The sequence below is a fragment of the Vipera ursinii genome (assembly GCF_947247035.1).
Source record: "Vipera ursinii genome assembly, chromosome: 3".
Classification (NCBI taxonomy): Eukaryota; Metazoa; Chordata; class Lepidosauria; order Squamata; family Viperidae; genus Vipera; species Vipera ursinii.
The window spans coordinates 110,048,188-110,120,276 of record NC_139516.1 but is presented as its reverse complement, the minus strand read 5'-3'; the positions used below and the strand labels follow the sequence as shown (position 1 = coordinate 110,120,276).

General features: G+C 39.0%; 2 protein-coding genes across 3 annotated transcripts in view; both read left to right on the top strand.

The window, feature by feature from the left end:
• SOAT1 (sterol O-acyltransferase 1) overlaps positions 1-17,084 on the top strand; it is a 26,968-nt gene extending 9,884 nt beyond the window's left edge. Inside the window, exons 3-15 of one of the 2 annotated variants that reach the window (XM_083360384.1) lie at positions 499-626; positions 718-777; positions 1,708-1,815; positions 2,403-2,685; positions 6,308-6,386; positions 7,144-7,225; positions 8,697-8,742; positions 9,268-9,397; positions 10,975-11,072; positions 12,327-12,425; positions 13,116-13,251; positions 13,792-13,937; positions 15,834-17,084. In XM_083360384.1, the coding sequence (XP_083216510.1) occupies positions 499-626; positions 718-777; positions 1,708-1,815; positions 2,403-2,685; positions 6,308-6,386; positions 7,144-7,225; positions 8,697-8,742; positions 9,268-9,397; positions 10,975-11,072; positions 12,327-12,425; positions 13,116-13,251; positions 13,792-13,937; positions 15,834-15,890 (1,452 nt within the window). In that variant the 3' untranslated portion in view covers positions 15,891-17,084. Of the gene's footprint in view, positions 1-495; positions 627-717; positions 778-1,707; positions 1,816-2,402; positions 2,686-6,307; positions 6,387-7,143; positions 7,226-8,696; positions 8,743-9,267; positions 9,398-10,974; positions 11,073-12,326; positions 12,426-13,115; positions 13,252-13,791; positions 13,938-15,833 lie in introns of both variants that reach the window. The other variant, XM_083360383.1, reaches the window with a different exon arrangement.
• A 12,410-nt stretch (positions 17,085-29,494) lies between these two features.
• On the top strand, positions 29,495-65,581 carry AXDND1 (axonemal dynein light chain domain containing 1; the record flags this gene model as incomplete). The annotated part of the gene is made up of 25 exons (XM_083360266.1): positions 29,495-29,513; positions 29,923-30,101; positions 31,074-31,174; positions 31,841-31,949; positions 32,585-32,670; positions 34,058-34,114; positions 34,211-34,319; positions 35,885-36,006; positions 36,363-36,503; positions 36,587-36,691; positions 37,490-37,610; positions 46,452-46,553; positions 47,671-47,837; positions 50,153-50,231; positions 50,844-51,078; positions 51,954-52,170; positions 54,742-54,835; positions 55,757-55,965; positions 56,648-56,744; positions 58,502-58,612; positions 59,586-59,741; positions 61,415-61,552; positions 61,953-62,044; positions 63,674-63,822; positions 65,440-65,581. 25 exons carry the CDS (start codon positions 29,495-29,497, stop codon positions 65,526-65,528), a joined length of 3,084 nt encoding a protein of 1,027 aa, XP_083216392.1. The 3' UTR covers positions 65,529-65,581.
• Between the last annotated feature and the right edge of the window lie 6,508 nt (positions 65,582-72,089).

The window sequence follows — 72,089 nt, the reverse complement described above, 5'->3', positions numbered from 1 at the left end:
CTTTTTGTTTTAGACTAAGGGTGCTGACTTTTCTTCTTCTGTTAACAAAATAATACTGCATCAGAACAAAATTAGTGCCATAGTTCTATAAATGCATGAAAATTCTAAATGAAATATTTTGATTCCTTAAATCTTAAATTCAAAAGGTTAAAGCATTAAAAGTCACAATAGTATAGGCATCTGTCTCCTCAAACAAATCAATGAGGCTTAATTTATAGATTTTGATATGTATGTGTGAAGTATGGAAGAGAACTAATTATATACTAATGCTAATTATATTCTAGAAGATCTCTCAGCTAATAATTTTTAATTGAGAAAAGTTTTCACAAGAGCTCCTTCTGAATGTTTTGTCTCAGTCACAGTTTTGTACTGTGGCTATATTTCCTTATTGAGAATGTTTCATGAATGCTGCTTGGGCAAGCAGTTGTTTGGATGTGATGTTGCTTTAAGTAATTGTGATTTTTTTCTTCTATTCTTTCTCTCAAATTTTACCAGCAGTTGAAGCCAGCATTCATGAAGGGTGTGGACAAGCATTTTACTGAAGTTATCAATAGTTTGATTGCAAACTCTATGCTGCTGGAATCTTCCCCGGCTGCTTTTCCAGAGAAAGACGGTCTCAAAATCAAGTATGACGGTTCTTCATTCAGTAGGCTTGATTTCTTACTTGATTTCTTTACTTTTGTCTTTATTTAATAATGCCTGTTCCTTTCTTCACAGGGGAACAAGAGCACCTCCAGAACATGGAAAAGTTTTCATTCCCAGAAAATCTCTCTTGGAGTGAGTATATTTAATGGGTTTGTAGATTACAGTAGTACTAATGATAAAATTACTATTGCTTTATTCCCCTTTGGAAATGCGATTAAAGCACTCCAGTTTCTATGATCCATAATATCGGGGGATGTAAGGTCATTTGTCTCATTTTTATCATCCTTTACAACATTTTTTTCATTATCCATATTGGTTGAAACTGGGCATTTGGTTAGCCATGGTGTATCTAGAGTTCCTATCAGAGCTGACCACAGCTTATATTCACTTTTTCCCTTTTCTCCTTAAAGTTGATCTCCTGTCTAGATGTATGTATCGTTCGAAATGACTCCTAGTAGATGGCTAGATGCTCTGATAAAATTTATACCACCTAAATAAAGAATTTACAGTTAGGGACAAAATGTGTTAACTAGACTCAAGAACATATTTTGTATAGGTCAGATTCTTTTAGTCCATTATTGTCACCTCTTGAATAGAATAGACCTGGAAGGGGCCTTGGAGGTCTTCTAGTCCAGCCCCCTGCTCTAGCAGGAGAACTATGCCATGTCAGACAAGTGACTGTCTAGCCTCTTCTTAAAAATCTCCAGTGTGGAGAGCCCACAATTTCTGGAGGCCAGCTGTTACACTGGTTAATTGTCCTCACTGCCAGGAAGTTTCTCCTTAATGGTCTGTGGAGCACAATCTACTTTGAAAGTTTGCTCAAGTTCCTTTAAAATGTGAGCAGTCTGGTAGGGAGTGGAGTGGGTAGCACTCATTCATTCATTCATTGTTTGTATGACACTTATTCAAGTGGCTAACAATCATGAATATTATGAGGGAAGGGAACCAACTAGAAAACCTGGACGTACAATAATATTTTTAAAGATTATAATGGCTAATATTTTGCCCCTTTTTCTACAAATTTCCTAATTTTATTTTGTTCCATTGAACTTCTTTTCATAGTGAGTTATTTGAAGTGAATCATATCCGGACCATCTACCACATGTTTATTGCTCTCCTCGTTTTGTTCATCCTCAGCACACTTGTGGTGGACTACATTGATGAGGGAAGGTAAGGACATCTTGAAAAGGTCAGCTGAAGGGAGGCTTGGTGCTACATTTTGGTATTTGACCACTGGACTACTGGCACCTCTTCTTTATTAAGGGAGGAATGATTACCCATCCAACTCTTTTTTGTAGAGGAGGAAAGCTGCAAAGAATCCCATGATTATATTTCACGAGATTGTCACAACAAAGGCACTTAGCCAAGGATGTGTCCTTTTCAAGGTTCTGTAACCTGTCCTTGAATTCCTTGTGTACATCTGGATGATACTATGTTTGTTTGATATTTTATAGCAGCTTTTCTCAGTGTGGCATCTACTAGATGTGTTGGCTAGGTCTAATAGAAATTGTAGGCCAACATATATGGTCCACACTGAAGTAATGAAGACTGCTTAACATTATTAGATATATCTTAACATTTCTGCCTACTTATGAGTCTTGTATTTTTTTTAAAAAAAATCAGATGTAAAATTATGTCTTAATTTTACTAGCTTTTAATCCCTCTCCCCCACCCCCAAACACACCCCAAATACTGTATTTTTACCTAGTGAATGAAGTTCCATTAACCTTTTTGTTTTCTTTGATTTTTTTTTCAAGGCTTGTACTAGAATTTGATTTCCTCGTTTACTCTTTTGGCAAAATGTCTATCGTTGCTCCAACTTGGCTTTGCATGTTCTTCTCCACGTTATTTGTGCCCTACGTCCTCTTTGTCCGGTGGGCCCAGTGGTTCCATAGCTCCTCCCACAAGATCATCTGTTCCACTTTATTTGGGGCACTGTTTGTGATTTTCCAAACAGTCTGTCTTGGATTTGGACCAATTTACATTGTATTGGTTTATGATCTACCGCCAGCCTCTCGTTTTATAATTATACTTGAACAGGTGAGTTTCATTATTTGCAAAGTGGATCTTAATAAGGCATAAATCTTTTTTTCCACAGAAATATGTAGATTATTTAAGAAAAAACAAGTTTAAATTCTCCTTTTGTAGGTGGGCGGAATGCTGTTTTTCTTCCATTTCAAATGATTTCTCCTTAATATATGGATTATGACTTTACTAATCTTTCATTGTACTTGTCAAAATCAAGATAGTTTTTAAACAAGCAAAAAAATTAGTTGGGCATTAAATCTCAGGAATCAAAAAGTAAAGTAGGAACACCACTGTAATCCTTAAATGGTAACAGGTAAATCTACTCTCCACATATTGTACTTCAGAAATAGTGGACTTTTGATTATGGTATAGCAGATTGTTTCTCTTGCTGCTTAAAAACGCTAGGGGAAATGATGGTGCCCACAAGTTCATTAGGAAGCTGTGCTATGTAAGTGTGGCAATCTTGGAAAAGAATTCTACTTTAGCTAGTTTAAATGTTATATTTCCCAATAGGCACAACATTTTAGCATTCGGTTTATTGTTCCTTCTCTAACATAAAGGTGAATCAGCTGCCCAACTTTTAAAATGTTTATTTGTAAAGAATAATAGCAAGATATCGATCAAAATAGCTTATTTGTAATCAGGCTTCTTGGGAAAAATCAAGCATTTAGCAGAAAATCCCAGTGTTCATCTCAATAGTACCATATGACAAATATGTGAAGTTCAAAAGGAATAGTTACAAAATTTTGTCTCTGAAAGATGTCAGTATGTCAACCATAAAAGTAAGATGATACCTTACATGTATGGTTAAAACCGAATGAGTTAATGGAGAAAATAAAAGTAAAGGTAAATATTACTAAAATATTTCTATAGTTGGAGGGATAAAAATATTTTTATGGAAATGACAATTGTCTAGATTTTATTTATCTCTTTAAAAAAATAGAAAAAGCAAAAAAGATATGCAAATACATAGAAAAACTTTGCATAGAAAGCCAACAATTTGTGTTGATTTTCCAATTTGGGGAACTTTGGAATCTACATATAGAACACCTTTGGTTGGATGGACAGTATTAGGGTCTAAATACACTAGAGCAAAGGTCCCCAACCCCTGGTCCGTGGACTGGCACAGGTCTGCAGCATGTTAGAAACCAGTCTGCACAAACAAGCAAAGCCCCATCTGCGGTATGCAGCAGCACACAAAATCATACCCCTTCCAGTCCACGGGAAAACCTCTCTCCATGGAACGGGTCCCTGGTGCCCAAAAGGTTGGGAAACCCTGCACTAGAGCTCGGGTATTCAATGGGCAAATGGTGTCCAGAGGTTTACCTTTAGGATCACTCAGAGGAATTCACTCTGCCTCTGGTAAATTTGCCTGACTTTGTTCCCAGTTGAAGGCCAAGAGTGATGTAGGCCTATAGAGATGTCTAGGGCAGGGGTCAGCAACCTGAAACAGTGAAAGAGCCACTCGGAACCGGTTCCTTCACAAAAGGAAAAACTGGGAGCCGCAAAAAATGTGTGTGCATGTGCGTACATGCGCAGAACAGGGTTTGACTGAAGAGTGGAGCCAAGGCGAGATATGCACCTACCCTGCATATTTGAATTGATTGGTTGAACTTTTTAGTCCCTTTTTTTTTTGGACTGCACATGGTAGAGGACTGGGAGCCGCAGGTGACGGCTGAAAGAGCCGCATGCGGCTCTGGAGCCGCAGGTTGCAGACCTGTGGTCTAGGGGATTGACCTACCTGTTATCTGGGAACAGTTTGATTCTGTTGCACCCAAGGATATGGACAGAGTTCTTGGGACAGTAAACACGATCATCTGTGAACAAGATTCATGCACTCCTGACTGGTCAAGGCCACCTGTGAGGTGACATGTAGCTGGATTAATTCATCCTTGAGTGACAGATGTTCCCAACACCCTTTAAAAGGTGTTTGTGGGTCCTCAAGACGCTGTCAATGAGCCCCACCAGACTGGTTGTTTTTTGTCCAGTCTTCTACCTCCCCTTTTTAGGGAACATAGTTGAGAAGGTGGCACTGCAGCTATAGAGGATCCTGGATGAAATGGATTATCTGAACCCCTTCAGATAATATAATAACCCCTTCAGGCCTGGATATGAGACAGAAATAGCATTCATTGTTCTTTTGAGGGATATCTTGTGGAAGCGGGATGGAGGTAGTGCATCCATCCTCACTTTTCATGACCTCTTGGCAGCTTTTGATTCCATTGATCATGACATCTTTTTGGATTGGCTCCAGGATTAGGGGGGGGGTAGAGGGCCCAGTTTTATGAGCTCTGCTGGCACAGTGGTTAGAATGTATTACTCCAGGCTACTTCTGCTGACTGCCGGCAGTTGGACAATTTAAATGTCACTAGGCTCAAGGTTTACCCTTCCATCCTTCCAAGGTCGGTAAAATGAGGAGCCACGTTGTTGGGACCAATATGCTGACTCTGTAAATCACCTAGAGAGGGCTGTAAAGCAGTGTGAAGCAGTATGTAAGTCTAAGTGCTATAGCTATTGCTATTTTGTGCTGGTTCACCACCTTCCTCCAATCAGTGTTCTGTTAGAGATGTAGTAAGAATGCTTCTTTAAAACACATTTTACAATGCCTTATACTTAATAAGGAGTGGGTGTAAGTAGTGAACGTGATTCTGACAAAAGCTAAAATTTTCAGAGGATAATATTCTTTTGAAGTATATACCTAATGTATGGAATTTGACAATTGGATTATGCAAATAGATTCTCCATGCCATTACTATGGATTAAAAGCCTGATATTGTGACATTGGAAAAATAATTGTATGGCCCCATTCACTTTTAATGTGTAGTTCTTGTATGTATTTACATTATAACACTCCCCTAGATTTTTTTAAATTTAAATTTAATTTATTTTATAGTTGCATACCATTGGGGAGTTAACTTCTTGATCTTCAGCTTTATCATTGGATAGACAGTGTTTTTGTGTGTGCATATACATATCTTTTATTTATCTACATAATTCAAGTAATTCCAGAAACCATTATAAACACAATTGCAAAGTTAGTCTCTGATGCTTTGATATCATGTCAGGGGATTGATGACTATTTTAGTCTACGGGATTTCCTGCATTAAAAACTGGAGCATGTTGGAACATTTAGAAGATGTTGGAATGGGACTATAAATTTGATCTGTACTTAAGAGTAATTCTAGTTTGGAAATGAGGATTGTTAGTCTTGTTAGGGTAGAAGGAGGAGAAGACACTTATAGTCTGGATTTTCCCCACTGTCATTCCTTTTCAGTATAATAGCTGTAGTTTTATTAACGTTGTCTGGGCAAGAATGATACATTTTAAAGATATGAAGATTGTTCTGACATGTTTCAAACATTTGGACTGTATCTATATATATGAACTCTCGATTTATTAAGAGTGCAGCAAAAAAGTACTGTACTCTTTTGTGGAAAGACAAAGATGCTGAATTTATACTCTTGGACGGATAGCATTTTCCCCTTGTGATCATGGCTTCCTATTATGTTTAAAAATTGAAAAATTTGATATAGTATGTATTTTTCTCTTATGTCATTTTCTCTTGCATAGTTGTCCTTTTCCTCCCATTTTGTTATTTTTTTGAAACAGATCTTACCTGTCATTTTATTTATAGGTACGCCTTGTGATGAAAGCTCACTCTTTTGTCAGAGAGAATGTTCCCCGAATAGTCTCTGCTACTCCTCAAAGCTCAAGTGAGTAATTGTGCCTTGCACTAATTCTATACTGGTAGCCCTGAACTTTGCAACCATTCATTTAGTGGCTACCAAGTTACAATGGCATTGAAAAAAATGACTTAAGAGCAGTCCTCGTATTTACAACCGACACAGCATACCCACAGTCATGTGATCAAAATTTGGCTGCTTGGCATCCGGCATGTTGTTAGGACAGTTACAGCATCCCGGGGTCATGTGATGACTATGTGCAAACTTTCCAGCCTGTTTCTGACAAAAGCAAAGTCAACGGGGGGTGAGAGGTGGAACCAGACTTAATGACTGCATGATTCAGTTAACAACTGCAGTAATTGACTTAACCGTAGCAAAAAATATCATAAAACCAGGTACGACCTTGATTAGCAATGAAAATTCTGATGCCAATTGTGGTCATAAGTCAAGGACTATTGGTAGCAGGTGTGAGGATAAAACCTTCTTGTCCTTTTTGCTGTTCTGGGAGTAGCACTCTATTAGGTGGCACTGGTTTACAGGCCCGTGTTTCTCAACCTCAACAACTTTAAGCTGAATTCTGGGAATTAAACGTCTACACAGCTGACTTTGAAAAACACTGATATAGGCTTGTCCAGTCAGGCAGAACTGTAGGAACTTACGAGAAGCATCGTTGTACTTGGAATTAATAAGCCAGGAACAAGGTAGAAAATAGGAGTTTACTTTGTGTGTGTGTGTGTGTTATATGTGCTAGTACCAAACTACTTTTCTGGGTTTTTTTCCCCTCCAGATTCTTTTCATCCTCCTAAAGTTTCCCAGTACCTGTATTTCCTTTTTGCTCCCACTCTTATTTACCGAGATGAATATCCCAGGTAATGAATAACTTTGCATGTGGCAATTTCATTTCTGTTGTGAAGGGATTGGCATTATATGTATTTGCTTGTAGTATTGCTAATTTTTAGCCAGGATGCAACTAGGGAGCCAGTTTGGTCTAGTGGTTACGGCACCAGTCTAGAAAGCAGGAGACCATGAGTTCTAGTCCAATCTTAGCCATGAAAGCCAACTAGGTGACTTTCAGCCATTCACTCCCTCTCAGCTCAACCCACCTCACAGGGTTCTTGTTGTGGGGAAAATAGGAGGAGGAAAAAGTGTTGAATATGTTTCACTGCTTTGAGTTATTTGTAAAAAAAATTAAAAGCGGGATACAAATAAAAAAGTTAGCTTCTAAGTGCTAGAGATTAATTCCTATAATATCATTGTACCCTCATTGTGTTGATTTTCTTCTTTAGATGTAATTTTTACTAAGAATTATAATTGCAGTAATAAAAACTAATACAAGCTAAACCTACAGAAAGAGAAAAAGTACAAGAAAAAAAGAAAAATGTGATAAGAAAATATGTAAAGAACTGAGTTTCAAACTGCACAACAACTATAAACAAATTTAGAAAGCCTTCACCCACTACAAAGTTACAAACCAAATACTCTTCATGCCATGTGTCATCCCTTAACCTATAAACAAATCTATACAACTTCAACTTTTTAACTCCAATGTCTGCAAATACATAGTCCTTAAAGGGTTGCCACAACTTTGCAAATAAAGGTCTTACTTTAAGCTTAAATAAACCAGCTTTATATTCTTTTTGCTTCTAACAATCCTAATCTTTAATTCTATGGAATATTGTTGTAGGATTTGAATTCTCTTTGCTTGTTTATCCCATTGAATATTAAAGAGCTGCAGACAAATCAAATATAGGTAGTCCTCGACTCGTGACCGGAATGGAGCCTGCCCATTACGGTCGCAAGTTGTGATGGTCATTAACCATGTGATCACCTCACTTAATGTCCACCATCTCTGTTCTCTTTGATGCAGTCATTAAGCAGAGAATGGAGTACATTTGGGGTGGGGGAAGCCTTGGGGCAACAAGCAGCAGGCCCAGGACTCCTTGCCCCAGACCTCCCAGGGCTTCCATCACCCCCTGAGATACCCCATGTTATACTTCCCACCCCTCAGGGTCCCCACAGGCCTTGGGCCTACTTTCGCCTCCATGGGTGTCTTGGGCTAAGCGACTGGTCGTAAGTCAAGGACTACCTTTAATATTCTTATCATAACTTTTGAATTAAATACATTGTGCAACTGCATTAGCAAACATACTTTTTATGAGCAGAGTGAAATTGCTCCACATTTTCTATTTCCTTTGTTCCACCCATGCTTTCAATTGCTTGCAATTGAATTTATATTGTGTTTGCTACAGTCAATATCTAGGTCATGCACTTAATTATACTTGCTAAAAATATGATGTGAAAACCATTTGAGAACTGAATAATGTAATATATTCTTTTCAGAACACCCACAATAAGATGGAGCTATCTGGCTACCAAGATTGCACAGGTTAGTGACTTTACTTTATCTGTCATTTACCTGATGGAAAACAGTCCTTGGACCTAAAAGCACTTAGTAGCTGCCTTGCTTGTGTATCTCCACTAGAAGCGCAGCCAGTTTAGCTGCTTTCAGTATTAAGGCCTAATGGGAACCTTGTACATATTCCTGTCTTTGTAAAACGTTATAATCTTAATTCTTAAACCATGGTCAAACCATGGTCCTTCAACAGTTAGATATTGCAGAAAATAGTTGCAGGCTAGGAATAGTAATCACTTATATCTCATTGTGAAATGCCCTGTCTCTACTATTAAAAAATAGTATAGAGTTAAATGGAGTGGAAGTGGCATCCAGCTCAAATGTACTAATTTCAGCAAGTGATCCTGTGCATTTTTTTTTCTGATTCAGAATTTAAAAATAAATGAAGGTCACTTGAGGGAGATGAATGGTCGGTCCACAGTATTTTTTTAATTTGCCCTGTGATTCCTTCCAGATTTCTCTGATTATTAACTGATTTTGGTTTTCCCTCTTGTGTAGATTCTTGGTTCATTGTTCTATGGTTACTACATATTTGTAAGACTCTGTATTCCAATGTATCGGAATTATAGCCTGGGACACTTCAGTCTACGAGGACTAGTTCTTTGCATCTTCAACTCTATTCTTCCAGGTGAGCTCCTGTGAATCAGCCTGTAGATCTTTCCTTCAAAGCTTTTGAATGCAATGCAATTACAAATGTGCTATAGCTAACAGATAGACAAATGAGGCATGCTAGATATGTGTTAGCAAATGATCTCTCTGGGATTAGAGAACATAAAAGAAGACAAGCATTATTTCTTTTATAGGCGTTTTGTACCAGAAGAAGATTAGTTATGGGCAGCCCTATACTTTTCTAAAATAACATAAACACAAATAAGCTTCTGCATTTTATGCTCCTATCATTTTCTCAGGCAAAGGAGCTCCGCCTTTAATTTAAAACACTTTAAACATATAAACACTGCTTCTGGATATACCATACTATGGCACATCCAATTCTGCACCATTTTATGAAGCAGTTGATGACCCGAGATTTTACATAGAGTGAACTTCTATTTCAAGTTGTATTTTGATTATATTTCTTTCCCATAAACTTTTTACAGTATTTCTTTTTTCATATCTTGACTTTCATCCTAATTCCACCATTCTTTCTCCTGCTTTTATACTGACTTCTTCCTATAACAGCTTCCTTCTTAACAGTTTTTGCTACCCCCTGATTGTTCCTGAGTTACTATAAACTCCTTTCTTGCCATTTTTCTACACCGGGACAGACATTCTTTTGTTTCAAATATTCCCAGCCACTAGATTTCCTACTGCTTGGCCTATAGACACACCTACATACAGTAGGTGGTAGTGCTGTGTGGATGTTCTGCGGAGAAGGTGGCCGTCACTGTGGTCAGAAAACGTAACAACTGGAAATAGTTCTTCTTGACCGCTAAGTAATCCTCTACTTACAGAAAGGATACCACTTGTTGAAATGAACACTCTTCAAAGTAGATGTTTTAAAAATATATAACTCATCCTTTTTTCTTATTTATTTATTTATTATTTATTTATTTTAATTCCATTTATATCCCGCCCTTCTCCGAAGACTCAGGGTGGCTTACAAGCTTAGCAGTAGCCTTCATTCTATGTCTATGCCTGCTTATTAGGGCTTTCACACCGCCCCCCAAGCGGCATCATTACAAAGTCAGCTTAATTGCCCCCAACAATCTGGGTCCTCATTTTACCTACCTCGGAAGGATGGAAGGCTGAGTCAACCTTGAGCCTGGTGGGATGCGAACCTGCACTAATTGCAGGCAGCTGGTGTTACTTAAGGAGGCATTAGCCCACTGCTCCACCAAGGCTCATCAAGTTCCAGATGCCTAGTGCTCTACTTGTTCTGCCTGTTTCCTTTTTACCCTTTCTTTCATTTTGCACAGTACAGTCTTGCCCTCATACAAAATCCCACTTTTCAACATGCAATCACACTAAGATGTTGCTGAAATCTATTCACTCAAATGCTGCCCCAGAAGGTAACTTCTTAAAAGTAATCCTTAAAAATGACAAGCCATACTTGTTGTTTTCGTAGGTATCATTAGGATACCTAAACCACTGAACAGGCTGAAGGTGCAGCCTGTTTTCAACTTTAACTTGCAGATATTAGCAACTTATATTTAATCATAATAAATTAAATTAACCTCCTTTTATTTCCTTCCTTTTATTTCCTAGGTGTATTGATTCTGTTCCTGACCTTCTTTGCATTCCTTCATTGCTGGCTTAATGCTTTTGCTGAGGCGCTCCGCTTTGCTGACAGAATGTTTTATAAGGTAATTGAGGCCCAAAGTTCATAGTCTTGCCAGCCTTTTCTGAAGGATTCACTACGACTGTACAATTGTACCAAATAATTGGCAAGAGGCAAGAAGGGAAAGGTACCCATTTAGACAAAAAATATATGTAGTTGTGCTATATGTACAGTATATATGCACAGGTATGTACATGCATGTGCATAGGGACAAAGAGTTACTGAGGATGCTCTCCACAATATTGCTGTCCTTGAAATACTTTAGGCAGAGATTTCATCAGACTTTTAGTGAACAGAAGGTACCATGCCTATGGATGTTACTGTTGGATTTCATGTTCACTTACACTAAGTTACATTTATTTATTTATTTATTTATTTATTTAGACTGACTGACTGACTGACAGAGAGACAGAAATAATTGCCATGTGTGCATTAGACTATCTGTTTTTGCGAATTAAAACAACTTCGTTGGTGGTTTGGCATGGTTTTGTCCAGGAAGAAAAATGCTTTTTTAGTCTTGGCAATTGCTGAAGTCTTTGAATGGCAGATGATCTTACAGTAGCTTGTTCTGAATCTGCTATGTTTTTTTAAGCTTGTAACAGTTTCTTGTGCAGCCTAAAAAACAATGATAAAAATATTTTTGGAGCCATAGCAAATCTACTTTGTAGTATTTTTCCTAGAAAGATCTAATATTCTTCTAAGGGACAAGCCCTAAAGAATCTGGTAAGATCTTTTGAAATATGAGTTCCTTATACTCCAAGTGAGTTTTATGGGGTCTTCCATATGCTTTGGGATCACACCGTATCTTATTCCTGTTCACTGACTATTGCAACAAAATCTGATGGGTCTGGAAACATCGTTGAATGCTTCCATTCTAAAGTGTTTCAGTAAGTTAGAAATTTAAGTTGCAACTTTTTTTCTATTCTTTTCTGTCTTTCTTTGAGTTAGTCTTAATTCCTGTGACTACCTAGACTAGTCCCTGCAGCATTCTTGGCAAGGAATTTTTGGAAGAGGTTTGCCCTTGCCTCCTTCTTAAAGCTGAGAGAATGACTGATAACCAAGATAACCCAGCTGGCTTTGTGCCTAAGGTGGAACTAGAACTCACAGGATCCCAATTTTGGGCTTAGTGCCTTAGCCACTGCACTAAACTGGTGTAAAGTTGCAACATCTGAAGATTATATTTTAGATGCTATTGAAATATTTGAGTAGCAGCAGATCCTTGATATAATGGTCCTCAATTCGGAACTTCATTCTCTATTCTTTTTTTACACCTTTTTAGGACTGGTGGAATTCTACATCTTTTTCAAACTATTACCGAACCTGGAATATCGTAGTACATGATTGGCTGTATTACTATGCCTACAGAGATTTCCTTTGGGTAAGCAGCAGACTTATAAGTAATTGACTAATTATGTCGATGCCAATTCTAAGTAACCACTTTAGGTAGATTTTCTCCAAGATTTTTTATCCATGGGGTTTTCTTGAAAAAATGCAGACGTGGTTTACCATTGCCTCCTTCTGCATAGAATGAAATGACACCTTTGCTATTGTCTCTAAAGTGACTGCCTACTTCAGCTTCTTCCTATATCCCTCCTGCACAATATAGGTGCCTACTTGCTTTAGCTGGCAGGGATGATAGTCGTGCTTTGGATGACTCTGCTGGTAGTATGTAGTCTTGGCAAACATTCCCAACCTTCTTCACTCATCACCCCCTGCCATATGGAGGCAGTACATCAGTACATTTTGAGTGTAATCATTTTCTTTTTGTGTGTTTTTCTTCAATACACACTTACATTTAAGTTAAGCACAAAGCTTAATGGGAACTCTTCCTTCAGATAAATATCACATATTTATTTATTCTGTGCTAAGTTTATACCACTATTTCTTCTAAAGGTAGCCCATATTGCTATACATCCTGATTGAAAAGAAAATATAAAGAAAAATCTTCATTTATAAATTTCTGTACAAAGTGCTAACAGGATGTTTTGGGTGATTGCCAGAAGCTGCACAAATATTTTTTTTTAAAACATTGGATATTGTCTCTCTCTTGTTTGTCTGTCAACCTCAGTTCTTTGGGAAAAAATTCAAAGCAGTTGCTATGCTGTCAGTTTTCACGGTTTCTGCTGCAGTACATGAATATATCCTGGCCGTTTGTTTGGGTTATCTGTATCCAGTCATGTTCTTCTTGTTCCTGTGCTTTGGAGGTAAGTAATAAATATACCCTACAGCAGTATAGCAAAATGTTGAGAATTTTTTTTAATAATAAATGGCTAATTTGCAAAATGTAATCTTGTGAGGTTCCAGTATGGCTATCATTTGTAAACTCTGATCCAGAAGCCATCTGTGATCTCAGATCACATCCACTCTTTTCCGGAGCCAGTTCTGAAGTTGATGGCAGAGTTGCTTAGTGGGAATATCTTAGGTATAGAGTCCTATTGGAGCACAGGTGAGTGAAACCTGCCTCTGATTTGCTGGGGAACATTGTGAGAGTAGAAGGAGAAAAACAGAATAGAGTGAAAGATTCTCTGTCCCTCCTCTTAATAGCTGTGTGTTCTGCCTTTGATTTTCCCATTTTAGAGTATAAAATCCAAATTACATCTTGACCAGCATTACTTTTCAATCTGATAGACTAGCCTTGTAATTTTATTAAAACGTGTTTTATCATTGCAACATTGTTCTAATGCATTTGGGAGTAGTGCGGGGAATAGAATTTAGAGTCTAAATGGTTGTTTTTTTTCCTTCAGTGGTTTTCAACTTCATTCTCCATGACCGGCGGAAAAACCCCATTTTTAACATCTTCATGTGGACGTCCCTCTTCCTTGGCCAAGGTGTCCTTATTTGCCTTTATGGGCAAGAGTTATATGCCCGTCAGTATTGTCCCAGAGAAAATGTGAGTAATCTGTTTGTAATAAGAATAGGTTCAGAGCCATGAATTTAGAGACAAGAACTACGAAAAAACCATTCATAATTTATAAACATTGCATTTAAGTTGCAGCACTCTGCGTAGTTGAAAAACTACATGAATAAGAGTTGTTTGAATGTTGAGTGGCATAAAAGTTAAGTACATTAAAAATTAAAGCTTGGGAAACTGAAAAATATGATTATAAAAGTGCAGTCCAGCTCAATAGCACTGAAAAGGAAAAACAAGAAAACCAAGAAAAAGCAGCATCGTTGAATAAAGAACTCTCTGACCAACTGAAGGATAAAAAGGATAAGTACAAAAACAGAAAGAGGGACACATAACCAAGGCAGAATACCAACAAATACAACAAATGTTGTATATAGTATGTGTGTTATGTATGTGTACACTTTGAGAGCAAGCAACTAAATTTCATTTTTAATGTGTGCCATTGTGCCCACAATAAAAAATGACAATAAAAGTTATCTATCTAACAAATAGCCCTAACCTGCAAAGATGAAGTCAGGAAAGCTAAGGCTCAAAACAAAGTAACACTTGCAACAAATGTCAAAAACAATTTAAAAAAGGTTTCTTTCAACACATAAAAAACAAAAAAGTCAAAGAAACAACTGGTCCACTAATGGGAGAAAATGGCAAGGAAGTAATGGGCGGTAGAGAGAAAACAGGATTGCATAATTCATTCTTTGTATTTGTTTTTACGCAAAAAAAAAATACAATCCAACTTACCAAAAACAAAACTGTAAAAGATAGTCTAGGAATGCAAATTAAAATAAGCAAAGATAAGGTAAGAGAATACCTGTCAGCTCTAGACAGATTCAAATTAGTGGGCGCCGATGGGTTACATCCCAGAGTTCTGGCAGATGTGATTTCAGAACCATTGAACCACATCTTTCAAAGTTCTTGGAGCACAGGGAAACTACCTGAGGACTGGATAAGAGCTGATGTGATCCCCATCTTCAAAAAAAAAGGGGGGGAACAGATCTAGGAAATTACAGACCAATCAGTACCTGGGAAAAATCTTGGAAAAGATAATAAACAAATCTGCAAATACCTAGAAGCAAACAAAGTTATAACCAAAAGCCAACATGGGTTCATCAAAAACAGATCATGCCAAACAAATTGTATTTCATTCTTTAACAAAGTGGCCAAATTAGTGGATCAGCGAAATGCTGTGGACATAGTATACTTAGATTTCAATAAGGCATTTGACAAAGTAGACCACAACCTATTACATGGTAAGCTAGAAAAATGTGGGATAGATAGCATCACCACCAGATGGATTTGTAACTGGCTGACAAATAATTTATCAATGTGTCATCCTCAATGGAGGTACATCCACATGGAGGAACGTAAGTAATGGGATACCCCAAGGTTCCGTTTTAGGCCTAGTACTCTTTAATATCTTCATTAAAAATCTAAATGACAGAATAGAAGGGGAACTCATCAAATTTGCAGATGACACTAAGTTGGCAGAAATAGCCAACAACCCAGAAGACAGACTCAAAATCCAAAAGGATCTTGACAGACTTGAACACTAAAATGAAATTTAGTGTTGATAAAAGCAAGGTTTTACACTTAGGCAAGAAAAACCAACTGTACAGGTACAGAATAAGTAAAACTTGGCTCAAGGCCAGTAACTGTGTGAGGGATCTTGGAGTCTGTCTCGACATTTATTAGCAAGAAGGAGAGTCTTGTAGATTCGGGAGAATCCTAGGTTCCTCTATAAATTCTTTGCATTTCCTGGTTACCAAATGAAAATATATCTGGGTTATTGTGTGATTAAATATGCTTGATTGGATGGTGCTGGACAAGACAAATTATTCTATACTTTTTGCCTAACATTCCTGTTTCTCTTGTATCTTCTAGCCAACTTTTCTGGATTACGTGAAACCACGTTCTTGGTCTTGCCCTCTTAAGATATGAAGACCTCTGAGAATTATCTTTAGAACCAATATCAGAAGATTCTCTTTAGTCAAACAATAACAAACTGGGTCGAGTGATATAAATGAGTTGAGTCTTCTTTTAAAGGAAATTGTATGTATTTCTGATGGCATTTTGGCACATGAGGCAGCTAAACTTGTACAAGGCTCAATAGGTGTTTCTCATTCCAAGCTCATTCCAATATGAGCCATTTCCATGCTGGTCATGAAATTTGCTAGAAAGTTAGTGAAGAAATTTCTAGTTAAATTTTGCCTATTGCAAATAGTTTTCTATGTATTATTCCTTTTACCTACTATTTCCTTAAAAAGTAGTTTTCTGTGATCTGGATAATAGTGACCATTTGCATAAGTCTTCGGTCAGAATTACACTTGAAATGGGATACTTGAACAGTATTTGTACTGCAGAATGAAGAAGCCAGCTGCTGCTTTTGTCCAGAACCTGAGAAAAAAACATTCATGTCTACTCACATTGGGCTTAGGGAAAAAATGAGGAAAAATTAAGATACCTTTGTAATTTTTTGTTATTTCTTAAACCATATTGTAAAGGATTGCTGAGATATGTTGCTGAGGGCCCTCTTGGGTGGTGAGTCAAAGACATCCTGCCCTTGTAAGTGAATGTATTGATGCCTGGTTTAGATCACCTGCAACATGTGGGCTTTTCCTGTAACAGTAATTATATAAATATGTCATTTCGACCGATGCAGCCATGCAACGAATATTTGTAGAAATTGTAATTTGGCCTAGGGTATATAAAAGTTGGGCATGATCCAACACTGCTTTGAAGGGTAAAATTACTGCCTGTATGAATAATGTATTGTGAAAAATATGTCTAATGTTCTGCTTTGACATCTTTCAGTATTTTTTTTCAAATTAAAGAAAGCCTAGTGTTATTAGCTGTACCGTGTAGTACTTCCTTTGATGCTTAGTTTCTTAATAATCTGGCAACACAGAGTGGCCACTCGCTACCATGTTCATTTATCTTTTAATTTTTGAACTGTTAACAGAAGAACATGTTAAATACTAAATATGCTTTAAATTACATTACAGGCTTATAGCAGAGTTATTTGGGATAGCCTTGGAGCTTCCATTAACATTCAGACTAGGACCAGTTTCTGTATTAATGACATGTTCTGCTGAAGATCAGAGAATTTAAAACAAAATGTGTTTAAAGCTTTCCTTCCCTCTTTAGGTTAAGGCCAATTTAAATGTGATATTATTTTTTTTATTAAAGAGTTTTACAAAAACAAAATTTTACAATATATCCCCAAATCCCTCCCACCCCAAACCCGCCCACTCCCCCCCCCCACTTTCCAGAGCTAAATACAGGATTATAGTTACAATAATCATATTCTAAATAAAAATTATGCATAATATACAATTAACCAAATTCATAATGTGCTTTAACTCCCCTTTAACATAACTACAAACAACATACCAATAACAATATCCCACTAAAATCTACTCATAAGCTAAATGGAACTTTTTAGTCCCATATTTGTTCTGAATATAATTTATCCATCTCCTCCAAACTGAAATATATCTTTCCTGTGAATTATCTTTCAAATAAGCAGAAATCTTAGACATTTCTGCAAGATTCGAAACTTTAAACACCCATTCTTCTATAGTGGGCAAACTATCCTTCTTCCAATATTGTCCCACCAGTAACCGTGCTGCTGTTATCATATTCAACATCAAGTTAGTTTTTTTAACATCACAATCTACAACAATACCCAATAAAAACAATTGCGGAGAAAACTTTATCTTTCTCTTAAAAATCTTTTGAATGTTCCACCAAATTTTGATCCAAAAAGCTTTTATATTTCTACAAGTCCACCACATGTGAAAATAGGTAGCTTCTAAACTACCACATCTCCAACATTTAGACTGTAAATTAGGATACATGTTGGACAACTTCTTGGGATCCAGATGCCATCTATAAAACATTTTATAAAAATTTTCTCTTAAATTTTGAGCCTGAGTAAATTTAACATTTCTGACCCAAATTATCTCCCAGGTGTCCAACAAAATTGGTTCCTGAATATTTTGTGCCCACTTTATCATACAGTCTTTAAATGTGGTAAAATGTGATATTATTAACCCTGGTTAAATGTGATATTAACCCAGTTAACAACTGTATGAGACTTTTTTGAAAAAGAGCTTGCCATGAAAGGTAGATTTTATTACAGCCTCTCTTACTTGTTATGATCTCAGTTTGAAGACTTTGTAAGTGAAGCCCTCTTTATTTACAATCATAGGCAGTTTCCCCCTCTATCAGTAAAAATTCAGACAGCCCTCAGATATAGTTTCATGCATTAGGTTCCTGTGAGCTAGTCTGTCTCAGTTATGAGCCTACTATCTTCAATATTGAATCTTTTACAAACATCTTTAATATGTGGTCATATGCCCATTATTTTTACATTCTTTATTGATTATCGCTACAGTGATACAGAACATAATTAATATTGAAGAACTGAGAAAAAGCGTTGCATTGAAAAGCTTCAGTGTTCCACTTAAAACAGCAGTTTCTTCAGTAAGAGTCCTTTAAAATAATAATGGGGTGGATTAGGTATGGAATACCCTGAGACATAATTCTGCCAATGTGACACATAATCACTATATTGATAGCTGACAGTTAATATCCTACAGAGCTGATAGAGCCTGGAGATAAGTATTAGAGAACTCTGGTTCTCTAAGTCAGTGTGAACAATTCACAAGGCATTGGGCTGTGATTCAGAGTAAATAAAATAAAAAGTTGGAGATGGGGAAAATAAATACAGTTTATATATATTTGAGGTCTTGCCTTAATTGATTCATGGTTTGCTAGTGCATTATAGATGCTGGTTGTTCTCTTGTTTTGTCTAATTTTGTCGAACTGAATTCATATAGCCCTTGTTTTCTGTAGTATAACTTTAATTACTTAACTAAAGTGATTTAATCTAACTAGAGAACACCAGGCTCAACTCTTTCAGGATAAAAGCAGCTTAATAATATTAAAAGGGCAACTGGTAGATTTTCATTCTGCAAAAATATTTTAATTATCCTTTATTTTCTTAAAATTCAACAGACAGATTTCAATATTTCGTTTAAAAAAAATTCTTAGAAGACGACAAACTGAAAGAAACGTTGGAACATTTGATACAAGATTTACACGGTTGATATAAATTAAACCATTAAATCACCTCATTTTAATAGAAAGTTTCACGCTGAAAGTTTTCACACCAGCTTTTCCTAAAAAAATATTGTATATATTTCAAGAATTGCTGGGATGCTTGTATTTATATTTGGTAAATATGTTATGGACAAATCGAATAACATTTACAGAAAGAATACTGAATTTGTTATTTTGAAATAAAACCTGTGTTCTTCTAAATTTGTTCTGAAGTAAAAGTTTTGCCTCTCTCTTTAATCTTTTATTTCTTTAAAAGACACAAACTCAATTTTCTGTTTCCATCCTAAAGTCAAACTATAGTTAAATAGGATCTGCAGTTAAAGAATCCAGGATGAAGACAGATGGCAGATGAGAGATGAAGTGCCTCTGTTTATAGTAATGACTGAGAAATGTATCAAAACCTGCTAACAAAATATTACAGCCCACAAGCATAAACATCTAGTGCAAGATGTAATGACATCATAAGTCATGACATTACATATGACATGCTGGAGGTGATTCTTCTCCCTTCCCCTTGCAAACAGATGCTCATGTATGCCAGCCCAGCATTTGCAAGCAGGATTACTAAAGCTATATACTGTAAATTGTGTTTAAGAAAACACTGGATTTTGTGACAAAGTCTTTGCATGAAATGTTCAGTTTAATTAAAGGGAACACATAACTAGAAGGTCTTTGAATAATAAAAAACATTATTTGGTATTATCATGAAAAGAATCAAGTGCAATATTAACTTCACTATTCATTTGCAAATTCACTCAAAATAATCAGAAAAAGAATAAGGAAGGAACTTGTATTAAATCAACTTTTAATAATATCTTTCTCTCCCAATCATTATAACAACAAAGATGTTGAGTTCTCACAATATGTCAGTTGGCATTTGTTTGTTATTTGGTGTGGCCTGTTAATCGTCCCAGCTTCTGCCAACCTAGCAGTTCGAAAGCACGTAAAAATGCAAGTAGAAAAATAGGGACCACTACGGTGGGAAGGTAACAGTGTTCCGTGCACCTCTGGCATCTAGTCATGCTGGCCACATGACCACGGAGATGTCCTCGGACAAGCGCTGGCTCTTCAGCTTTGAAACGAGATGAGCACCGGCCCCTAGAGTTGGAAACGACTAGCACGCATGTGCGGGGGAACCTTTACCTTTACTATACTTTTAATAACCATGATTCAACTGAATGAAAAAGGACAAAGACCATATCTGACTTAGTCTGGTGCATGAACTAAGACTTTTTCCAAAATATACTATTATTCAACTGTAGTAGTGGTTTCTACACAAAGGTATGAATATAAATTCAAAATGCCTGAATAATTGTGAATGGCATAAAAGGTTTTGTTCGTAAAACAAGAACTTTCCATTCTTTAAGAATTTTGGGGGTGTATGAGCCTTGCCATTGATACAAAAACAGCATTTATAAGATTTATTGTAATCTAACCAAGGAAAGCTATTTGTGTGTTTGTTTGAAGAAAACATGTAATGTCCTTAGATAAAAATTTTGTTTACTTCCAAAGACATGTAATGTCCTTAGATAAAAATTTTGTTTTCTTCCAAAGGTACACATAGTATCCTAAACAACTTCATTTTTATAGCTTCACAATCTTTTAGATTGAGTAGGAACTGGTAAAATTGAAGAATTTATTGTTCAAGCAAGGTGGTTCGGACTTCCCCCTTGGAAGCAATGAAAAGGATTATACCCTTGCTAGGGATAAAAGGAAATGTGATTCAGTTTTCATCCATTGGATGAGTCAAAGACCATGATTTTGAAGCAACTAATTTTATTGACTGATTAAAAAATGTTGGTTAATTGTAAAAAGTATTGAACTATATGTATGATCTTTGTGTCATGGAAAAAATTATACTGTACTACAGAAACTTAAGTATACTTTGCTATCTGTGAAACATGTCATTCATATACAACATACTTCATCCTGACAAACTTCATTCAAGCCTCAAAGTGTGTGATCACCAAAAATGTGCTAAAAAGTAGGTGGCATTAACTGTAACATTTATTTGCAGGGTCAAAAGTGGCACCTTCAATAACACTACCTGGCTAGTGGCCCTTATAGGCATTCAACACACTTACATTTTTTTTTTCTCCTGCAGTGCCTGGTCATATGATATGTGAGGTTTTATTGGTATTGTGAATCTCTTAATAAAAATGTTCACAGCTAGAATAAAAACAAAGGAAAATCAAATTAGGTAAATTATTTAATAATTGGGATTATCCAATTAGGTATTAGGTAAATGTTTGTATTACTATAAATCCTTATAAAACAGCTTTTGGTTTTCAGCAAGTCACTTGATTTTATCCTGTATTAGGTTGCACACATGCAGAAGGAACACTCAGCTGAACTTTTCTGAGGCTAAGGTTGATTGGATTAGTACTTTGAGAGACAGTTGGGGGATTCCAGATTTGTAGCCTAAACTAGGAAGATAATATTAAACCACTTTCATATCATGCTGTCTCACAAGACTGTGTCAAGTAATCACCAGGATCTGAGTACTTCAAGAGATGCTTATGTTGTGGTTCTCCTATTTAATTTGGAAGTTAACTGTTCAAGCCCAACTATATTAAGTTATACAACACCCCAACTGATCTCAATAGAAGAGAATATCTATAGCTTGAATAGGAGAGTTCTTGGTTGCTCTCCAGGCTTGATTGATTATAAACATTTCATTACCCAACTATCTAACATGATCAGTGTCTGTTGCCCCAGTGATTTACCTAGTTGGGTAATGAAACGTCTGCAAGCAAGCAAACAAACTCAGAGAGTACCAAGAACTCCACACCTCGATCGATTTCAATGACAACTATGAACTCAAGCCTTGGAACATCAAAATGCATACAAGTATTCTATCGAGAACCTTAAAGACACTACTGTAAACGCAACAGTGCGTTAACGTTTCTGGATTTAGATTCTTGTAGAAGTTTCCAAATCGGCGCCATTAAGTACTCTTAGCACTAGCTCCTGCCGTTCCTTGTTCCTGGTGCTGGCTGTATTTCTAAGGCGCCTTACAGGAATCAAACAAGCAAAGCGACTTTCTCTTGGCTTCCAAGTGCGGGAGTGAGGGGGGAGTTCCTGGGCAGGGCGTTTTTTGGCTTCGCGAAGGGCCACGCAAAGAGCGTCCTAGCTTCCCATAGCAACAGCGGCCGTCCGGAAGCCGGAAGAAGTAAGTAAAGAAATAACTTGTCTTCCCTCAGCTCGCTGCCAAATTGTCTTCTCTTGCGCGGTATTGCGGTTTTGCCCTTCGAGATTGAGGCCACGATGACTAGTCTCGCGCTGACGCCTCTAGCCCTCATGGAGCAATCGCTTGGAAGCTCATTGGTTATTTCGGACAGAGTTGTGGATAATGTTAAGTTTTGGAGGTGGGGAATGCAGTAGTTTTCTGATAATTCATAAAATGGCTCCTTGAATGGATCTAGTTTTGGCTTTTTGAAAACGGCCAGATGGTTAAATTGCTATAGGCTTCTCCCTTCGTTAAAAGCAATGGCATTTCAAAGCTATTGAGATAACATGGATATACATATATACATATATATATACATATATACATATATACATATATACATATATACATTATATATATATATATATATATATATATATATATATATATATATATATATATATATATATATATATATATATATACACACACATACACACACACACACATACACACACACACACACACACACACACACACACACACACACACACACACACATATATATATATATATATATATATATATATATATATATATATATATATATATATATATATTCAAAATTTTAAGAATCTGAGAACCAATCTGAACATCCAACCCCGACAATACAGGAGACCAAATGTGAACACATCTATTGGTCTCCTGTATTGTCGGGGTTGGATGTTCAGATTGGTTCTCAGATTCTTAAAATTTTGAATGTGTTATTTCCAGAAATCCAAACTGAAAATTGCTTTGGGTTCAAACCAGAAACATAATTTAAGAATACATTCTCGATGGAGAGTAAAATGGTGGCATACTTATTAACTAAGGTTATTTCCTAAGTTAGATCAATTGATAGTCACTCAGTAAATAAAGTTTACATCTGTGACTATTGCTGTTTATCAACTGCCCCAAAACAATTACTGCAGATAGGTAGAAATAGTATTCCTAATAACAAATCCCTTTAACTAGGGCTGATTCATTCTAATAGGTATTAGGTTTGTGCAACAGCCTAAATATACTGGATCAGCCCATTGGAACAGGGAAGGTTTTACAAATGCTTCATAAGAGGAAGTTTTATAGACTTATAGTAGGCTTATATAACTTCAAGGCATTTAATTCCTGCTATTTACAAACATGGCAGCATTAAGAAAATAGAGTTGTTGGGTTTTTTGCCATCTTCCAAGATTTTGTCCCCCAATTTCCTAGTCTAGGCAACTATCCTAGAATTTTGGGTCATTATCTGCCACATATGGGAGACATCATGTTGGGAAGACTGCTGTAGATAATTCCTTTCTAACCACAAGTGATAACTGAGTGTATTTTGTAGACTTACCCCATGAGCATTAATGTAAAATGCATGCTCTCTGTGTGTATAGGTACTGTAGACTGAATCCTTAAGTACAGAATTTGAAGCTGAATACTATCATTTTCAGTCATACCATCTATTCTTATTTTATCTATATATCTTGTAGATAACTTGCTTTTGCAAACAAGTCTCTTGATGAGAAAACCACCCCAAATCAATATTTTATCATGTCTGATCAGAGGGAGCAAGTTCCAGCATTGCCTTCTACTTCAAAACAAGAGAGCAAACAAGTCAAAGATATTAACTCTTTAGTACTTATTAGCGACAGCAGTAAAGGTAAATCTCATAAGTATTATTTAATGCCATTTTTTATTATCTGATACACTACATTTGTTGCTGATTTGTTTTTTTATGATTGGAATGTATTATTTATTTTTAAGTGCCATAAGTTATTGCTTACAGCTGTGGTTTTAATCCTTTTACAAAGCTCAGAATCACTGTTGTAGATAGGTGGTCATATAAATTTAAATAAAATGTGTTAAGTAGTGGGTTCAGGACCACGTGGAGACAACAGAGCCAGGTTCAGCAGTAACAACCTTTATTGAGTACAGGACGAAGGTAACAAAGAACACACTCCCCTGCGTCCTTTAAATACCCCGCTTGGTCCACTCAGAACGTTGGATTTTCCCATCGTGGAGTGGCCAGCCAATCAGGACACTTACAGGTGCCACCTGGTGTCATCAGTGGCTACCTGCAACATGATAGCCCAACTATATACATAACACCCTTTCCCCCATGACAAGAACTAATAAACAACATATGGCCGCTCAACAAGTTGTTGTGAATATGTGCCCGCGCCTTTGACCTCACGGCCTCACATAGTCCTCCAGGAATGGCGGGGACTTCCGAGACCTGGCAGAGCGCCTCGGGCTGTAATTGCTGGCCTGGATCACCAACAGGTGGTTGACCCTGATGCTCCAACTCCCTATTGCCAATGAGCACAATATCTGGTTGTTGCTCAGGCCGCTCACGTAACCCTGGCCCGCGTTCAGTGTCTGTGGCAAACTCCAGCCAACCCAGAACATCTGCCAAAGGTTGCTGCTGAGAACTGACTGGATGTCCTGTTGGCACTTGACACGTAGGCATTGGCAATTGAAGCGTAGGAGTTGATGCAGGGTTTGATGCTGGAATTGATGGCAGTGCCGGCTGAGCCTGTATTGTCGATGCAGGGTTTGATGCAGGGTTTGATGGCAGTGCCTGCTGGGCCTGTATCGTTTGTTGTTTTTCGGGGGCCCTCTTCCTCAGTTGATCAGTGTGCCTTCTGACTTGACCCCCTTCCCCCTCAACAATATAAGACAGCAGCCCCGTTCTGTCAGCCACCACCCCTTGCATCCACATGTCTCCAGACCCATAGCGTCTGGCCCACACTAGTTCACCGATACCTAATTCCCTGGCGGAGCTGGGTTGCTCTGGCTCTGCAGCCACTCTGTCCGGGTGAAGTCTGTCCAGCTTTGTGACACCTAAATCTAATGAAATAAATAATCAAACAAACAGTTTGGGTGAGTTTGTAGGTCTCCAGTAGATAGATGTGATGAGGTAGGTGGAAAATACTTGGGAACCCAGTTAAGTGACCCCTTGTTTATAAAAACATTGTTGTTTGCAGAGTGTTCCAGCCGAGAGTGATATTATCTCTGTATCTTAATCCGTACCTAAAATATAGGTTAATGTACAAACCAAATTTTTAAAGTAGTTTCCCAGACCCCCAAAATGCATATCTAATATAACCCTAGGGGTAGAAACTTGCCAAGTGAGGACTGAAGTTAAAACTTGGCTATTAATCTTTAATTATTGACTTAAATGACATTATTTCCTATTTGGGTTGATTCTGCCACACGTCTCTGATTAATCCCAATCTTCCTGGATTCAAATAATATATTAAAAACCTACTGTATTATGTGGGATTGATTTCTTATATTTTCTTGAATTTATTCAGACGAAGATGGTTATTAGAGAAAGGCTTTAGACACTGAATTTCAAAACGGGAAATCTCATCTCAATCTCTGTCCAAATTCAACTCAGCCAGTCTACTGGAAAGCAGTTAATTGCATTAATCAATCATCTCTCCTGTTCAACAAATATTCTTCTTAAGGGGAAGACATAAATAGTTTACTTTTAATATTTTTATATGAGAGATTTAACCAACCAACCATAAGTTGCTGTTGTAGTGACAATTCAGTTGAATCTATCCTTCATGTGTTGCTCCAGAGTTCCTTTATAATGAAATTCAAAGAAGACTCATCTTCCCTTTGTTATTTGGAATGTTATTTGGAAGAATTCATGTTCATTCCATTATCAGATAAAAAAAGTTATATTCATAATGTAGCAAAGTTCTGTAGTTATAGTAAATGTGTGCAAACAACTGACTGATAGCCTCATACCTGCTACTGGTATGTATAAATGAATTATCAACTGCCACCTTTCTAATTCATTATTCTAATAAGTATTTATTTTTTAGATCACTAAAATCCATAGCATATTTCATACATGTTGACTCTACTGCAGTATGTGTTTTGAACATTCATTTCCTTTTTTAGAGATTATTATGTTCAAATCCTTGGTGTTTGCATGGATAGTTGAATTTTGTTTGTCTATGTTTGCTTTGTCTGGCCACTGACCAAAATAAACACATGATCTCTTTTATTTAATTGTTAAGAGGCAAGCAAGAATGATTAACCATACAGTCTGCAGTTTATTGTGCCTCTCAGCATAGATGCGGAGAAATGTGCAGTACATGTAGAAAATTATCTCAGCTGGCTAAATACCAGCTATAGTTATCTGTTTGTGCTAGCAGCTAAGGGAAAAAGGGTGTCCGTCACTACTACTTATTGCCTTTGTGGTGCCAATATAGAATCCAGTTCACTTGGAGGTAATACAGTATCACGTAGAACTTCGTGTTCCTCCTCAGGCTTCACAAACATCTCAGGTAACCTCACAAGTGAAGACCTCATTCACCTGTAGAGACTGGACTTGTCCAGTTGACATCTAACCTCTAGTGAATTTCATAATCTCATAATTCAACAATAGTACCTTCCAAATGTCCTGCCCATTGCTTGCAGTACCCCAGTAATTGCTGTTCCAGTCTATCCTTCCACAATAGGAACCATGTGACCTTAAAATAGGATGGCAAATTGCAAGAGTGAAGCATTGCCCTTTTGCCACTATGGTGTAGACTTGAACCTGAGTTCTTACCATGTCTGGACAGCCTTAGTTTTTTATTTTTGTTGGTGGCACTGCAGACATCTCTTTCTTTCTTAGAAGGGGAGAAGTAGATTTATCTACTGACAAAATATTGAATGCTTGAGTATATGTAATCTCCATAACAGAAGTACAATTTTGTGTGTGGGTGGGGGAATCAGAATCACAGACAACAAAGAAACAGTATATTTCTTTTATTATAAATTGTTAAACTTAGAAAGCATTCAATATTTAGCTATCCACTTTCACAAATTAATTTCTTGCTTATTTCTGTTTTAATTGGGAATATTTTTTTCAAAATTATCTTTTCCAGTCTAGTCTGTATTTTAGATTTTCTTGGAAATCTAAATATTGGAATTTCCTATGTTTTAACCCATACTGGGATAATATATAACATTCAATGTTCGCTTTCAATCTTACTTATATAGTAGTTGTATAATTGGGCCCACCATTTCACAAAATGTGGGGTACATTGCACTATCTATCCATAGAAAAACAGGATAAAAAACTTAATTTTCCTCTCCAAAACAAAGAAAGATAAAAGGGAAGAAAAAAAGAAAGGGAGAAAGTATGAGGTACAAGGGGGGAAAAAAAGCTTTTGACTTCCAACTCTTTTTAGCACAGTATAAGATAACATTACAACCTCAACTTTTTACTTTTATGCATTAGTATATAACTAGCCATTTCTATAACAACAAATCTATCTAATCAGCAAAAACAAAGTTAAAGTTTCATTTTCTTTTCATCACAAGCACAAAATCCAGAAGTGATATCCAAATAAAAAACATATTCTCTTTGAATAGAACGACCAATTTCACCATTATCTTCCTTGCTGTTGAAATAAGATGTATTTCTATTTGCACTTAATATAAATGGTGATAGTTTATAAAGATTATTAACAAAATTCACTGAGTTTTTTCAGATTCTTTAACCTTAAAGGGAAAAATATTTTTTTCATCCATTTCAAAATGCTAAGCTTTTCTTTAAAAACACTTCTAAAATCGAAACATTCTAATACATCCTTTTTTTAAACTTCTTCTTAGCAGACATACTTTAACGTTCACTTTCAGACCAATAAAATTCCAACTAACTCCAATTAATTCATTAAATTTAGGTCACTCCCTCCAAGTTACTCTCCTATTTTTTTCTTCTTCTTTTTGCCATTGCCGGCAATGGGGTGGGTGTGGTTTCCCGGTGGTGCGTCCGGCCGTGGGCCAGCAGTTTAACACCCCTGAACTTAAACAGCAACTTTCTGCCCTTATATTTCTCCATCATTTTTTTTAAAGATAGTCCACACTTCCTTATTCTAGCTTCCCTTAGCAGCCTTCTTCCTTGTTTAACAAAAAGAAATCCCCCAAATGGTTCAGATCTTCAAAAAGGCATAGCAGGCTGTAGCTAAAGAAGAGCCTCTTTTAGCTTAATTAAGATTAATAGTCCTTAAAAATGATTAAGAAGTGAAAGGCACAACTTAACTGTCAGTTTGAAAAATAAATGCCAAAATGGCTGCTTCTTCAACCAGAATTGATTGCAACTCCACTCCCCAGCTTTCCGCATGCAAACTGCTTTGAAGTACAACTTCTGAAGCTACTTGCAGATCTATTGCTACATTGGAGGCTCTTAAGGGGTAATTCTAGGATTTTCCCTAATCCAGTTGAAGAAGCTACAGTCTGTCTAGGGCAGGGGTAGGCAACCTTGGCTCTTTTATGACTCCTGGACTTCAACTCCCAGAATTCCTGAGCCAGCATGGCTCAGCTTGGAAACCTCTCCCTTTCCCCTCAGCATGGCTAGCTCAGGAATTCTGGGAGTTGAAGTCCACGAGTCATAAAGCGGCCTAGGCCAGGGGTAGGCAACCTTGGCTCTTTTATGACTCATGGACTTCAACTCCCAGAATTCCTGAGCCAGCATGGCTCAGCTTGGAAACCTCTCCCTTTCACCTCAGCATGGCTAGCTCAGGAATTCTGGGAGTTGAAGTCCACGAGTCATAAAGCGGCCTAGGCCTAGGCCAGGGGTAGGCAACCTTGGCTCTTTTATGACTCCTGGACTTCAACTCCCAGAATTCCTGAGCCAGCATGGCTCAGCTTGGAAACCTCTCCCTTTCCCCTCAGCATGGCTAGCTCAGGAATTCTGGGAGTTGAAGTCCACGAGTCATAAAGCGGCCTAGGCCTAGGCCAGGGGTAGGCAACCTTGGCTCTTTTATGACTCCTGGACTTCAACTCCCAGAATTCCTGAGCCAGCATGCCTTAGCTTGGAAACCTCTCCCTTTCCCCACAGCATGGGTGACTGAGGAATTCTGGGAGTTGAAGTCCACCAGTCATAAAAGAGCCAAGGTTGCCTACTCCTGGTCTAGGGAAAAACCCTCAGAGATCCTTCCCTGGACATGTAGTCAGTTTTCCATCTTCACCAGAAGTCCTAAAATCTCCTATCTGTGATTTCTATTGACTTGAAATATGGAGGACAAGGAATGAAAAATGTTTCTTCTCAGGTCTACCAAAATTTCCCAATCCAGTCTGCACAAAAGGGAACGGAAGGAGAAACAGGCTCTTTCTCTCTATTAGAATAATAAACCTACCTGCATTTAGCTGTATCAGTATAATTTTTGTGCAAATAGAATAATACATGAAACCTGTTAGGTCTTTTCTTAGCATGGCCACCTCAATGTATGGTAACTTGAGAGGAAACACCACATGTCCAATTATGCACAACACCTGGTTCTTTGCTGAAAAGAATGGGAGACTGACAAAGTGATGCCTGGTGCCTTAGAATCTACAGTATCTCATAGTACTATTCCCAACTCATATTCCTGGTGCACTTCTGGGTGGCCTTCTCCCATCCTTGCTTTTGTCCCTCCCCCTTTTACTCTCTTCCCAATACTGGTAGTTCTGCTTACAGCTTTCAAGGACTGAATAAGGTTTCAAAGAGCTCCCAGCCCAAGATTGAATTGCCTGCCTGTGTGAGTAGATCTGTGCCTGTATAAGAGAGAGAACAATAGCAATTATACTTTAGATGGGGAAAAGGAAATCTTCCAGCAAATTATAAACAGAGTGTTTCTATGTCTCTCCTGCTCTTTCTAGAATTCCCCGAGTTAAGAAACAAATCAAGTGTGGAAGTTCATTCCAAACTTCATTCAAAACCCTTGCAACGTGACTTCATCCCAGAAGAGATATTTGTTGCTCTGACTTCTGCTGCCAATCCAGTCCAATACCCTCCTTTTTTAAGACCACCCAAGAAAACAAAAAGTTTTGACTTTCAGGTCTGCAAGTTCATTTTCACTAGTAGAGTATTTGCTGCTTGAATATGAAATCTACACAGCACCTAACTGGTTAATGGTCTGCTGTAGTTCTGAATAATAGCAACCATTGGGTCTTTCTTGCCAGGCTTGTATTAGCACAGGCAACCCTGGGTAGCTATTAGAGATACATGTATTCCCTTCTCCATCTTAGCCACAAGAGAAGACCTAGATATTTTCTGTCTCTTCCCAGACTGGAAGTAGTATTACAGGATAAGAGACCACTAAGCATAGTAAATGCAAAGTGACCTGTGAGAAATGAGTGGAAGAAACAAAAGACTTTCATTTTGGACATAGCAAATTAAACTAGAATTTTGAGATCATGTTTTGTAGAAAAAGTTGTAGTGGAGGGGTTCTTAACACTATACAGAGCCAGAAAAACAGATAAGCTGTATTGTAGCCCTTGTCAGCAGCATGAGATCAAGTATGCTTAACCTGTTAGTATTCCTAGTAAGTCCCATTTAAACCATGATAGTTTAGGTAATGTTAATTTCCTGCAGACTTCCACACAGTCTGCCTTTGTTTATGAGGATATCTTCAGAGAGGAGAACTTTTGCATGTAAGGCTATGTATACACTGTTTTCTATAAGTTCCAGCTTTTATCTAGTTGAAGACTCTTCTACAGTTGACAAATAAAAATCCTATTAAGAGCATAGAAATACACCATATGCATGATAAATATGTACTGTGCATATCTATAGGAGGCTGATATCATTGAGAGGCATCAGTGAGAAAGAAGCGGGGATTAAAAGTGGTGCTTATTTAGTGAACTTCCAATGTTATAAAGCCTGAATAGAATTATTTATGACTGAAGCACACTAGTGTGCCTCTTTATGTTGTGTATAGTTCAGTTATGGTATTAGAGGCTTAAAATATCATGGGTACCCTAGGACTATCCAGAACTTTTTAAGTATGAATTGATCTTCTCTTCTTCAGGGTTGCATCCGTACAGCTGATGGAGTCTGGCAACATCCTATTCGTAGAAATAAATTTCGGTACCTGATACAGCATCCTATCTGCTTGACTGGAGCTGGAAGGTAATAAGATAGAACACTAGAAAACCTTCAAATAAAGTTATTGACATATCAGCTGTCCCATTGTAAAACTTCCATAGCGTTCAGAATGCTGAAAAAACTGCAAAGCATGTTGTACTACTATAAATAAGGGAGGCAAATCTGCAGAATGGATTCAGTGATGTCATTAAACCAAAAGCTATATTATCTGGGTTTGCACAACATATTGCTGTTAACCATATTTTAATATGCTATGCAAATCTAATAGTTGCATAATCTACTGTGCATATCTAGTCAAAGTGTTTGAGACCATGAAATAATGAAGTTTTCAACCGAGAATAGGAAAGTAGAGAGCTGAACATCTGAGATAATGGGCAAATAAAGATGAAGATAATGGGAGATAATTAACAGTTCATTCTGAAAGGTGTAATAAGGCAAGAAAATGATTGGGGCAAACATTGTTACAATAAACAAAGCTACTTTGGGTGGAATGGGGACCTATTAACAGACAGGTTGGCAAGCAGGCAAAACTTTTGACTGAGAATACCTGGAAATTAGCATGGTATTTGCAGTCTGTGTGGTTAAATGATTGTATGTTAGTACTCTTCTCAGTTTTGGAGGAGAAAGAGTAGTTCAGCGAGTTCTGTAGCAGTTTCCCAATTAAACTTTTTTTTCATTCTGTTTGTTAAGGGATGTCTCTTTTCTGTATGATATCATCTCTCAAAAAGGATCAAGGGGTCCTTCCTCAGGTGCTGTACCTCATAAAAGTTTGAAGCAGGACGAAAGTGCAGCTAAGCCTGTGAGTCTGCCTCTTTGCCAAAACATTGATAGTATTAAGCACAGGGTGAAGATTTGACAACATTTCACAACTCTCAGAACTCAGAGAGGTATGATAGAATTTGGACTGAGCACTAAGCATTTACAGGACCAGGAGAGCATGTACTTGAAACAGCAGGGCAGGTTGTCATAAGCAATAATTGTGTGAAGTAGGGTAGGCTGAGAAAAATGGAATGGCTCATACTCACCCAGTGAACCTCTGTGGCTGAGGACAGACTAGCTGGGTTTTCCTACACATAAGTCTATTACACCATGCTGGCAAGCAGAGGGCTTGCTTGTTAGTGAAAACCATGATTTCAGGTAGACAAGATTTATCAATTGATTTTAAAAAATCTGGATTAAACAAACTGTCATTAAGGCAATTTCCCTGCTTCCCCAAGCTGTTTCCCTGTAAGAAGACACACAATCAGATTTTACTAATGTCTCCTGGTATATACTTTTGTAAAAAAGTTGTTTTTTCCCCATAAGTTTGAAAATGTAAGTAACACACTAAAAATGTCAGGAAGCATTTTTATGCATATCAATAAAAATCCTATCTTTGGGGGAGCTTGTGAACGTTTATTGTCTGTACACTCTTTTAATTTGTTCTGTTTTTAGAGAGCAAATGTAGCAGACACCCTTGTTCCAGAGGAATTTCATATTGTAAAGAACAGAGGTGTCCTGGGTTTGGAATATTATGATGAGTGAGTACTATTATATGCTTTTGTACCTAGTGGGATAAAATCAAGAGCATCTGAAGCTAGGTAAAAATACATGGTTAACTACTGGCTTTGCTCAAACCTCTTCATTCCTTTGCTATCTAATTCATGGGTTGCCACATCCACAGTTTCCAAAGTCATTCAGAATTTGAAAATAAAATTGAATCCTTCATTAATGGTTAGACAGTATAATGAAATTGGTGTAAATTAGCCCACAGATGGGCAACATTTTAGTGGCTGGAGAACCCATGCCTACAGTGACCAAGGCAATGATGCAGAATGGGTGAGGTGATGATGATGATGATGATAACTTTATTGTCACTTTGAATGTACACCAATCGGCATACATCAAAATGAAATTTCGTTGCATACAGCTCTCAAAGGGTCACCACCTCTGATATATACTCCTTGTTCGGGGCCCGCTCAAATTTCACATTGTCCATTTTAGTCTCTAGGGAGTGAACGATGGCAAACAGGACAGATGGAAATGGGGCTCCATGTGGATTAGCCCTCAAATTCGCTTGTATTCTGACAACCTCGCCTTCTTTCCTTTTTCTGATCCTGACTCTTCCACCTTTTCCTTTAAGAGGCCTTTAAGAGGTGTAATCATGAATAGTGACAGGGACACAAGATTTGGAGAGATGCTTGGATTTTTTCCGCCAAACAAGTTGCATTTATTTTAAGTCTTATTTTTGTATATATCCTGCCTCTCACTATCAGGAAATTGCACCAATTAAGTTTGGTAGCATAATAGAGAGGTCTTCTAAGGATAGAATAGGGAAGTCTTTGAAACATGTGGCTTCTTTCCGATATCAGAGTTAAACTGGGATAAAGATATAGTTGGAGAAGTAAGACAGAAAGTGTTCAGCATTCCTTTCCCAAATAACCCTTTCATATTAAATTAGACCTCAGCTGTCATCAGGTGCATCCAGTGCTCCATCACTGGAGATTTTTAAGAAGAGACTGGACAACCTTTTCTCTCAAATCATATAGGGTTTCCTGCCTGAGCAGGTGTTAGACTAGAAGACCTCCAAGGTCCCTTCTGACTCTGTTATTCTGTTATTTCATTATTTTTGTTTTGTTTTCAGTTCATTTTTGATATCCTGGAGAATATTATCGTACTACTTTCAAAATATGGGAAAAAGAATGATTTTTTGCATGGATATATGTTCTTAGTTCTGTACTAGCCTCCTTGCAAATGGGTGGGCTTTTAATATACGTCTGGGACAAATTGTGCTACAAATGCATTCAACTTCCTTTATAATAATGTTCTAGTTATATAAAGTATCAAAAATATTTAAAATAAACATACTATTAATCCTGCAATAAAAACCTTCATCAAGCAGTTTCACTGATTTTTTACTTCCTGCAGTAAATATACAACTCTGCTTGAAGATGAGGAAAACAGGCTGCGGGTTTTTCCATCTATGTAAGTAGCACTTATACACTGTACTGACATTCAAGATTCTTCAGTTTTGTGTGATATAAAAATTATTGGGAAATTTCTTCTCCTCTGTTTTATTAGGAAGCCCGCTGGGAGGCTGGAAGTTCTCCAGCTGATGAAAGTGATGGATACTCTGCTGGAAAAGGCTGGAACAAATGATGAGAATGTTGGTGGAACAGGGCTTTCACAGGTAATTATTTTCCCGAGACTTCTGCAGCTGTAGTTAGACTTGTGACCATTCATTAAGCAACTGTTTGAAATGACAACCGCACTGAAAATGTGACTTATGACCAGTCCTCATGTTTACGATCATTGCATTGTCCCTGTGGTCACTTGGTTACTTGGTTTGGGCATTTGGAAACCATCATATATTTATGAAGGAACAGCATGCCATGGTCACATGATCACCATTTGCGACTTTCCCACCTTGCTTGCTACAATTATGCAATAGGGAACACATCAGGGAAGATCGCAAGTTGCAGTAATTTGGCGCCTTACTTAGAAGCTGTAGCAAAAAAGGTTGTGAAACTGGGTGCAGTCATGTGTTGCCTCACTTAATGACCGTGCCACTTAACAATGAATTTTTGGTCCCTGTTGTGGTTGTAAGTCAAGGACTACCTGTATAAACTTTTTCTTTCTTTTGATGTGATTACCTAGTATAAAAGTTTATCTAGGCTGGAAGGAAATCTGCAAATAATGGTAGAGCAGGTGTTCTGTACTTAAATAGGTTGTGTTAGTAGGTCAACTTTTAAAGGCAAAATCCTAATCTTGCAGTATTAATTTGATATGCCATATCTCATTGCATTGTTCAGTTATGAATTCATAGTGGTGATGATACATTGCATTTCATACATTTTAATAGAAAAATAGAATAAACTATTAATAATAAATGCCAAAGATTGTCAAGGGTTTTTGATGTGTAAGAGGCCTGACCCCTTGTCTAGTCTAAACAATATTTCACAAATTCTAACTCCTTAAGCAAAGGAAACTGACTTCCATAATTGTTTTATAATCCCAGACAAGTGTTCGTGGTACTCAATTTTATTTAGCTATGCATAAATTTGTATTGTCCCTATCTTATTATCATTTTAAATTAGCAGCATGATTAAATAACAATATCTAAATAACATGTCCCTATATTTTTTTCTGCAATTAATCATATTTTGGGGATTCGTTAGGTTAATGAAGATTGCTCTTCTAGTTGCTGGTTTTAACAGAAAAATCAAAGAATGTTATTGATAGATGAAAATATAGCATGTTAATGTATGCTGTGTTTGGAAGAACAACTATCTTAGCATTTTTTAAATAAAGTACAGTATGCAATACCTTTCATTAAAATTAAAGGTCAAAAACTCTTTTTAAAAATTTCAGATGTAGTTCTTTAGGATATTCTGACTATTCAGCCATAACATTGAATAGTTGAGAGTGGCGCTATCAGTAGGATCTCTTCTATGAGTAATTCAACAATTATCCAACTAGAATAAAAATGATATTAAAATGTTAAATATATGTCAGAGTTTTTATTTTCTTTCTCCTAACCCAGGGATGTCAAATTGCTGGCCCATGGGCCGGATGCGTCACGACGAAATCGCGCCCACCCCATTGCCGGCAATGGGGGAAAAGTTGTGATACGTCGCGCGACATCATGTGACGTCGCGAGTTTGACGTGTCTGTCCTAACCCATTTAAAGGGTAGATACCCATTTTATACCTAGTTCTGCAAAAATCTTCATGGTTTCCACATATCTTTCCCAAGATGCACAATGTCCTGGAGGTGATAAAGGTGGAACAGAACATCTACAATATTGTGTTTCATGAAATCATTCGACAAGTCAGTGTGGATTGTGCAGAGCGAGGAGAACTCCTCTCTAAACTTAGGTATGGAGCTGTATAATCCAAAATCTTAAAATTATTCACAGCCAAATATAACAGTTTTATAAGTCTTCTGATTATTGGTATAGGATTAATTCTGAAGTGTGTAAGGTAAAGCCTACAACTATACCCTTTCTAGTTATCAATGGGGAGGAATGTCATAAAAGATACATGTTCCATTGTATCATCTAAATTTCTCTTGATTTTTTAATAACCTAGTTCTGTCCAGTTTTATGTACAAATGTTCCATCTCTATTAGTAATTTCCCAGTCTTTGTAAAAATAAGCCTCCTTTTAAATTATATGCAAATATGGTCAAGAAAAGTAGATATTTTTCTCCTTTTACTTGTTTCTATCTTACAGGCAAAGATATGTGGAATTGCTAGAACGAATTCCTAGACAGATGAGGAATCTCTACAAAGAAATGATGGCACAGAGAGTAATGGATAAACACATTACTGATGAGTTATTCCATTTCAAGCAAGCTATAGGACAGCTGACAAGGTCTGGATCATTGCTTCGGTTTCATTTTGTGAACAAAAACTGTGATTGTTGAAAGCCTATGAATATATCTGTCCTTACTACAGGGAACTAAATACTATCCGAGAACATGACCACAGAACCACCTTTGAAGCCGAAAAAGCCTACGAGGAGCTGGCAAAAGCAGTAAAGGAGTCAGAGATGAATGCGAAGTGAGTCTCTGATTATGTTGATGGCAATGTTAATCATTGTAGAATTTGAGTCTGGGGATCAGTATTTCTGAGTGAAAAGTGGGATAATATAATTTGGAAAACATTCAGAAATCTGCAAACTGTGCAAGAGCAATAAAAAGTGGACTTTGAAAGATCAGTAACTGTTTTCAAACTTCTTCAGTGGCCCCTCTTGGTGTCAAGGCTACACTTCTACAACTAATATTAAGGATTCCTAAGCTAACATCCAGTCAGTTCTTGGGAAAGGGTTAGAAATGTTTGATTTCTTTATATTATACAGCAGGAGTAAAATGTATACTTGGCCAATGCAGCTTTTGTTTCAGTCTTCAGACTTTTTCTGGTTCTGATTTGTGAAAGTAAATACAAATCTTTTCTTGGATGTCTCTCGGTTAGATGATTCTTTCAGAATTGTGAAAATCTCACTAAAACTCATTATTTAGCAAATAATGATTGCAAATACAGCAAATAATGATTTTTATTATGTTCATTGTTTGTGTCTTTTACTTCATGATCTGATCAGGTTTTAAATCTGGTCTGTCATTCTAGCCATCTTTTTTTTAACATATTGCCATTTATTAGTTTTATTGTAATTTCTATGTTTTGATTGTTCTGAAACCCTCAGAGTCATTAAGAGTGAGGTGGAACACAAGTTCAGTAAAATTATTTATTATTCTTAGATTACATAAAAATAATTGTTTTGAATATTCTGTAAATAATAAATAGTACATTAATGAGGTGAATTGTAGAGTGTGTTTTATATCATTTTCTCTTGTCCTTTAGTCTTTTAGATGAATATCGTGAGCTGTACGAATTGCAGAGGGCAAGACTGGAGGCTCAGATTCATCAGTTAACGCTAGAAAAAGAACTGTGGAGCAGTGCCACATATGATATAGCCTTAAAGGTACCTGCTGAAACAGATAAAAGTGAACTAGCATATGATAAAGTACAGTAATTTCTTCTTAATGCAATTCCCTTTTAGTATTTTTGCCTGCAAATTCTTGAAATCTAATTAGTAGCTTTTCTCATTTATTCTTTTTTTATTTATGATGTCAAAGGTCCCAAACCCAGACCTGAGCACAACAGAAAAACAGTCACCTTTGGATCAAGGAAAACCTAGTTTAGTCAGGCTGGGAAAATAAAGGCACACTTTGGCTTACAAAGCATTAACCAGCAATCGCAAAAACAAAGTCAGTGCTGGGAGCTACTGCCTCCCAGCGCTCTAAATAGATGGCTACCGTGCCCCGCTCTGACTTGCTCACTTAACCACCATCCGGAGCAACGATCATGAGCACCCAACCCACAGAGTCGTTCCTCTTCCTCCAGCAAGCAACCTATTCAGGGCTCAGTTCTGTGGCAGCAAGGCAAGGCAAGGGCTGTAGCCATTTCAAATCCCCTGCCATTTTTCTCACCGATCAGCTGTTCTCATATTTGACATTGAAATAACCATCCAGTTGCCATTTTTTAAAGAGGGCTAGCAGATCCTGCAGGTCTTTTCCTTGTCTTTCCATTTCCTGAACTGTTTATATTCTCTTCCATCTGTTTTTCTTTTAGATCCTCAGGCTCCTTCTGTTTTAAATAGGAAGTCTTTACCTGTTTCCCTTTTGTCAACTTCTTTTCTGTATTTTCCATTGTCTGTATTTGTTGAGCAGTTGAGTCTTCTGTCATGATACTTAATTGTTCCACTTTTTCTGTAGTATCCTGCATAAATTCTTTAGTTATAGTCATAACTTGCTTTTACATATCCAGGCTGTCTTGTTTTTTTCTGTAGCTTCATATTTCATCACCAGCTGTAATTAAGGTTTGAAGAATCTCTTTCAACTGACAAAGGGTTTGGTCCTGCTCTTCTTCCATAAGGAAGATCCATTTCTGATCTTCCATAATAGTACGTTTAAGCTGAAAGACTTTACATTCAAGAAATCCACTCAGTAAACAGCACAGTTGAGCTTCCCAAGGTTACATGTATCTTATCTATTTTCTGAGCTGTCAGCCAAGTCTCTTTTACACAATAACAGATTGCAATATCAAGTTTAGCCACAAGATGTCTCTCCAAAGTTATTTTGATCTTTTCAGTTTTTTCTTCTATTTTAAAAGAAAAAACCCAGATCTTCCATAAAAATAGGGAATAAAAATTGAAGAAAAATAGGAAATAGAAAATAAAGAGTCTTTTAATCCACAAATTCTAAGAAATAGATTCCCAATTAGGATCCAGTTATTTTTTCAACGTTTTAAACTCCCCTGGGTAGTCAGTCGCTGCTGTGTCTGGAGGGAGACCTGAAATCTCCCTTCCCTTTCAATAGGGGGGAAAGTACTTTAGCAGCTTGTGTAGGTACAGAAAGCAATTAGGATTTAAGAGAGTAGATCTCACCCAGTTCTTTCCACACTGCTTTGAAGTTGCCAGATGGTGAGTGTGACTTTGGCTGTCTGGAGCCTAGTGAGGAGCCATATTTCTATGGTCAGACTTTCGTCCACCAGTTTGAAGGGATTTGCCGGCTCCTTTGAGAGAGCTACCGCTCTCCTGTGATCCAGCGAGGGCCCCTCCTTGCTGGTCGTCTCTACAGGGCAACTTTTGACCCTTTTCAGGATCCCCCAGCGATGCGAAACTGGACGGGGGAGACAGAGCTCGTCTCCTAGGCATCCATGGCGGCCTAGTGGCAAACCAGAAGTTTGCTCACCGCCTTTAACTCTCTTCTTCCCTAGTTTTTCTGGGGTCTTTACTTTATGGCTCTTCCCAATCGGGATCAACATTTTTAGGTCTAAAAGGAAAAGGAAAAAGAGCAGGTTCACCCAGTTTCAGCATGCTGTTGATAATCAGTTGTTTAGCGGAGCATTGCAGCTCCTTACTTTTCTTCTAGCTGGCAACGACTTGGGCTGTCTGGGCTTACCAGACAGCCTTTCCTCTGTCCTTTTAGAGGGTTTCTTCAGTCTGGACCGACTGCCATCTAGTCTGGACACCTGAGGCATCCCTCCTTCTTTGTTGCCCCTCCAAGGCAACTTTCTGACCCCTTGGGGTCACCGGGCAGAACAAAATTGGGCTAATAAGCCGGAGCCCTGGCTTCTTCCACCCGTCTCATCGAATGCCAAATGGAAGAATCCATGATCCTTGCTCATTCACCTGCAGCAAAACAGCTCCAACCGCTACGTCGCTAGCATCAGCCTGGACGATGAATGGCTGGTCAGGATTGGGATGTTTCAGGACAGGCTCTTTTGCGAAGAGAGCCTTCAGTTCCTCAAAAGCTCATTGGCAGTCTAATGTCCATGCTAATGGCTGACCAGGACGTGGCTTCACCGCTGAGTGTTTCGTCTTTAACAGGTTAGTTAAAAGCAGAGCCACTCTTGTGAACGAGGGGATAAATTGCCTATAAAAGTTAGCAAACCCCAGGGAGTTCTATAATTGATGGCGGGTCCATGGTGCCTGCCACTCCAGTATGGCTCTGACTTTGGCAGGATCCATCTCCACAACTGCACCAGTTATACGGTAACCCAGATAGTCTAGTCAGGTTTGGTGAAACTCACACTTAGAAAGCTTCATTTATAGCTGCGCCTTCAGCAGTTTTTCCAATACTTGTTGAACCAGTTGAGTGTGTTCTGCCATGTCGGTAATGTAAATAAGTATGTTGTCTAAGTATACGAGAACCTCACGGTACAGATGCTCATGCAATACCTCATTAATCAGTTGCATGAACACCGCAGGGGCTCCCTGTAACCCGAATGGCATTACTCAGAATTGGTAATTCCACAATGGGCAGTTAAATGCTGTTTTCCACTCATCTCCATGTTTTACTCGGACTCTGTAATATGCCTCCTGTAGGTCTAAATTGGTGAAAACCCTACCCTTCGCTAGGTGGGCTAACATGTCTTTCATCAGTGGCAGGGAGTACATGTTTTCTACACAAACCCCGTTGCTGCCACAAAAATCCACACACAGACGCAGGGTCCCGTCTTCTCAAATAGAACGGGAGCCGCAACCCGTGACTGTGCAGGCTGTATAAACCTCCAAGCCAGGTTCTTGTTGACGTAGCTCTGCAACTCCTCCATCTCCTTGGGCGTCATCGCATACAACTTAGGCTTTGGGAATTCAGCACCCGGTTTGATTTCAATTGTGCAATCGGTAGGACGATGGGGTGTGTGTGTAAAACATTGCATTCCCATTGACTAAAGACTTCAGCAAGATTGGAATACACTGAAAGAAAAGGGGGTCTGGATACCACTCTCCCCTCTCCATGCTCCCCCTCCTCCTTGCTATCAACACCTTTCCGAGCCTGCTCGTGGGGAGGTGACCGAGGACCAATTCCTATCCACAGCTTCCTACCCACCAGATTGTAGGGCCCCACTTATCCAACTATGCCAATCCAAGAATAACGGCCTCGGTCATAGTTGGTACCACTGTGAACCGGAGTACCTCCCAATGGGCCCCCATTTCCAGCCAGACTGGCTCCATGACATGGGTTGCAGGGGCCCCTCCCAACAGGGAGCCATCAACCTGCTCAAATTTCATGGGAGTAGTTAGTCCCCTCACCCGTATCCCCAACTCAGCGACCACATCCCTACTGAGGAGACACCAGATGCAACCAGAATTGATCAGAGCCCCATACTCCCCCCTATGACCTGTCTGTGGTCCCATTAGAGCAACAGGGATCACAAAGGGACGTATGGGTTCACTCACCATTGGATCCTCCGCTGCGTCATCCCTGCTATCATACACGACCAGCTGGTACCATGTCACTGTCGTCGCCTCATCCTCCTTAGGGCCACCCCAGAGAGCAGGAGTCTCCACCTGGTGCATGGCTTGTGATTTCTCCGGGGGTTTCCTGGGTATGGTTCCCCCTTTTCAAGGAGTCCCTGCTTTATCCTGGGGAACAGGAACTGGACACTTGGCTACACAGTGTCCCGGCTGATTGCATCTGAAGCACCGGAGCGAGGGACAAGCAGTTCCAGTGGTAGGACCCACAACAGGGGCCAGAGTTGTCCGGCCTTTGCCTCTTGGCTTCTCCACAGGCCATCAAGGGCCTGGGGCCCCATTCCCTTTTAGGATGAAACTCACGCAGTCCCACATCCAGGTCAACCACTGCCTGGAACCATTTGTGTAACTGGCCTGGGATACCGTGGTATACGCAAGCTTGGCATAAGTCATGGTCCAAGCCCACCTGGAACTGGTGGATCAGCAGGCATTCTGGCCAGGTCCGCCACCTACTAGCTACTCGCCAGAATTCCCGCACATACTCGACCACCAACCAGCTCCGTTGCTTCATCACCAGTAACTCTTCTTCCGCTCATTGGGCACAGGACCTGTCCTTGAAATGAGCACATAGAGCTTCCAGGAAGAGACCTGCATCTGCCAACTCCCTTGCGTGTTCACGGTGCAGGTCTGCCACCCACTCCGCAGCTTCGCCCTGCAGCATCACAATCACTGCCACCACCGTAGCCCATTGTGAAGGGTAGAACTAGGCGTATTGGTCCAGGTGGCTGATGACCTGGCTGAGAAACAGTTCTAGGCCGTCTGGATCCCCATAAAACGTCGCCTGCAAGGACGGAAGACCCCAGAACACACCCTGGGGCCAAAGTCCCACATGTAGGGAGTGGGTTTTTATACCCTCTGGGGCTCTTGAGGTTGTTTCCTGTTCCTGTTTGAGGCTTTGATTTCCCGTGACATGTATTTTGACCTGAGTCTGGGTGTGCCCTTTGGCATCTGTGGGTTAATCCTATTATGTCCTGTCTTAGAGTTTGGGTGGGGTATGTAGATTTCAGGTGTCTTTGTCTTCCTAGGCTTCTAGCTGGGGGCCTCCAAACTTCCTGGATTTATATCTGCATTTCTACAGAGCTGGTTTCTGCTTGGGGGAGGGAGACTCGGGGCTATTAAGAAAACTGGGCATGCTTTTCTGCCTCTTTAAGATCCTTTGAGGAAATATATAGTTTTCTGCCCTTTAATATTTCCTTCTCTGGGGGGATGACTTCCCACAGATGGAAGGAATCACATTTGCTTTGGAGCAAACAGAGTTTTCCCCCCCCATTTAGTTAGCTTTTTGTTGTGGCTTGAAATGCAATGTGTCTGTGATTAAGTTTCACAGGCAACTATTTTTAGTGTTTATAACGGTTCAATAATGCGTGATGCTCTCCATTTCCACCTTAAGTGTAGCACGAACAAGTATTCTGGGGGGGGGGGGAATGGGGAAGCAAAACCTAAAAAAAAATAATGTTATGCATCAAAAATTGTCTACCTGTAAAGATTTGTTACAATTCTGTAAATAATATAATATGTACAGGTATCTTTTACTTCTGGGGATTTTGAATGGTTTAATTGGTTGGTTACGTTGAATAGGTTTTTTCCCCACTCTAGAAAGCTATATCCTTTCTTGCCTCAAATGCTTTCATAACAGAACAGTTAACTTTGCTGACTGCAGAACTCATGTGATGGTTTAAGTGGCAGAAACCGCAGAAGAGTTCAGTATTTTTCCTTTCTTTTCTTATCATTTGAGTCTGTAGCCAAACTATACAGTATATGTGACAATTACCCAATATTTGGATAGTATTAGATATTTTGTAACCACTTCTCCTATCCCTAATTGTTTGATCTGTAGCATAAGACATGATAGAACAAACACATGGGGATTGACATATATTAAATAATGAGAACAGGCAAAGAACATATGATTCCCCTCAGAGTCCCTCTGTGAGGGAGATAGGCAGTGCTTAAATATGACAAATAAATTACTTTGGAGCTGAGTTTGAAAAATAATATGGTGTAATTTGTGAGATGAGAAAGATAGTTAATCCCAAATGAAATAACATGGCTTCAAAAGGCAGCTCAGTCATTTCAGGGGGCTAGATAAACAGGTCTGTTGCCTCAGGCAGCCAGTATCCAATTCAGAGCGAAGAAGAATACTTTTTTGGATGCGTGTACGTTGGTTCTTTCCGAGTATTTAATTTTTTTATAAGTTTATCAAAATGTAAAATACAAAGAAAAATGAAAATAATTTCAAAGTAAGGGAGAAAAAAGGGAAGAAAAAAAGTGTAGAGGAAAATGAAAGAAAAGCAATGACTTTCTACTCTTTTTAGTGCAGTAAAACAAGGTAATAACATACTACCTCAACTTTTTGCTTTTATATAGTAATACATACTAGTCATTTCTGCAACAACAAAGCTATCATCAGCAAAATCCAACTTCAAAATTTCCTTTTTTTCCCACTTCAAGCCACCAAGTCCAGAAGCGATTTCCAAGTAGAAACAATGTTAGCTGAATTCTTTTCTTTAATTAAAGCAGTCAGTTTAGCCATCTCTGCTAATTCCATCAGCTTTTGCAGCCAGTCATCCACTGTGTGAATTAAAGCATCTTTCCATTTTGTGCATTTCTTGCTGCTGTGTGTTGGTTTTTCCCCAAGAAAAGGACAACTGTCACAAAGTGAAAATTGACTGAAAGGTATCAGAGTAGACTGGGTTCTGGAACTAAAGAGATATGAATGGACTTGCTAGCCATTCTGTTCAAAGATCCTTTGCCTTTCCGTCTGGCATGAAGGACAACTGAATAAACCAGTTAAGGTTGGAGGAAAGCAGTAGATTATTTGACTGAAACCCGAATTCCAAGTCTGAACGGATTTTCATTTAGCCACATTAGAGCAGATGGCTTGAGCTTGCACCATTCTGAAGGCGGGCCTTCATGACATTATGCTCCCAACCTGTTTCTCTGTAGTTGTGGCACATTGCAGATAGCATTAATGCAATATATGCAACTCTTTTATGACTCATGGACCTCAACTCCCAGAATTCCTGAGCCAGCTTGGCTGGCTCAGGAATTCTGGGAGTTGAAGTCCATGAGTCATAAAAGAGCCGAGGTTGCCTACCCCTGTACTAGGGAAAGGAAAGAAGGGAAACATTGTATTATTTGATTTACAGGTCAGCCTTCACATCTGAGATTCCAATACCATTCATGGAGAGATCTTGGAAGAAAGATACATTCTAGTCCTTTTGTCATTTCACCGTCAGTCTTTCACGAATGTTACTGTGATGAAATTTTATGATTTGTGTTAGCTAAATGATTAGTTCAATGATTGGTTTATTGTATAGAAAAGAGTCAGCCTGAAATACTGACATAAACATATTGAAGAGAAAGTGGACTCTAGACAAAACTGCAAGTCCAAGAATGTGTTGAGATTATATCATTTGAATAAAATAATGTCTCACTGAGAGGAACTTTTTCATTGTGGTCACTGCAGCCAAAAGTAATGCAAACAGCTACTGAATCTCAAGGTGCTTTTCCTGGCTGTCATCATTCCTAATAGCAATCTTGAATCCTGCAGATAGAAGAGAGAAGAGAAATAATTTTAAAATGTTGGCTTAAAATTGGTTGCAGCAGATAGGATATTCCTGTACAAAGTGACAGAATGCCATTGCAAAGAGAGTAGATGCACTTTATGGTTCTTTAACTAAGAAATTTGTTGCCGAACTTTATTGCTACCAACCTACTTTTTGGAAAGCTTAAAAAAAGTGGGATAGACAGCATCACCATCAGATGGATTTTTAACTGGCTAACAAATCACACTCAAAGAGTAGTTCTTAATGGTACTATGTCTACAGTACATGGAGGGAAGTAAGCAGTGGGGTACCACAAGGTTCTGTCCTAGGCCCAGTACTCTTCAACATCTTCATAAATGACCTAGATGAGGGAATAGAAGGGGAACTCAACAAATTTGCAGATGACAGGAATAGCCATTACCCTAGGCTCAACATCCAGAGGGATCTTGACAGACTTGAACACTGGGTCCTATCTAACAAAATGAAATTAAACATAGAAAAAGGTAAAGTCTTACACTTAGGCAAGAAAAACCAAAAGTACACATATAGATTGGGTGAAACCAGGCTTAATAGCAGCAACTCTGAGAGGGATCTTGAAGTTTTAGTGGACAATCAATTAAATATGAGCCAACAGTGTGCGGCAGCAGCCGAAAAATCCAATGCAATCCTAAGTTGCTTTAACAGAGGGATTCAATGAGGATAATGTGAGGTACTAATACCACTCTATAAAGCCTTAGTAAGACAACAGCTAGAATACTGCAACAAATTTTGGTCTCCACACTATAAAAAAGATGTTGAGACTCTGTCTAGAAAAAGTGCAGAGAAGAGTAACAAAGATAATTAGGGAACTGGAGGCTAAAATATATGAAGAACGGTTACAGGAAATGGACATGGCTAGTCTAGTGAAGAGAAGGACAAGGGAGACATGATAGCAGTGTTCCAATATTTGAGGGGCTGTCACAGAGAGGAGGGGGTCAACCTAAATTCCAAAGCACTTGAAGGCCAGACGAGGAATAATGGATGGAAACTGATCAAGGAGAGATTCAACCTAGAACTAAGGAGAAATTTTCTGACAGTAAGAACAACCAACCAATGGAACAGACTGCCTTCAGATGTTGTTGGTGCTTCATCACTGGAGGCTTTCAAGAAGAGACTGGACTGCCACCTGTCAGAAATGGTATAGGGACTCCTGTTGGGTAGGGGGTTGGACTAGATGACCTACAAGGTCCCTTCCTATTCTGTTATTCTATTCTAAAACTGATCTGATTCAGTTAATCTATGATAATTGAGTAAGCACTATAAATATGCTATTTAACTAAGTTGCTGTCTTCAGCATACTTGCTTGGAATGTCCCTTTTGAACTTCTGATCAAAAACACATGGTGTTGACTATGTGGGTATAATATCATCTTCATCTAATTTTTCTCCTTCCAATCTCTTATAATATGTATTTTCAGGTAGTTGAAAAAAACAAGCTGATACTGGCTCGGAGAATGTATGACAGTGAAAAGGCTTGGATCAAAGGGATGAGGCACTTCATAATGCTATTGGCATCACAGGTACAGCCACTTGAGGATGTATTATCCATTAATGGGGGAAATGATGTAACTTATGATGAATCATATATAATTAAGGTTCATGAATAAAGTCTGTCTGTTTGTTAGCTTCCTTGCCTACACTCATTTTCCTGATTAGAGCAGCATACACATCTGAATAAGATTTACATCAAGATGCATATTGGTTTTTGCATGCAGGATAAGCTTTTTGACAGCTCCATATGTGGTATACCCTCTACTCTCTGTTAGTCAGGAATATCCCCATTTATTTACTGTAAAATGCCATTTGATGAGATCGGGATAGTGAACCAATGGTATCAGCTTTAAGAAGTGATATTGTGCTTATGCTCTCCAATCTATATAGCTTATTATACTAGAAGAAAATGGTACTGTATATTCAGCACCTTTCGTAGTACAGTATTAACTGATGAAAATTCAAACATTAGAAAGGGGAAAGCAATTTGCACTTTTGTCTCTCTGATACCAAAAAATAACTAAATTTGATAAAACCACATCAAATTATCTGCATTGTAAGCCAATCGAGCTACATCACTTCTAGCATAATATCAGAGTAGATAAATGAATCAAATATTATTTAAGGGTTAAATAATAAATATCAGTAAGTATAAAGTGCTACTGTGACTTGTATACATCTAGTATCTAATATCTGTAGACTAGAAAGTGTTTCAGTTGCTGGGTAGTCCAATTAATATTGTTTCTTAACTTTCTCATTTTATTTTGTTCAAGCAACCTTTTTCTTGAATATGTCACCTCACATACATTGCATAGATAAATTACATAATAAAATGGCAAAATAGCTAGAAATGGAAGACTGATGATAATGATTGTTTGTCCATATTTGAGCTATTATGAGCCAAAATTCTGTCCAATTTACTCCCGGATCATAGTGGGATGAACTGTGAGATTATGAAGATTTTGAAGTGACTTTTGAGTTGAGTGACAAAATCAAATCAAATCAATAATACATAAATAAATAAACTGTTCACAATGTAGTTGTAAATCATAAAATGGCTTTTTAAATGATTGCTTTGCCATTTATGGCTTAATAATATGATTTTCTCATGATACTCTTTCTCTTCTTTTCTTCCAACATACTTAGGATTCTATTGATCTTTCTAATCTACAGCGTTGGACACAGGAATTCCGGGAGCTTTTGAGAGATATTGATGTACAGGTGGAGCAGGTTGAAGAAACTACAAAAGAAAGGGCAAGAAGTATTCAGAATGGTTTGGCGGGTTGGCTCAATTACTTCCAAAAACATGTTCTGTGAGTTTGATCAATGTGTCTTTCATTCTTTGCTTTATGGCCTGACAATTATAATTCCAATCTTTAAGAAGGGAAAGAGAGATGAGAGATCAGCCTGCTCAACATAATCAGCAAACCTCATGCTAAGAACTTCCACAATAAACTTAAGGATTGGCAGGATCGGGGAAATATGATAGTAGAAGAGCAGATTGGTTTTAGAGAAAGTGGGGACAGGTGCAGTAGACCAAACATCAATGATGGTTCTACTGCGCTTGTTCAAAAAAAATTCAACCCACAATGTGTTATCATTTCATGCTGCCTTCATGGATCTTAAAGCAACTTTGGATTCTGCATCCAGGATCAAATTATGGTAGAAGCAGAAAGCCCTATCAGTTGACCATAGGCTTTTCCATTGATGCCCTGCACGGCAATACCACTCTTAAAGTCAAGTGCAATACGCAAAGGTTTCTCTCAAAGCCATTTAAAACTGAAAAGGAGGTAAAACAGGGATTTATTTCCCCTCCTTCTCTTCAATGCTTATATCAATGTTATGGTGAGATGTCCTAAACAGACATGTCAAGCTCGTGACGTCACATGACATCATGCAACGTATCAGGACGGTTTTGCCATTGCCGGCAATGGGGTGGGTGCGGCTTCCACGTGACACATCCGGTCCATGGGCCTGCAGTTTGGCATCCCTGTCCTAAACAATCTAAATTTCATTCTCTCTGAACTAGGGGATCTCTGCACTGTCCTGATGTTCTGTATAGACCAGGGGTAGGCAACCTTGACTCTTTTATGACTCGTGGACTTCAACTCCCAGAATTCCTGAGCTAGCATGGCTGGTTCAGGAATTCTGGGAGTTGAAGTCCACGAGTCATAAAAGAGCCAAGGTTGTCTACCACTGGTATAGACAATGCTGAGTTCTTTCCAGAACACCAATAAGCCTTAAAAGAGCTCTGTGAATGTTGATCCATTACTGCCAAAACCCAAGATTATGGCTTTTGCCAAAAAGGCTGAAGTTCCATATTTATTAATGGAAGCATTAATGGCCTTAAAATAGAACAAGCTTTAAATATTTAAAAAGGTGCCTGCCGTATACATTGTGTGACTCACAGAGGTTACAACAGCAAAGTATTAAAAACTAAATTGTAACAAAATCCATACAATAAAGTAATAGTATGAATAATTAAAGTAAATGACAAGAACCATTGCAAATACCCAGTGGCATTAACCCGACACTGAGCAATGTTAACTTTAGAAAGCCCTATGTATTAATTCTGTCCTGACTGCTGTACCAAAGAATATGAGAATTGGTGTCAGACCAATTGGGAGAAATTATTTCAAAACATGGAGGGCACTCCCTCTAAAAAATATTACTTTCAGGAACCGATGGACAGGCTATTTTTGCCTGGAAAAGACATTTCTGCATAAGCCAAGATGTGTAGATGTCTATCAACTAAAGTTTCTAAGAGTTTTGAAGTTAACACCATGTGGAGCACATTGTAATATTCTGTCCAAATAATGCTAAAACTGTGAGTTATTCCTAATAGGGCCTCCTTCTCCAGATATGAAAATGCTTCCTGTTCATCAAATGTGTGTATGTGTGAATGATGCAGGTGTAAGAGAGATTAGGGTAGTTCTAGACATGAACACTGTTTACATAAAACCCAAAGGAATTTGAATTTATTTATTTATTTATTAATTTTATTTGTATACCGCCCTTCTCCCGAAGGACTCAGGGCGGTGAACAAGGCAGAATTGAAGGTGTTGATGAAATTTGTCCGCCTTTATGTTAGAACTTTTAAGCTGTATGGACTTCAAGTCCCAGAATTCTGTCAGCTTTGCTTTGCTGACTGGAAAATTCTGAAAGTTGAAGTCCATACCACTTAACATTGCCAAAGTTGAGAAACCTGAACTATAAACTACCAAATGTGCTTTAGCCAGCATTTTGGGTGATACTAACTTGCATGTCCGGCAATCCCAGAAAATCAGGATACAGTTAGAAATTGCAATTGCCACTGGTAACTAGGTCATTAAATGAAGTGGTTACTAAGTGAAACTGCTACTGTACTTATGATCTTACTTCAGCTTTGCTTTGCTTAGAGACCTATGAAGATTGTAAATGCAAGGATTGGTCACAAAGTAACATCACCATTGTAACTGCAAATGGTCACTAAATGAGGAATATGTGTAGTTAAATAAACCATGATTCAGTTAACTACTGTGAAGTGAGCAATGTAAATACAATGCAGACTGCATGACACACATAAAGGTTTCAGAGTGATTTGTATTTTTGGCTACACATTTCCAACTTTCTATTCTTGCTTTTCCAGTGGAAAAGGAACTTACAGTTTTGAAAAGGGTGCTATTTTGCTAGAACAAATCCTTGTGGATCTCAAGGTTTGGGAAAAGGTAAGGATCTTCTTGCTTCATGTATTTAATTATAGGTTTCCCCTTAAGCAGGACTGCAATAAATAGAATCCCATTTATTAAAACTATTCCCATTAATTTCTTACAGTGCAAGGGGTCCTTCCGCAATGAGCTGCAGTGAGTCTGGGTAGTGAGGACAATCTCTGGGATTGAACTAAAAATGAGTTATTGTATTTTCATTTGTCAGGTCTCACAGCCCTTCAACTTTTCTCTACTTTTCCACCCCTGGGGTTGTTTTATTTTAGCTATCAATAAGGGAAGGTTGCATTTTAATGAGGATTAGGTATCTGGCAGATATTGGGTGCCTCCTACAACAAAAGAGGAAAATACTTGTTTAATTGGAGTAAGAGCAGAAAGTTCTGTATCTCACAATTTGCAAAGAGTAAGTAGGAAAAGTGAGCTTGTGTAAGCAGCTATGAATTTAAAAAATGTAGTTCAATCAAAGGACAACCATAGAGTTAAAAGTGTACCATATGATAGCTAATACTAAGCTATCCTAAGGTTATCAATTCAGGGAAGGAGAAAGCTGTAGTATCTTTTTTTTTAATGAAAAATCTTTCAGGCAACAAACACATTTATTGCTTTTTCTTTCAGATATTAAATGATGAATTGACTCAGTATGGGGGTGATATGCTTCTTTTGAGACAAGAGCCCCTCAAGACAGCAACCAAATTGCAGAAGCAGTGGGTTGATCTGGGGGTTGCTTTGCATGGCCGTCACAAAGATCTCCATGGCAGGAGGCCAGTTGAGTCAAAAATGCTGGAAGAAATCAATAAAAACTGCCAACGTCTCAATGAACAGTACTGTACAAGAATTAATGGGGAAAATGGTAAGAAATGGTCAGTATTTTTTAAAAGACTTTTTCAGACCTCGATACATTGTGCAGATGAGGATTTATTTAAAATTAAATCTAAAGATCAATATACAGCACAATTGACATGTAAAACCTTTTGAGTGAAACAAACCCAAAGCCATATAAATAAACAATAAAAAAAAACATTTGTGGCAATAGATGTTGGTAGCAGGTCTTTATGGAACACAAAGGTTGGATTGTTGGTTCCTATTCACTTGCTTGTTTGAAAAATATCCTCCAGGAAAAGCTAATTATTGATAAGAGTGTGTTGTTTCATGCCTTTTTGCCATTTGCTTGATTCATCCAAAAGAATATAACTAACTATAAAACTGAAGTTTAAAAATATGATACACTTTATGAATCTGGCTGCTACGAGAGACAAAATATATTTAACCCAGGACTTGGGTTTGGCTAGTCTAAAGAAAAGAAGAAATAGGGGAGAGATGATAGCAGTATTCCAGTACTTGAGGGGCTGCCACAAAGAAGAGGGGGTCATGTTATGCACCAAAGCACCAGAGGGAAGGACGAGAAACAATGGTTGGAAACTGATCAAAGAGAGAAGCAACCTGGAATTAAGGAGAAACTTCCTGACAGTGAGGACAATTAACCAGGGAAATAGCTTGCCTCCAGAAATCGTGGGCACTCCATCTCTGGAGACTTTTAAGAAGAGACTAGACAGTCACTTGTCTGAGATAATATAAGTTCTCCTGCTTGAGCAGGGGGCTGGACTAGAAGACCTCCAAGGTCCCTTCCAGCTCTATTCTATTATATTCTAAAATATTTTAGGAGGTAATTGCCTCTGTCCCGCTGCATTTCTTTATAGAGGTAAAGATATAATTTCTTTTCTACAGGATCTGCCAAAATCGTAATAACTTTAGTGAACAGTTTGGAAGAATGGACATTCAAATTGTTATCCAGCAAGCAGAAGAAAGGATTGTATGAAGCTGACTGGTTAATTTTTTTTCAAGCTGTTTCTGATTGGCAGGTCCAGTTGGAAGATCTGCTGAAAATTACTGGTACTTCTGAGACTCTTCAAGAACAAAAGCTTAGGACATTTACACCTTGCCAGTAAGCTACCATAACTTTTAGAGTTGTTTGTTTTTCTTCTCTTAGAGCATTTTTGTGACTGGCTGAATGTATTATTTTGATGAGTAACCTCATGAATTGTATATTTTGATACACATTTTATATGTTGTTTCTGTGAATTTTATGCACTACACCACATAAAACTCTGAAAATTTTATGCACTATGCTGCATAAGAAGAGCTGTGATGGTGCAGTGATTAGAATGCAGTATTGCAGGCTAATTCTGCTGACTGCCAGAGGTTAATTTACACTGGCTCAAGGTTGACTCAGCCTTCCATCCTTCCAAGGTCAGTAAAATGAGGACCCAGATTGTTGGGGGCAATATGCTGACTCTGTAAACCTCTTAGAGAAGACTGTAAAGCGGTATATAAGTCTAAGTGCTATTGCTATTTTCCTACACATAAGAAATAATAAAGACTTAATGCTTCGATTATTACAATATATTTTTTGTCAAGCAACTCTTGAAAATGTTCCAGAAATTGCAGCTAAAGTGTAATGGAAATATAAGCACTAAGCAGCAAATGCTGTTTTTAATGCGATGATACCTCTTTACTGAAATAGCAGCACTAGTTACTAGCTTCTTTCTGGGCCCAGTTCAAGGTGGTCATTATGGTATATAATGCCTTTCATGACTTAACCTCAGTGTCAGAATCCAATTATATCACATTTCATAAATGTATGTTTAGAATACTGGGCCTATCTTAGGGATTTTGCCATCTCTCCGAGGGGGGGAAGAGGATGGTTATTCAGATTGCAGTAGGCTGTTTTCAAAGACCAGGAAAGCTTTTGATCTGGGGGGAACAGAGGGGGAGAGAGAGATCTGGTTCGCATCTCCATTTGAAACTGAAAGGAAGAAGACAATAAACGCAAGAAGTTTTCCCTTTCCCACGAAAGGGCCTGACACCTACGTAACTGACCAAATGGACTCGGGGGGGGGGGGTTTGAAACGGGAATGCTTTATATAGTATTGAAATGTAACTCAATGTCAGATCCCGTCTTGTATTGCCACAACCGATCTCATCCTAGTAAACTTTTCCTTTTGGACAAACTTGGATCCAGGAGTTCTTATTTCCTAAGATGTGGATTGGGGTGGGTCCTGACACTCAGATTACTTTCCAGCTTCCACTCTCATAAACTCAACCACACCCATACATCCATACCCTTAGAGAGCTTTTAAGCAGGACACCTTTTACAAATCAGTTCATAGATACTTTAATTTCAATAGATAATTTTTGTTGTTCCATAGTGGGACTACACTATAGGTACTACGCTATTGCTATCCGAGCTAAGGATCTCCGTCCTTCCTTGTTACCGCTTAAAACTCTCTTCTGTCCAGAATGTGAAAGAATAAATACACGTCAAGGAAGCCCTCAGAATTTGGGGCTATCTGAACTGAGTCTTCATCAAATCCACAAAAAGATCTAGCAGGAGCTCCTTCATGACAGACAAAGAAGAGAATAATGAACGGAGCAACATTGTCGTTCCATATCTTGCAGGAATATCTGAAAAGCTCAGGAGGATTTCCAACCAACTCAACCTGCGTGCACACTTAAAGCCCAGGAGTACGTTAAGACCGAAGCTTTTCCACCCCAAGGACAAAACATCCAGACACAAACAGAGCAATCTGGTATATGCAGTGCAATGCAGCAAGACATCTGCAGACCTGTACCTTGGGGAAAACAAAACAACCACTTCACAAATGCATGGTACAACGCAGGAAAACCAAGTCATCAGGACAGGATTCAGCAGTCCATTTTGTATCTGGAAGAGAAGAGTCATTCATTTGAAGACAGCAAAATTCACATTCTGGAAAAGAGAGGACCACTGGTTTGAAAAGGGGCCAAAGAGACCCTCCATATTAAAACTGAACAACCCTCTCTCAACACAAAGGGAGTGAGTGGTACAACACTTCCTCTCTCCTGTTTACAATGCAGTCCTTTCAGCAGTCCTAAGTAGATTCCACACCCATTTACACTCATTCAGGTAATCCTGCAGATACAGATAAACCTCCAAGTGCCCTCAATCATTCTCAGAGAGCTAATGACCTGATGACCGCAAAGAATATAAATCCATCCATTCCCCACCATTCAGTCATAACTGAAGAAGCTTCTTGGATGGGAAGCAAAATGTTTTCAAAAAAACAAAACCCAAACAAACAAGAAAGCCCAGTTGGAAAAAGCACCTTTGGGACAACAATGATGATAATAGGCATATTAGCAGTACAATTATTTGTGAAGTCAGCAGTTGTCTTGCTGCAATTTTATGGTAAAGAAGTAATTCAGATAAATTAGCATTGATAGCAAAGGAAAGATTATTGTCAAGCTCGCTCCTTTTCCATCCTTCTGCTCTCCAAATTGGATTTTACATATATTTGTTCCTTGGAGATTATAACTTCAGTTTAAAGCGTGGGTGGTATTTTTTGCTTGGCACAGAATTAGGGGTGGTGGTGGTTTAGCCCACTTTGAATATTATTTTTGAAGATAGAAATATTTGGACTAAAAAGCGAAAGCTGACCCGGTATCTTAATTTGGTATCTCACTTGCTTCCATTAAGGGTGACACCTGCCGATGTCTTCAAGAAGATTCAGAATTGGCTCCTGACAACTACTAATAGTTCTGAAAGAGAAAATGCTCAGCTTTCTCTGGAGGTATGCGTGTTTATCAGGGGAAATGTTAACAACTGCCTATTCTTATTTCTCCCTTTGTCTCTTCCTGCCTGTCACTGCGTGTTTTCTTAGTTTTTAGTTTTGCCAGCTTCGCTCATTTCTAATTGTACATCTCTTTCTGCTCTGCACCTGTGTTATTATCTTATCATGTAACCATAGTGAATCCAGCTATGTCCAGCTATGTTATGGTTTCAGACTGTTTAATGACTGTTTCTCATTAAAAGTTTTACATAGAATATGCCTTGGATTTCCTTTCTTTGATATTCACCATGCAAATAAACCACAGTCCATCCTCCTCTGGTCGGAATGTTAATTGTTCCGCAACACAGCCATCCTGATGGAGAATATCTTTTTGGTGCTGAGGCTGTTGACCTCTGTTTCCCCTCCTTCTCTTCCTATGTTTCTTGCCTATTGTGGTGGTATGAGATGATTGGCTCTCCAAGGAGACTGGCATTGAAATTGGGTGACCAAAGAGCATGTGTTGGGTGGGCATGTCTTCAGTGGGTGGCTTATAGCAGCAGGGCACATCCTGCCCTGCCCCCAAAATTGCTTCAAAGCACTTTGGGATGGGCTGAATATTTAGCACAGCTTGTGCGGGCAGTATTAGTAAAAGCTTCTGAAATGGAACATGGGAAAACAGGCAGAGGCTGCCTTTATAAAGCCTCAGATTAGGGTCGAAAGTTAATAGTTAATAACTTTGCATCAGACGAAAAAGGACATGTGAGTTAGCTGTGTCTATATTTTGCCTTGCTTATATGATCGTTAACCTCCACTACCCCCAGGGTTCATTGATAGGAAGTAAATCAGTGGGAATTATTCACATGTAGATGAGCATGCCGGCCTGGTGACACTGTCACTAAATGTTTGTGTAACTTGAATCCTCATCAATTTATACTTTTGCAGTTGACTGATTTCCACAATGTTCTGAGCAAATGGATGGTCAACCTGCTGATGCACATGGTGCCAGAGCACACCTGTTCTGATACTATCCCTTTGAGTGACATTGAAGTATCAATGCAAGCAGAACGCAAGACGCTGAATATTTTGAAGCTTGAAAAAGAAGTAATGGGTCTGGTTGCTCAGATGAGCCAGTTTTCCTCTTATCTAGTCAGGTACTATAAATTCTCCTCAGATTTATAGCATCTACCTCCATGAAGGAATAGCAGTATGAGGCCTGTGATAGATATACAGTAAGTGTGTGCTACACTTCTTGCTATCTTTGGCAATAGTAGTACCTGCCTCTCAAATCTGCCAGAGGATGAGTGCAGCTACATTATATTTTGTATAGATCAGGAGCCAGCAGTCTTTTTGTATTTTTTTTTTAAATTACATTTACAATGATCAAATTTCAGGATCTTTAGTTAGGAATGAGTGGTGGTACTTTTAATATTAACCCATGTATTAGGTAAATTGTATTAGTGGTGTAACAAAATTGTTTCATTTTGTGCTGAAGGTTGATGGGAAATTTTGCTTCTATGCTCAATTTTAGAGATCATAAATGCACAGCCACAGTTTCCTATAGTTCATAGGACCTTTTCTGGCTCTCATTTATTGCACCATCACTTCCTACCTTAAGAGTTGAGACCCAGTATAGCTAAAAGAAATCCTATTTGAATTCCATTTTTTGAATTACGCAAGATGGAAATTTTTCTTGTGCAGAACTTTCAGAGCCTTAATTTAGTTCAATATCCTGATCCCTGGATCTAGACTAATTAGATTTTTCCTTAATTAGTGTGGTATTTTTATGGTGATTTAAAACACTCTTATAAGTTAGGTAATGTTATCCATTTCTAGTTGCTGCAAAGAAATGGTTTCAGTTACAACTCGTAAGAAACTGGCTACTTCTGACCCTGATGCAGAATATGAATTGCAACAGTTAGAGAAGATCAAGGTAAAAACAACAACAACTATGCTGTGTTTCCTTGGTTCAGTCCTATCCTTGATCTCCATGAATTTTTTAGTCCTAGAATTCTGTATGGTTTCTCTTATATTTGTGCTCTCCATTTTAGAAGAGATCATTAGTTCATATCTAGAAGTCTTAAGAATATTTATTTAAGTCTTGGGGCTTGGTGGCGCAGTGGGCTAATGCCTCCTTAAGTAACACCAGCTGCCTGCAATTAGTGCAGGTTCGAGTCCCACCAGGCTCAAGGTTGACTCAGCCTTCCATCCTTCCGAGGTAGGTAAAATGAGGACCCAGATTGTTGGGGGCAATTAAGCTGACTTTGTAATAATGCCGCTTGGGGTGTGTGTGAAAGCCCTAATAAGCAGGCATATACATAGAATGAAGGCTACTGCTAAGCTTGTAAGCCGCCCTGAGTCTTCGGAGAAGGGCGGGATATAAATGGAATTAAAAAAAAATTTAAAAAATTTTTCAATAATTTTACTGAGAATTATATCAAACAAGTAGAATTAATGCAACCCATTACAAAAATATATTGAAATAAAAATGATGAAAAATTGTTATTTTTAACGTATTTAAAAATATAAAATTAAGAAGTGCAGATAAAAAGAAAACAAAGCAAAAAGGGAAAAAGGAAGAAAACAGAAAAAGGAAATAATTCAGTTCACTCTTTTGATTTATTTCCATCTCTTTCTTGTGGGTTGTAGTTTTTAAATCTGCCATAAAGTTGATTTCACTTTAATTCAATGGGGTTTATTCCTCTTCAATAGTACCTTCTGATCCCATTATAGTCCTAATAACTGGAAAATCTGTTGGATCCCAAAATCAAATATCTGGTGCCATTATATTGTCCAACCTTGAATTTTTTTCCAGTCAGAATGTAAAGAAAAGATTTTTTCCCCGTAAAAAAGGATCATTTAAATTCATTTCAAAGTCTTTCTTTAATTTAAACTCATTTGAATCCTTTCATTTAAATTTTTTCCAAAATCAGCACTGTAATCTCCCTTTTGCTATATATTGATAAAAAAGAAAATTCATATAAAACTTCAACCATGTAACTTCCTTTTAAAAGGATTGAAGAGAAATTCACCCACTGAGTATCAAACTTGCAGTTCTGAAGGTTTTTCAGCCTTTAATTAATCTTTGATTAAATCAATCTTTTTCAATCCTTAACAAACTACAAAGTAATTAAACTATGAGGTTTGAGCAAACTATGAGTTGATAAAAGGTTTTATTAACAACACATGGGTGTTACAAGCAGCTGCAAAAAATACTATCAGTTGTGCAATCTACTCACAAAAAACAGCCCTCCCAAATATATATGGATATTTTCAAAACCTCTCCTTAATCCAGAGACAATTTTGACTGTTTGGATCCAGCATCCAACTACCTGTTCAATTATAATGTCTCCTGCAATTCCACAGACTACAACTATTCCTTATTTATTCTCATATTTCTAGAAAACTGACACTCAAATTAATGGGCCATCAATAAATCAATGGATTGGAACCAATATACCACCCAGTCAGGTGCTTCATTCAAATTATACACAATAAGCAGATAAAGTAGACAAATCAAAACGTACAACATAATTTTCAACAATTAATTGCTATAACTGACAACTTCTCAGGAATTTCCTGAGGGGGATCCTGGATGTCCCAAAGAGAAATAGAGGGTACCAAATGACTTTTGTTTGAATTGTCTTGAAAATCACCAAAATATATTCTTTCTTTCTTTCTTTTTTTCAGACAGAGTGTCTGGATTGGATTGATACATGCAACCTTCTTTTATCTGAAATGAAGTATTCTCCCACCAAGTTAATTGGCCAAGAGCAGCTCATACATTACTTTGGATCAGAGGTAGTGAAATATGCAAATGAGAGAAAAAGAGTTAAATTTGCAATTTACTTTTTAATTGCAACACTGTTATCTTTCTTTAAGATGGGACGACCATATTTTTAGCTACAAGGGTGAGGACATTTCCAAATTAGGGGCCATCAATACACCCATCCATCTTACAACATACTCTATGTTCTATACATCCGCAAATACTCCTCCTTGGAGTATATATAGTTGATTACCATCAGCAGGGAATAGCAGAATAAATATAACTATGCATGCAGTAAAACTACCCAGGAACAACTCAGTGTCAGAACCCACCCCAACCCACATCTTAGGAAAGAAGAACTCTTGAAGACAGGATTGTCCAAACAGGAACTTTTACTAAAACGTGGTTGACAGTGGATAATCTAGACAGGATCTGGAAGCTGTCTCACAGATCGATACTTTTAAAGTGTCCCCGAGTAAAACCCCTCCCCTCAGTCCATTTGGTCAGTACAGGATCAGTCAAGTTTCAGGTATCAAAACTCCTCGTGGGAAAAGAGAGCCCCAGTACATTTGCAACATTATTACTTCCTCCCCTTCACATTCCCCTCAGAGATACAAACCAGAATTCCCCCCCACCTTTCTTTGTTCTTCTTAGTTCAGAAGGTTTCCTGTGATGGCCTCCAGGCAGGCTGAATAAACAACCCTTGCGTCTAAAGGGATAGAGATGGCCAATTAACATCCTGTCTTCTTTTTCTCTCCTTGGGAGTGGCAGAATCCAGTAAGGGGGTGAGATTTAGGTTTGCCCAGATAAGGAGTTAGGAATGAAATATAACTAGATTGTGACACTCAGTAAGGCACTGGCCAGGAACATTGTTTCTGAAAAGTTTTACATTAACCAAAGGATGGCCTTCAAGAACCTGAGAAAACCGAAATCTAGAAAAGTACCAATGAGAACAAAATCTCCGAATGGATTTTCTGGTTACCAGCCTTTCTCTGCTACCTTAAGGTTTTTCAATCAAAACGAAAACTTCCCCCTCACCCTGAGCATACCCTGGAGAGCACTTCTTCCACTCAAGCAGAAGAAACTCTTGTTGAAATCAAGAAAGTGGAGGAAGCAGGTTCTGAGCAAAGCCCAGAAAAGGAGCCCATACTGGAAATACAGGTGACTAGTTCCACTGGAATGTTAGCGCAACTTTTTTTTAAAAGCAAAGTTCTTTTTCTTAGCCAGATTGGAATATTTATTTATTTTATTTTATTTTATTATATTTATATACCGCCCTTTCCCTGAGGACTCAGGGCGGTTTACAGGGAATTAAAAATCAAAACATACAAAAGTTAAAAACCAGTTAAAATATATTAAATTCACCCTGTACATTTAAAAACCCCAGTTAAAATTTTCTCCTCAGCCTGGGCCCGAGAGCTCGAAGAGCCAGGTCTTCAGGCCCCGGCGGAATGATCGGAGGTCGGGGGCAGTCCTCAGCTCCACCGGCAGCTGGTTCCAGAGGGCAGGCGCTCCCACAGAGAAGGCCCTATCCCTGGGTGTCACCCGCCGGCAATCTCTCACCGGCGGAACCCTGAGCAGACCCTCCCTGTGGGAGCGCACTGGGCGAAGGGCGTTTGATGCCGGCAGCAGGTGTTCCCTCAAATATCCCGGACCCAGGCCATGTAGGGCTTTATAGGTGATAACCAGCACCTTGAATTTCACCTTGAATTTCACAATATAATTAAATAACGGAAGTAAAGCCTGCCAGATAACTTGTGCTTAATGACCTAAGGCGGTATCGATTTTAAAATTTATCTAAAATCCATAAAAAAATTATCTGCTTTTCAAAGTAGATGAAACGTGCTGCTCTGCATTTCATGATGGAAGCAAAGTTATATATACTGCTAAGCTTGTAAGCCGCCCTGAGTCTTCGGAGAAGGGCGGGATATAAATGGAATTAAAATAAAAATTAAAAATTAAAAATTATATATCTGATAAGAATTCATCGCTCAGAGAAGCTTGAGAAACTCAGGTTCCATTGAGAGATGTAAAAGTAGTTGACACTAATAGCAGTTCTAAAACTTCATATTGCTGCTGCTGACATATGAACAAGGCTGATTGTATGTCACATAAGCATTTCCTATATGATCATTTTCCTGTAAATACAATCAGATTCTAAGATGCAGTTACATTGCCATTAATATCACTGTGTTAATACTTTGCACAGCTCAGTGATTTTTCTGTGGCTAATCTAAATGTTAATTTGGATGTGTTCGCAATCCAAAACTGTTGCTTGTCATTTCTTTGAGAAAACTTGCAAAAGTTTTTGAAAAGCCTAAGAGAGGGAAAGAGGTGTTTTAAATATAGTTTGGAATAGTCTTGAATAAGCAAGGCCATATATTATACAGTAAGTTGTAGCTTTATTGTGAGTATTCAAAAAAGAAAACCCCTTTCATCAAGTATATGGGCAGAGTTCCTGCTTTAGGGGAAAAAAATCATCACTGTATTGCATTGTCATCCAGATTTGATTTTAAATGGCATAACTTGCTCAGAGTGGGAATAGTAAGTAATAGCCTAGTAAGGAGCTCTTTTTTGATAGGTGGATAATTGTTTTCAAAGGCAAATTGGTAACCTAAATAAGATTGAAAACATAAATCCCAAATCTTAGGCTACTTCTTTAGGAGCATAATTTTTCCCCCAAATTACAGTACTTTTGATTCTCCTAAAATTATCCTAATAATCTCCTAATTATTATGATTTTTGTATACAAAATCTGACCTTCTATGAAGAGTTTGGCTTTCCAAGAAAGAGACAAATATTACACTGCCTGTTTTTTTCCTTTTTCTGCGCAGAAAAAGCCATCTGTACCTGGCACTAGCAGTGAAATTCCAGATGAAAGCCCTGAGACTGATTATCAAATGAGATACATTGCCCACGATGCTAATGTGCATTGCAAAAACTTGACCACCGAAAAAATTACAGTTTCAGGGGTATGTATTTATGACTCTCTGCTATGCAAGTTCTTTAAGGATATTAACATGTGAAATGAGCATCTGGATCTAACCCAATTGGAAGATTTTCTGCACAGCCCCCGCTGAAAGTAATGGAAACTATATGAAATCATGGTGGTGCTCTTGTGCAGCTTCTAATCTTTTAAACTGGATTTCTACATGAGAAATGACATGGAGAGTGTTAATGAGACCAGCTTCTTTAGAACTTTTCTGCCTTAGGCAACTAAATTTTTTGATCACAGGTGGACAATAGTTAACGTCGCTAACTTCATACTTGCTCTTTTATTTCAGTGGTCCTAACACTCCATGTAATCTTTGTGCCAAGGCAGTATGTCACTTTCTTTTGCTTGTCATAAAGTACTTGTTCCTTTAATTCTAGAGAGAATTGTATGCCAGCCAGCCAACCACTGAATTCTCTAAAAAGGAATTTCAGATATTAGCTTCATTAGAAATTCTGGAGGAACGGCTCATGTAAGTACAAAAAGGTGATCAAGGGCGATATAGACTTGCCCAGGCTTACTGTTGCCATAGAAATGTTTGATAAAGCTGAGAATCAGACACTTCAAGGTTGCCTTTCTCTACATGTCTATTAATACACATTCCTCCTACGTTTCCTATTCTGCTATCACACTCCCATTGCTCTGAGAATTTACTTTTCTCGCAGATTTAAACCTGTTTGGTGGTATGTTTTAGGTCAGCCCTTTAGAACATTATGGGAAGAACGGTGGGGTGAGGGCTGCCTTCAAGTCAGTCTGGACAAAACCCTGCAGTTTTCTTGGCAAAGTTTTTAGGAAGGGTTTTGCCTGCTTCCTAGGGCTGAGAAAAAGTGACGGGCTGAAACTCACCCAGCTGGCATTGTGCCTAAGACAGGGCTAGAATTCACAAGTTTCCCAACTTCTAGCCTTAACCACTACAACAAACTGGTTTTCCAACATAGTGGAGATTTTCCAATATATTTTCCAACATAGTGCCTTCCTTATGTATTAACACAGAATTCTAGGAGTTGAGGAAAATTTCAGGAAATGTCCTCCTGAAGTTCTTTCCAAAGGTTCGTCATTGTGGCAACACAAAACTAATGGAAGGAGGATAAAGAAACATTCATTCCAAACAATATATATGTACCATGGAAGAGCTATAAGCTGGATGCTAATACTCTAGAGCCCGTGGGCCAGTTTTATCATACAAAGTTCACGCCCACCCCAGCGCCGGCAATGCAAAAACAGTCGCGATATGTCACGAGTCACGTGATGTGGAGAGTTTGACACCCGTGCTCTAGAGGAGATAGGGAAGATTGATTGTAGATATTGCAACTGCACTAGATTCACACAGAAAAGGAATGGTTATAATAACTTTACAGCTGGGGAGCAGGGCATTGTAGGCATCCCCCCTGGAATACAATCACCCCAGTAAGCTACAGGAGAAATAGAGATTCCTGATCTGATCGTGAGTCTTGTCCATTTCCAAGATATTTTTTTTCTTTTCTAAGAGAAATTATATGAGAAGAATGTTTATAAATCAAAATGCCTTTTGCATTACTGCATGCAGTCTGCATTAGAAAGGGCCCGCCCCCAGCTGACAAAAAAGACATCTGAAAATCCTCATAATGTCTCTTGAATATTCTACAGCACAACGCACTGAAATAAGTTTCAATTAGATTTACGTGCAAAAATGTTCTTAGAGTTTCTATAAATTAGATTAGCAATGCATGATAATCATGTACGGTACATCTTAAATCCATCTTTGCCTCTGTCAGATATGAACTGGGCTAGGCAGGAGAAGGTAGGAAAATTCTACTCAGTTTATCTCTTTAAGCCATTTTTCCTCAGCCTACTTTGTTACTTGAAATGAGCCGGAGAGAGAGAAAACTTTTAAATAAAGTATTCATCTTTGTGAGAAGCAGGCTTCCATTATTCTCATCCACATGGCAAATACATGCTTAAGGGTATGTTCATGTCTTGCTTGGCCATTTTTCAGACAAAAAAAAATGTCTTGGACTGGCCTTGATGCCTCCCATTCTGATTGAGTTTCCATTAATTTTACCTAGTTGGTCTTTATACTTGGTATATTAACTCCTTGCTATCTTGGCTTCTTTTCTTTTAGAGATGCTGAGAAACGAGCCCAGGAGGCTGAGGAAAAATCAGAAGCCCTTCATGAGGAGTTGGAGGAAGCTCTGAGAAAACTCCAGGATATGGAAGATGAGGAACCAGATGTTAAAGATTTTGGCAAAAAGGCAGAAAAATCTGAAGCAGGTACGATTAAAACCTCAAAGATGGCATTTTAAATTTCTAAAAGAAATACAAACCATTTAATACATGCCTCTTTTAGGCCTTCAAAACCTCTGAGGTTTGTGGCCAAATACATCTGTAAGGCAATAGCTTGGAGATGGCATAATGAGTTATTGTGATAATTTCTGGTGTATATACTTTTATGATGTATATGGAAGGACTCACTGGAGAAGAGCCTCATGCTGGGAAAGATTGAGGGCAATAGAAGAAGGGCAAGACAGAGAATGAGGTGGCTGGATGGAGTCACTGAAGCAGTAGGCGTGAGCCTAAATGGACTCCAGAAGATGGTAGAGGACAGGAAGGCCTGGAGGAACGTCGTCCATAGGGTCACAATGGGTCGGATACGACTTTGCAACTAACAACAAATTTTAGAATTGAGATTCAACTGAAATAGATTGCATGAAATAGTTTTAAAAGCTAATATGAGAATATCGAAAATGTTTTATTTTACTCCCATCTTTTTGGATATATTACGTCGTTTGTTTTAGCCATAGTTTGCTGAATAATGATTAGAATCACACACAATTGCAGAGCTCTGTGACATGGCCTACAATTCAAATAACTGTCAGACAACATTATGGGAAAACATGATGGGTTAGAGTGATAAGTGAATCTTGTGTCTCTATGTTCCCCATCAAATAAGGCCTCTTTGAAGGGCTGGAATAATTTTACAGGCTTAAGTAGGAAAAAAAAACATCAGGTACATTTCTTCCTACTTCTGTTTTTGCTTTGTCCTGGGCTTGTGCTTTTTTTTTAATTTCTCCTCCCCTCACAGCCAAGCTTTCAGGCAGTGAGACTGGATGTACTTCTATTCTGGGGATAAAGCTTACTCCTAAGGAGGCAGGTGTTTTCTGTTCACCATTCATGTTTTACACCAACACCAATAACAACCACATTATTCAGCAAAAAACGAAGAGGTATGTTCATTCCACAAGATGCTTTCGACCTCTCCTTCCCAAATCATGTGCTCCGTTTTAGAATACATACCTTCAGCCCATTTCATCTGGTTATACTGTACTGTCAGATGTAACTTGTAAATGTTACCTAATGTATGGAGAAAGGAGTAAAGATGTACTGGTGACGCACCCCATAAAAAGCTTCAGGCAAATCACAGAGACAAAATAATATTTTGAGTATATCGATATTAAACATCTAAATCAATAAAGGGCTCACAGCCACTGGCTCTTACAGTGATTTATTGGTAGTCCTTGATTTTTGACCTCAGTTGGGACCAGGATTTGTTGCTAAGCAAGATGGTAAGTAACGGTTGATTTTACAAACTTTTTTGCCACATTTAAGCGAATCAATGCAGTTGTTAAACGAATCCAGCTTCCTTCATTGACTTTGTGGGAAGCTGGATGGGAAGGTGGAAAATTGTGACCAAAGGATCCTTGCCTCTGCTTCCTTTTTTTTCAATTGACTTTTTTAAAAAAAAAAAACTTGGGGACTGCGGGTATGCCACCCTTGTGCACTTTTATAGCTCATTAAGAGATCTGCGCAGATGGACAGCTATGGACTATCCAATCTTTCTTTCCCCTGCTATAAGGATTATTTAATACTTCCAATTATCTTCTATTGCAGAAATCTCTCACAAGAAATCATCTGATAAAGCTGGTCATTCTAAAGCATCCACTCCCCGACCTAAGAAATCCCCTAAACCCAAGCGCTGAAGAAGAGTGTGGCTGCAAGAAATCCTTTGGCTCCTGATAGTTGTTACAGTATAATTTTGGCCACAGTGTGAGCACTGCCCATCCCTGAAATAAAAAAAATTACAATTGCAATTCTTCTGGTTGTATTAATAAGCTACAGGGACAGGAGTTAAATGAAGATTCTGAAATTGTTTCTCATCTTTATTTATTTAGAAAATCATCAACATCTAATTTAGCCTTGTTCTGTCATTTTTAGATGCATGCCTACAGAAAGTGCAAATTGGGTTAAGAATATCTTCTGGGCAGCTTTTATTATGCCCGGTTTGCATTATATAATAGATGTTTTGTAGTATCTTATAGAATGCAGGATGCAGTATCATGTTTTGCACAATCTCTTTGCCTTTCTCAAAGCCTCTTGAGAGGGGTATCAGCACTGCATCCCACCAGCCTTGTTTTGGGAAGATGGCCTTGAAAAATTAGGGGAAATGAGGCTTTTTAGGAAAAGAAAAAAAAGGAACGCATTCATTCACGAGCCAGAAAACTGTCATTTCCATTCTGCCAAAGAGAAAAGTTTTATATATCTTGTTTTGAGTGATATCAATTTTTTTTTATACTTTCAGACCCCTGAGGTATTACTTCATGGGTTTAAAAGTATTTTGATTTTTTTTAACTAACTGGTGTTGCTTCACATGTAACTAGTACAGTAACCTTTGGGCACAAATAACACCTACAGAGTCATACATTAGTGAATTATCTCCCATATTAATCAATAGTAGAGTGAACATGACAAGATCCAGGCTAGCCCCAGTCAGGGACAGTCAATCTTTTTCAGCCCAGCCTGACTAGCAACATCATGAAAGGGAGTCCACAGATGGATCCAACCGGGTAGAAAATTTTCCTTACAAGTACAAATCCACCATTTGGCTTGAAAAACTGAATTATATGCCAGTGGTGATAATTCCTCCCCACTAAACTGCTAAAGCACATGGGGACTGATCGATTCCACATACTGTTTGAATGAAATGGATTTCCCGGAGTCTCCTCAGTTAAAATTTAGATCTGGTCTTGCATCAAAGCATCATTTCAAAGGGATAGGGCAGGAATTCTCTTAGAACTCTCAGTGGTTTTCAGTAAGTTCTTAACTTACCAATGGACCTTCTGAAGAAATTTTTAAATCCAGTATGGGTTTACAGATATCCATTTTCCTTTCTAGCAGAAAAAAAGGCTTGGGGAAGCTGCTTTGCCTTATTTGTGTCAACAGGCATGTACCTCTGTTTGAGATGCAAATGTATATTCACGTATCTCAGCTGCCAGTTGCTGTCTGGTGTGAGGAGCTGGCTGGCAGGCTGTGACGTTGAATGTAGAAGTGGGAACTTTTCTGTCTTATTCGCTGTAACTGTGGTATACAAGACTGATAAACGAATGAATGAACATGGGACTAATTTAGAAACTGACCTGAAAACTGAAAGATAGCCTGCCATTGAATGAGAAGGCTCCATTTCAGCTTAGTTGAGACACAGAAATCCCTTTATTAATGAAACTCAATCAGGACATATTTGAAGGAAAAGAACACGTGTACAGTATGTTTGCTCTTACAAGCACCTTTGGTGAGCTCTTCTCTTGTAATGCTTCAACTCCTCTCAGGAAGCAAAGCTGGAGAAATTATCACCCAGCATAGTCTATGCTGATTTTAGCTTTCTTTTTAAAGTCAAAAGGGAAAGGCAGGTTTCAAATTAGTTTAACTGACTGTCTCTCCCTCTCTCCAGATGTATCTTCTCTAACTTTTTAAAATTAAATTACAAAAGAAAGACTAAATCACAAAACAATGGAATCACCTGACAACCCGTTGTTGGAATGTCTCTCATCCTGCTGATGCTGTCAGATCCAGTTGTCTCAATAAAGCAATGAAAAGACGGACAGGGATGTCCTCTCTGGGTTGGTGATTGAGTTCCCGAAACTTCAATCTACCATCTCTGGGAGGATCATCCGAGTTGGCTCGGGAGTTCATGGCTTCCATGACGGCCATGGACCTGACGCAAGTAATTTTGGGACCGACTCATGAGGGAGGCCACACCCTTGACTTAGTTTTTTTATCTGGACGGTGGTTAGATGATCTTGGTGGGGGCTCCCCAATTGTTATGCCCCTGTCATGGACCGATCATCATCTCCTGCGGCTGGTCTTCCGTTTTGCCACCCCCCGCCGTGGGTGTGTGGAACCTATCAAATGGTACCGCCCCAGACGCTTAATGGATCCCCAGAGGTTCCAGGCAGCGCTGGGGTCCCCACCTGCCTCCCTTGCTCACAGCTCGGCAGATACCTTAGTGGAAGCCTGGGAAAGGGCAGCCACTGAGGCTCTTGACCGAGTTGTACCCCTGCGGCCCCTGACCCGGTGCAGATCCCGTCGAGCCCCATGGTTTTCCGTGGAGCTCCGGGAGATGAAGCGTCGGAGACAGGGCCTAGAGAGCGGTTAGAGATCCAGCCGATCCGAATCCGATCGATTGCGACTAAGAACCTATACTAGGTCTTATCTCGCTGCGATAAGGGAGGCGAGGTCTAACCACTTCGCCGCCCTTATCGTGTCCGCAGATAATCGCCCGGCCGCCCTGTTTAGGGTGACTCGCTCCCTCCTGAATCAGGAGGTGAGGGAGGATCCCTTGCAGGGTCGTGCCGAGGAGTTTAACCAGCATCTGTCGGACAAAATCGCTCGGATTCGGACCGGTCTGGACTCTGACGGCAGAGTCTGTCGAGCAGGACACGGGTGGTCTTGTCGATATCACCTGGGAGGAGTTTGATTCTGTGACTCCGGAGGAAGTGGACAGGATCATGGGGAGGCTGAGCACCACCACATGTTTATTGGACCCGTGCCCTTCCTGGCTGGTTTATGCAGCCCGGGAGAGGACACGTAGCTGGTTCCAGGCAGTTATATCGGCCTCTTTGAGTGAGGGTAGCTTCCCCGCCGTCTTGAAAGAGGCGGTGGTGAGGCCTCTCCTCAAGAAGCCTGCCTTGGACCCAGCTATATTGAACAACTTTCGTCCTGTCTCCAACCTTCGCTTTCTTGTGAAGGTTGTTGAGAGTGTGGTGGCACATCAGCTCCCTCTGGTCCTGGATGAAGCGGATTATCTAGACCCGTGCCAATCGGGTTTCAGGCCCGGGTACAGCACGGAGACGGCATTGGTCGCGCTGGTGAATGATCTCTGGAGGGCTCGGGACGGGGCATTCCTCTGTTCTGGTCCTATTAGACCTCTCAGCGGCTTTCGATACCATCGACCATGGTATCTTGCTGCGGCGTCTCCGGGGGTTGGGAGTGGGAGGCACGGTTTTGCAGTGGTTCTCCTCCTATCTCCGGGGACGCTCGCAGTCGGTGTTGGCAGGAGGGCAGAGGTCGACCACGAGGTCTCTCATTTGTGGAGTTCCTCAGGGGTCGGTCCTCTCGCCTCTCCTGTTTAACATCTATATGAAACCGCTGGGTGAGATCATTCGTGGTTTTGGAGTTGGGTATCATCATTATGCTGATGATACCCAGCTTTTCTTTTCGACCCCAAACCACCCCAGTGATGCCCTCACCGTGATGTCCCGTTGCCTGGAGGCGGTTCGGGTCTGGATGGGGAGGAACAGACTTCAACTCAACCCCGACAAGACCGAGTGGCTTTGCATACCTTCATCCCGGGTTTATTCGGACATTCCACCTCTCGTTATGGGGGGCGAATTATTACCCCCCGTAGATAGGGCTCGCAACTTGGGAGTCCTCCTAGATTCACGGCTCACCCTGGAAGACCATATAGGAGCTGTGACTAGGGGGGCTTTCGCCCAGGTTCGCCTGGTTCACCAGTTGCGGCCCTATCTAAGCCGGGATGATCTATGCACGGTCACTCACGCGCTCGTGACCTCTCGACTAGACTACTGCAACGCTCTCTACATGGGGCTGCCCTTGAGGACCACCCGGAAGCTCCAACTGGCACAGAATGCAGCCGCGAGAGTTGTGTTGGGAGTTTCCCGATACTCCCATGTCACACCTCTGCTCCGTGAGCTGCATTGGCTGCCAGTTGTCTTCCGGGTGAGATTCAAGGTACTAGTTATGGTATTTAAAGCCCTACATGGCAGGGGGCCGGAGTACCTTAGGGAACACCTGCTGCCGGCGTCAACTTTTTTTTTTTTAATTACATTTATATCCCGCCCTTCTCCGAAGACTCAGGGCGGCTTACAAGCTTAGCAGTAGCCTTCATTCTATGTATATGCCTGCTTGTTAGGGCTTTCACACACACACCCAAGCGGCATTATTACAAAGTCAGCTTATTGCCCCCAACAATCTGGGTTCTCATTTACCTACCTCGGAAGGATGGAAGGCTGAGTCGACCTTGAGCCTGGTGGGATGCGAACCTGCACTAATTGCAGGCAGCTGGTGTTACTTAAGGAGGCATTAGCCCACTGCTCCACCAAGGCGTTCCCACAGAGAGGGACTCCTCAGGGTGCCACCGGTCAGAGAATGTAGACTGGTGGCCCCCAGGGGGAGATCTTTCTCTGTGGGCGCTCTGGAGCTATGGAACCAGTTACCGGTTGAGATCCGGACGGCGCCGGATCTTCGCTCCTTTCGCCGCGATCTGAAAACATACCTGTTCGAACAAGCCGGCCTGGCCTGAGGGTGGGATTGCTGGGGTTTTTATTATCATTTTATTGGGGGTTTTATTAATGTATTTATTATTTTTTTATGGGCATGTATTTAATAACTTTTTAACTTTTGTAACTTTATGTTTTATTCTTGCCCTGTACACCGCCCTGAGTCCTTCGGGAGAAGGGCGGTATAGAAATATTAATAAACTAAACTAAACTAAACTAAACTTTGGCAACTTTTAAGACGGGACGTCCAACCTTGGCAATTTTAAGACTTTATGAAGTTCATAAGTCTTAAAATTGCCAAGGTTGGACATCCCTTGTCTAGAATAAGCCTCGAGAAATCATTATACTAAAGAATCTCCTTATTTCCCCTTCTCTGAGCCTACTATGGAGAAGGAAACCAACTTCCTCCTCTTCTTCTTTCAGCCTGACACCATAATAGTGAGTTCCTAAACAAGTCATCCTGAACTGAGGAATTGGTTTAGTTTTTAAATTGCTTTTATTTTCCAAAGAAGAGAGAAAAAGATCCTCATTGGTATCCTAGTTTGGAGAGAAGGAAAGACTCTTGCCAGTCAGGAGGCACACTCGCCCTTGCTGTTCAACTGTGCCATTTTACCCAACCTTTGTCTTTCATTCCATCTCTTCCTTTTGTTAAATGAACTAAGATGACTTCCATCACACCCAAGATAGCAAAACAAGGATAGGTGTGTTTTTTACTATTTTTTCTTATTCGTCTGATACTGTGATAACACAGAAATGAGATCAGAACACTGGATTTTGTCCTTATATTCACCTTCCTATCTTCCCTATTCTTGTTGGCGGCAAGTACCTAAATCAGTTTACACCATTTGTCCTGTCCCAATCAGAGACACCTATAGCTGGTCTGTACAGTAAATCAATTTCCTCTTTCCTATGTTTTTCATGGGTTTTCATTGTGAATTCAGTCTTACTCCCCCTCAGTTCTTCCTATTCTTTTTTGGATGATCCCTAGCTTCCTTTTTTTCCATCTTTATTAGTTGACTTTTTACAAATGCTAACATCACAGAACTGCAAAGCTTTTTCTTATTTTACATAATTCCTCTGAAGTGTGTTTTACTTTAGTTCTGCAATAAACAACTGACTACATTTCAGATCTTTTGTGATCTTTGCAGGTAACTGAGATTTTCTTTACACAATCATGCTTTAACCTGGCAGTATCCTGTAGGTATGTGGGGTTTATCAGTTTATACGTATGTAACATACATGTATGTTTGTAAATAAGCATACTTCATAAGAAGAACTCATGACATATTATGCCAATTCTATACCAGTTTTACTGGATCTTAAGATGGCGGCGCCTGGAATGGCTGCGGCTGTATTGGCTCTTGAAGGTGAATAGTTTTGGAAGGGATATTAAGGGATATAGTCCACACGATCGGGAAGGTTTTAATGTGTTTGAGCAACATGGTGGAACTAAGGTAACATACAACCGACGATCTTTGCTGGCATGGCGAGTTTCTAGCTGTTTTGGAACTGTTGGTGAGACTGTTAAAAGTCGTTGGTGCTGTTTGAATTTGTTCTGCCAGTAGCAAGACCTGACTTCTGGCCTAGTGATGGATTCCATTGCAAATAAGGGCTGTTTCCAAAGGAGGTAGAGGAGGAGAGGTCCCGGGGCTTATGGAGTGAAGGAACTGGATGAGGCTGTTGGCAGGCCCAGAGGAAGAGAGAGAGGCTTTTGGAGCAGTTGGTGGCAGTGGCAGCGTGCTCCAGGGGCAAAAAGAAGCAAGGAAAAGGTGAAAGAGACAGGATCAGAAAAAAAGGAGAAGAGGAAATACAAGCTAATTTCAGGGCTTGTCCACATGGAGCTCTGTTTCCAACTGTCCTGTTTGCCATCGTTCACTCCCTAGAGACTAAAATGGATGATCTGAAACCTGAGCTGGCCACGAACAAGGAGTGTATATCAGAGGTGGTGACCCTCTGAGAGCTGTATGT